General features: G+C 46.2%; 5 protein-coding genes, 1 long non-coding RNA gene and 5 pseudogenes across 8 annotated transcripts; 10 read left to right on the top strand and 1 right to left on the bottom strand.

Annotated features, from left to right (window-relative positions):
* The first annotated feature begins 6,227 nt into the window (after window positions 1–6,227).
* LOC117190379 lies at window positions 6,228–9,427 on the top strand (annotated as a pseudogene).
* A 450-nt stretch (window positions 9,428–9,877) lies between these two features.
* LOC117189820 lies at window positions 9,878–16,151 on the top strand. Of its 3 annotated transcripts, none has more exons than XM_033394880.1 (3): window positions 9,878–9,975; window positions 10,028–13,472; window positions 13,520–13,667. In XM_033394880.1, the coding sequence occupies exons 2-3, from the start codon at window positions 10,044–10,046 to the stop codon at window positions 13,574–13,576; spliced, it is 3,486 nt and encodes a 1,161-aa protein (XP_033250771.1). In that variant the 5' UTR covers window positions 9,878–9,975; window positions 10,028–10,043; the 3' UTR covers window positions 13,577–13,667. The 3 variants fall into 3 exon arrangements, with proteins under 3 accessions (XP_033250771.1, XP_033250769.1, XP_033250770.1); XM_033394878.1 differs by having other exon boundaries at window positions 9,891–9,975; window positions 13,537–16,151; XM_033394879.1 differs by lacking the exon at window positions 9,878–9,975 and having other exon boundaries at window positions 10,013–13,472; window positions 13,537–16,151.
* Window positions 16,152–16,588: 437 nt separating this feature from the next.
* Window positions 16,589–21,909, top strand: LOC117190891 (annotated as a pseudogene).
* A 140-nt stretch (window positions 21,910–22,049) lies between these two features.
* On the top strand, window positions 22,050–25,556 carry LOC117190890 (annotated as a pseudogene).
* Window positions 25,557–26,336: 780 nt separating this feature from the next.
* On the top strand, window positions 26,337–35,372 carry LOC117191853 (annotated as a pseudogene).
* Window positions 28,433–29,298, top strand: LOC117191852 (endoplasmic reticulum metallopeptidase 1-like). Its single transcript, XM_033396620.1, has 3 exons — window positions 28,433–28,519; window positions 28,572–29,003; window positions 29,081–29,298. The coding sequence occupies exons 1-3, from the start codon at window positions 28,466–28,468 to the stop codon at window positions 29,246–29,248; spliced, it is 654 nt and encodes a 217-aa protein (XP_033252511.1). The 5' UTR covers window positions 28,433–28,465; the 3' UTR covers window positions 29,249–29,298.
* A 157-nt stretch (window positions 35,373–35,529) lies between the features above and the next one.
* Window positions 35,530–36,054, top strand: LOC117191331 (protein PRY2-like). The gene has a single exon (XM_033396233.1). The coding sequence runs from the start codon at window positions 35,720–35,722 to the stop codon at window positions 35,960–35,962; it is 243 nt and encodes an 80-aa protein (XP_033252124.1). The 5' UTR covers window positions 35,530–35,719; the 3' UTR covers window positions 35,963–36,054.
* A 1,037-nt stretch (window positions 36,055–37,091) lies between these two features.
* Window positions 37,092–37,803, top strand: LOC117191753 (endocuticle structural glycoprotein ABD-4-like). Its single transcript, XM_033396532.1, has 3 exons — window positions 37,092–37,184; window positions 37,239–37,439; window positions 37,573–37,803. The coding sequence occupies exons 1-3, from the start codon at window positions 37,173–37,175 to the stop codon at window positions 37,786–37,788; spliced, it is 429 nt and encodes a 142-aa protein (XP_033252423.1). The 5' UTR covers window positions 37,092–37,172; the 3' UTR covers window positions 37,789–37,803.
* Window positions 37,804–38,425: 622 nt separating this feature from the next.
* LOC117190803 lies at window positions 38,426–39,530 on the top strand (annotated as a pseudogene).
* Window positions 39,531–39,546: 16 nt separating this feature from the next.
* On the bottom strand, window positions 39,547–39,928 carry LOC117190804. Its single transcript, XR_004473843.1, has 2 exons — window positions 39,770–39,928; window positions 39,547–39,710 (listed from the first exon to the last, which is right to left on the bottom strand). It is a non-coding gene; the product is annotated as an uncharacterized LOC117190804 (long non-coding RNA).
* A 2,990-nt stretch (window positions 39,929–42,918) lies between these two features.
* On the top strand, window positions 42,919–43,395 carry LOC117190378. Its single transcript, XM_033395459.1, has one exon. The coding sequence runs from the start codon at window positions 42,955–42,957 to the stop codon at window positions 43,393–43,395; it is 441 nt and encodes a 146-aa protein (XP_033251350.1). The 5' UTR covers window positions 42,919–42,954.
* Window positions 43,396–61,223: the final 17,828 nt, after the last annotated feature.

Here is a 61,223-nt window from a genome sequence, read left to right as displayed (position 1 = left end):
ACGGACGGACGGACAGACGGACAGACAGACAGGGCTCAATCGACTCGGCTATTGATGCTGATCAAGAATATATATACTTTATACTTTTGAAATATTTTTGTAGCAGTGACATATCACAGAAGTCTGGATCCAAAACATCGTTGCTCTAGCTCTTATAGTCTTTGAGCACTAGGCGCTGAAGGGGACGGACGGACGGACGGACGGACGGACAGACGGACGGACAGACGGACAGACGGACGGACGGACAGACGGACAGACAGACAGGGCTCAATCGACTCGGCTATTGATGCTGATCAAAAATATATATACTTTATGGGGTCGGAAACGATTCCTTCTGGACGTTACACACATCCACTTTTACCACAAATCTAATATACCCCAATACTCATTTTGAGTATCGGGTATAAAAATGCTTACCCTATGCCCCTCATTGATGGCATTTTAAGTAGACTTCCAAAAGCGCAGTTCATTTCAAGCATCGATCTTAAAGATGCTTACTGGCAGATTCCGCTTACTCCAAGGGCTCGGGAGAAGACGGCTTTTGCTGTGCTTGGGAGGCCGCTATATCAATTCACGGTGATGCCGTTTGGTTTATGCAATGCCCCACAGACCATGTCCAAACTGATGGATAAAGTTATCCCACCATCTTTGCGAAATGATATTTTCATTTATCTCGACGACTTATTGGTGATTTCGGAGTCCTTCGAGAAGCACATGTCCGTGTTGAAAGCGCTGGCCGACCGACTGTCTCAAGCTGGACTGACGATAAACGTAGAGAAGAGCAAATTTTGCCTGAAGGAAGTGAAATACCTGGGCCACGTGATAGGGTATGGGATGATACAAACGGATCCCGAAAAAGTTGCTGCTATTCGGGAGTTTCCAGTGCCTCGATCGGTGAAGCAAGTGCGACGATTTTTGGGAACCACTGGATGGTACCATAAATTTATTAAAATATCCCCAATATCAGATACACTAAAGCAACGTCGATCGTTTGTATGGACCAACGAAGCGCAAAGGGCGTTTGAAAGTTTAAAAGACCAAATGTGCGAGGCACCAGTCCTACATAGCCCCGACTTTACCATTCCATTTGCCATTCATTGCGATGTCAGCCACACCGCAGTTGGCGGCGTGTTAATGCAAACGGATAGCGATGGTAATGACATCCCAATCGCATTCATGTCTCGCAAGCTGAATCAGTGTCAGCGAAACTATTCAGTCACGGAGAAAGAGTGTTTGGCAGCCATAATGTGTGTTAAGAAGTTTCGAGCTTATGTGGAAGGACACGAGTTCTCCATCCATACCGACCATGCATCATTGAAGTGGCTAATGTCACAATCGGACCTAAGTTCTAGGTTGGCAAGATGGGCTCTCAAATTGCAGGGGTTCAACTTCAAAATTTTCCACCGCAAAGGTAGCCAAAATGTTGTCCCAGATGCTCTGTCGCGGGTGCACACCGAAGATCTATCGGCATTCAGCTGCGATGGATTGGTAGACCTGCAGTCTGATTGCTTCAAGTCGGCAGAATATTTGGAACTGATTCGAAAAATTAAAGGCAACCAGACACAGATGCCAGACATTAAGGTGATCGATAATCTCATATATCGGCGAGCAGAACACGCGGCTGCTGATCAGATCGCTGACGACCTGTGTTGGAAGCTGTGGGTTCTAACGGAGCTGGTGTCCGATGTACTAAAACAGAGTCACGTAAGGTCGCTAGCAGCTCATAGCGGCATTAATAAAACGTTGGAGAGAGTTCGACGTTATTATTATTGGCCAAGTTTAGTAACCGATGTGAGAGCGTTCATAAACAGCTGTTCGGTCTGCAAGTGCACCAAGTACCCGAATCGTTCGTTACGACCCCCATTAGCTCCAGTGAAGGAAACTCAACGAGTGTTTCAGAAGTTGTTTGTGGCTTTCCTGGGTCCGTATCCACGAAGCAAATCCGGAAATATCGGTATCTTCGATGTTTTGGACCATCTTTCAAAATATCAGTTTTTAAAACCCGTAAAGAACTTTACAGCGGAGGCGATAACTCGATTCATGGAAGAGGACCTATTCCATTGCTTCGGGGTACCCGAAGTGGTTGTGTCCGACAATGGAGTACAATTTAAGTCCCATCACTTCAATTCGCTGTTGAAAAAGTACAATGTGCAGCATTTTTATACGGCTGTGTACGCACCTCAAGCCAACGCATCGGAACGCGTTAACAGATCCGTTATTGCCGCCATTAAAGCTTACATCAAGCCAGATCAAACTAATTGGGATGAGCAGCTTAGTTCTATTAGGTTTTAGAAGATCGTACCGTGAGTTTTGGTCGGGAAGATTCGTTTGATGTGATTCGAAAAACAGCCCAACGAACAATACAAAAACAACACCAACGAAACGAACAGCAGTACAACCTTCGAAGTCGTGAAGTGGCGTTCAAAGTTGGCCAGGAGGTCTACAGACGCAACTTTCAGCAGAGCAATTTCGTTAAAGGTTTCAGCGCAAAACTAGCTCCTACTTTTGTAAAAGCTAGAATAAAACGTAGGCTTGGTCACAGTTATTCCGAGTTGGAAGATCCCCAGGTAGACTTATCGGAAAATACCACGCTAAAGACATAAAGCAGTGACCATCCTAATACAGGTTAACGGTTTTCCTCCAAGCGTCTATCACCCTTTGATGTGATTAACACCAAAGTGTGATCTTGGCCGGGGGGATTTGTAGTGGTCGCTTGTCGGGCGGATAGGAAAGCATATTTGTGTTCTTCGCCTGAAAGTATGCCCGATGGTATTTGTACAATTTATATATTTATGTATATTATATATATAAATATATTTATATATATTATATTATTTATACAAGTTATATACTTATACACACCTCACCGAGATACTTATTAATTATTAAGCTTAGTCCCCATAGTTAGTGTATAGTTAGGTTGGCTTAATTTCTTGTTGTGGTGTTACATGTTAAATGTTCCTGGTCGTGTGGGGGCTAGCGCCACCTAGGGTTGACATTAAGAATATGCTTAAAAACGAACCAAAATCTCCCCACCATGTCCATAACCATTCAAGGTGAATGGCGAAGGATCGTGCAAAGGCAGATCCGGAGAACAAAATTTTTGTTGGTCAGTAGATCCGCCCAAATCTTTCTTTCTCTTCGTGGCCGTACAAGCATTCAGTTGCGCGGTGAGAAAAAAAAAATAATAAAAATAAAATTAAACCGCCGTAAATAACCGTGGTGTGAAACCAAAGTGCACTCGATCGGGAAAAAAGAACCCAAGAAAGCAGATTGGGCTCTAATCGAAAACGTGAGTACCGGCCTTCGACAGTGCTAGGAGCCTCGAAGTTAGATTTTCCGACTTTTTCTGTAGTTCCCGCTTGGAGGTGAGCAGCCCCAACACAAAACGAGGGGGAACGTTGTGAGTTGCTGCGGACACCGCAACTCTACAGTTATACCCGATACTAAGTCAGTATGGCTCTCCTCCGGCAGACGCTGCTAATATTAAACGACACGACAAAGAGTGCGTGCGAGAGAGACAGAAAATCAGTCTAATCGTGACGTTGGGCGCTGCGTAGCCACTGCAAATTGATTTGTTCCTTTTGGCTATAAAAATTATCTGATCTGGTCCAGATTCAGCAATCTGATAGATATGGTCGTTATCTATGATTCTGCGTTTTTAGTTTTCTCGTATCCTCAATATTGTGGATGCAACAGATTTTCGCCCTTTGTGGGGGCGGAAGGGGGTGGGTCGAAATTTTGAGATAAACGTTTTATAGTGAGATCTAACAGGAGTGCGGATACCAAATTTGGTTACTCTAGCCTTAATAGTCTCTGAGATTTGTGAATATCCCCAGATTTTCATCCTTTGCGGGGGCGGAAGGGGGTGTGGCGAAATTTGGACACGAAACGGTCAAGGTCCGATATCACAGGAGTGTGGATACCAAATTTGGTTGCTCTGGCTCTTATAGGTTCTGAGATCCTTGAACTCATATTTTGCAATTGGCAAAACCGACCATGAAACCTGTGTGTTAGAGAGAGACAGAGCGAGAAAGAATGAAATTGTTTTTTTGATTCTGGTTATAATAATTATACGATCTGGTTGAGATCTTACATTCTAAAACATATAGTCATCCTCTACGACGGGGACGGACAGACGGACGGATGGACGGACAGACAGACATGGCTCAATCGACTCGGCTATTGATGCTGATCAAGAATATATATACGTTATGGGGTCGGAAACGATTCCTTCTGGACGTTACACACATCCACTTTTACCACAAATCTAATATACTCATTTTGAGTATCGGGTATAAAAAAAACACCTGGAGAAAGAAGGAATTAGCACCTCAACCCCCCTATTTTCGCAGTGCCAGTTCCAACCGGGTTAATATGTGCATGGAGTAACTGTTAGAAAAAGTAGCCTGATCAGTATTTTCAAATTCCACATTAGAATCGGCACTTAGTTTGGGAATTATCCAAAAGCTGCAGCCCGAGCTTTAAGCCCCCGCACTACGAACCAGCTGATCCACCAAGTCGCGGGCAGTGAACTTTGGCTGCGCGAGACGAGGACAGCCGTCTGAACGGGCTTAGTGCGGCGAATTGGCGTAACCGTTTCGCATTTAAAACCGGGCCAAGAAACGGAAACCGGTGCTTGCAGTCAGCGTAGGACCGAAGCCGCTTAAATGTTCCTACCGGGCGGGAAAAAATAGTGCACCACGTGTGTACATAACCTCCCGGCGACCCCTAGTGGTATCGCCTCTCTTGTTCTTCTCGTGATTCGGCCTAGCTGTTCCAAACGTTTATTTAAAGTGCAGTGGAGGCCAGTGTTTGTCTTATGTGCACGTTAGTGTCATTATGTAGGCTGAATGAAAACTGTAAGAGATGTGCTCACATACCTATGTATACACAGCCCACTGAAAGCCACTGAGGCCAAAAAGATCCCACCGTGACTCGCATTCCCTTGAACCTCGCAGTCCGTTGATATGTCTGTTTTTGTGTAGTTGGTTATACTTAGTGTTAATTGTAGACAGAAAAAAAAAACAGAAACAAAAAAACCCACCAACACATGGAAAGTTTGAAAATGCATTTGATACAAATTTAAAAGTTTGAGCTTAAAAGCGTCCGCTCGGCCGGGTCCCATCCGCGAGCTTATGCCATGCAGCACGCGCTGTACGATTTTGTTTTTGGTTTGCAGGTAAAAGTTTAATGCACCCACACACAGCCACACGCCCAGCTACGAAAGATCTTTCGCCGCGGGAACACAAACAAAAACTGAGTGAGCTTTATGATATACCAACAGCATTACATTTTATTGCCTCCCAAAATTCCGCGAGCGTGGCAAAAGCTTCGTTCTTTTTTGCTAGAGCTGTTTGTCGGTCGTTGACCTCACACTTTTAAAGTAGTCACAGCTGATTGGCCTTCTGCCTTTACAATACGCTTGGTAAAACGAATAGTATGTCCAACGACTCCCTGAAGCCGTTGTGCTGGGACATGTGTACCTATATTGCGCTATAGTATTATCTTTCTATTTAAGGAAAAATCATTAGTTTGTATCGCACTATAAAATATCGTATATGCACTTATAACTATTTACACTTATCGTATTTATTTATCTAAATATTCCCTAGTAATAATAGCTATATCTCTTGTGACGCTTTTCGTTCCTCCTTTTGTCCATTTAGCCTTGTCTTGGAGTTCTCGGTTAGTGTTTCTTTTTTCTTGTAACATGAATATAGTATCTGAATATAGTTTCTAATAAAATGATTGTTAAGATGAATATGTGCTAGAAGTTACCGCATTTGGGGGAACCTTGCCGCCCGTGAGCGAAATAGGATGACCAATACCGGACACTCCAGGGATCCTGATATTATTATTGGCTCTTTCAGGATCATGGTAGGGTGGGCGTGGCACGACTCCGTGCCAGCAAAACAGAGATGTCCGCCGCGGTGGTAGATCCCTACTCCTTCTCTGCACTATCTTTGCCCCACTATACTTTCCGTACCCCTAACGATCCTTTCCTTGTCTGTCCACCTCCCATTCCCAAAAAGAGTACGCGAATTTTAATAAAATAATACCAGCAGGAGCAAAGCAACCTAACTGGAGGGTTACCCCAAAGAACCCATCCCCATTTCCGACCAGAGACCAGCCGTGGAAGCGAGCGCGTACTCCTTCTCAGTTAGCCGACCACCAGCTTCATCGTGCGATGATTCTCTTCGTTACTCGTTACAGAATATAGGAAAAAAGTGGAGCAAGACTCCACAGGTCCCTGGTATTTTGCCAGTAATTTTCTTCTGTTCTGGGCTCTCCTCTTCTTTGCCATTGTGGTGCCCCTCTTCTACCGGCTTCCTGCCGCTATGAACATTGAGGATGCCTCGAAGGGAGGATTCATTGCCGAACGCGCTTACGACAACCTGTACGAATTTGACAAAATCGGATCCAAGGTGGTAGGGAGCGATGCAAATGAGAACAAAACCGTTCAGTTCCTGCTCAAAGAACTAGCGCTGATCCAAGAGAATGTCCTTGATGACTACTTTGACATGGAAATTGATGTGCAAATTACTTCCGGCTCATATCTAAAATCGGAATCCATCTACATGTATCGAGCGGTGCAGAATATTATTATAAAACTCAGTCCCAAGAACACCACCAGCGAAACCTACCTCCTGGTCAACAGTCACTTCGATTCAAAGCCGACCAGTCCCGCTGCTGGCGATTCGGGTCACATGGCTGTTACGATTCTTGAGGTCCTTCGAGTGATGTCCTCTACTAAACAGACGTTTGAACATCCAATTGTGTTTCTAATCAACGGAGCTGAGGAGAAATCACTGCTTGCTTCCCATGGCTTTATTTCCCAACACAAATGGCCTCCATTCTGCAAGTAAGTATTTTAATAATTACCTTTTATTGTCACATTGTAATCCAACGACTAACCTATTATTTTGCAGGGTTGTTATCAACCTGGATGCAGCCGGCAGTGGAGGACGCGAGATTCTTTTCCAGACTGGACCCGATAACCCCTGGCTCGTGGACGTAAGCGATCTGTTCTGGGCAAGCCTTTCCATCGCCACGAATCCAAGCTCTGAATATTTTTTCTGTTTTATTGCAGTACTACAAGAAGAACGCCAAGCATCCATTTGCCACCACCATGGCTGAGGAAATCTTTCAAGCAGGGCTCTTACCGTCGGACACGGACTTCCGCATCTTTACTAAATATTCGAACCTCATAGGTATACATAAATAGAAACAATTGAATAGCCCTAGCTCACATACGTCTTTGTTAGGCTTGGACCTGGGCCAGTGCATTAATGGTTACGTGTATCACACAAGGTACGACCGCATTGACGTAATTCCCCGAACCTCCCTTCAGAACACTGGGGACAATATACTTGGTCTTGTCCGAGGTCTGTCCAATGCCACAGAACTACGCAATCCAAAGGTATCTTTTATATATATGATATCATAATGATTAATAAAGCCATAATTCTATCTTCGCACAGGAATACGCAGCGGGACATGCCGTCTTCTTTGATGTATTAGGATTGTACTTCGTCCATTACTCGGAGAGCACTGGTGTGATCCTTAACTATTTCGTGGCTGGGGCTACCATTGTCCTGATCTTTGTGTCCTTGTTGCGCACCGCAAGCTAGTCCAATGTCTCCGCCGGACACGTCGTCGGCTGGTTCATTCTGATTATCGTACTCCAGTTCATTGCTTTACTGCTTGGCCTGGGTCTGCCCGTTGTGGTCTCGTATTTGTTCGATATGTACGGCCTCTCCCTCACCTACTACAGCACTCCAGCGCGTCTGATCGGCCTTTATGTGTGCCCGACTCTCATCGGTCTCAGTTTACCCTCTTTCGTCTACTTGAAGCTGCAACGGGATGTGAGTAGCAACTAAATCCGATTCTATGTCATATACTACTATTTCCATTCATCTTTTTAGGACTAGGTTTCCTTTGCGAAACAACTGCAGCTGGTGTTGCATGGACACGCCACTATCCTGGCCATCCTCGGCATTGGACTCACGCTCTATGGACTGCGTACCACCTACATCGTCACGTGGACACTTATCTTCTACGTGATTCCCTTGGCCTCAACCTTCTTACGACTCTGCACGATCGCGGCTTTGCCTGGACGGCCGCCATGAAAGTCGTCCAAGTCATCCCGTTCCTGTACAACAGCTATCTCTTCTACACATTCATTGTGGTGCTAACCCCCATGATGGGTCGCTTTGGCCTGTAAGTAATGTCTGACTGTTTTTTGGGATAATTTCTCGTTCAACCCCTCACTTTTTAGATCTACCAATCCAGACTTGATTGTTTCTGCCTTGACTGCATTGGGAACTATTTTCTCCTTGGGCTTTTTGGTACGTTATTCTGTTGCTGTACGCCACAGCCAGTATGTAAAACCATTTAAATTTCTCCTCATGTTCTGCTTGTGCATATGTCACGGCGCTCCAGTCTCATTTTCCTCGGCTTGCTGGTTGCATCTTCCACCCAAATCGGATTCCCCTACCGTCCCAAGACCAATGTGCAGCGAGTTCACTACTTGGTAAGTCTTTCATCCCATATCGGAATTAACCTGAAACTTACCCCGTTATTTGCTGGTTGCAGCAAGTGCACCGAGTGTTCTACGAGTACGATTGAACAGTCAGCAAGGATGAGTCTGGATATGTGTTCGACTTCCAGGATCGTCGTGGAGCTGCTCCCTTGAAGGGAACCAAGGTGAACCTTACTGGTTTGGTCAGCATGAAGTCGGACTGCGAGAAGTACACGATGTGTGGAGTTCCCCACAACTACAAAAGCAGTCAGAGCAGCCGTGTTAATGGGATGTGGCTTCCCCGTGATCAGCCCGTAGAGACGCCATCGGTGCCTGTTTTAGAGCTGCTAAGCAAGACTGTGCTGGAAAATAACAAAACCGTACGATTCGAGTTTAATTTGACGTGTCCCGACCAGACCAGTCTGTTTTTCCAGCCGTACGAAGACGTGACCATCAGCAACTGGTCGTTCCTGCTCAGTCACTTGGAAGAAAATACATCTAGTGGCAGTCCGTTCTACATTATCATCTCGAACGGAATAGAGAGCTCTCCACTAAACTTATTCATGGAAATTACGGTAGGATATTTGGATAATTTTTTTTATTGAATCAAACTGTTTTTAATTTTACGTGCATTCAATTTTGAACAGAAACCCAATGGCGACTTCAACGTACCCCTCTTCCAGTTTGGCGTATCGGCGCTTTATATACACAGTAAAAGGGACGCAATGAGTGTGAAGTTTGCTGATTCCCTTCCATCATTTGCGGTTGCCATCCAGTGGCCAGCAGTCTATCAAAGATACATTTTCTAAGATGTCAGAAATATACCGTTTGAGTCATAGAACTATGTTCTATGTTTTATTAAATTTAAATGCTTTCAATGTTTGAATTTGTAGTAGATAAATGTGGAACACAGAAAATATTTTTTTTAACGATTTTCAAATTTAAGAACTTAAATAATTTTGCTACTTTGCACCTGTACCGAAATGAATTTGTCACGAAGGCACCTGGCGACGAAATCTGTCAAGACGGCGTGTCTACATGAATTTTACATGGCAGGTTCATCGATATCGATAGACAACGGCGTTGTAAAAAATCTACGGATCGTTTTCAGCGCCAAGCTGAGCAGGGTAACCGTTTACTGTATTTTTAATACTTTTCAGCCTTGGTATATGGTATATTTTGTCACTTTCATCAATCTATTAAAATTGATTTTCGACGTTTTATAGAAATCCAATAAAAGCAATTATTTAAATTAAGCCAATCAAGTAGAAGCTGGGAATATTATAACAAAACTGGAATTCGTCAGTATATATACGGTATATTTTTCAAATGAGACCATATATAGACGGTATATTTGAGCGATAAATACGCGATAGCGAGATGCCGCCGCTTTAAAAAAATCTAAAACAATTTCTGCCAGATAAAAAAATTTAAATATAAATACATTTTAAGTAAGTAAAATCAGGGACGGGACACCGATACAATAGCTAAAGTACATATCAGCCCTAGATGCACATCGATGACAATGGCCTTGAGACAGACAATGACTTTGGAATTGCGCGAATCGCTATTGACCAAATTGACAAATAATTTGGAGGAGATTCGCATGCGTGCTCTGCAGCAGGTTGAGACGCGCTTTATTCACTGCCAGAAGCTTCACGAGAAAATCGAGGTGAACCCAGTGTTTATGCTCAAACAGTTAATACGATGGTTTGGCTGCAAGCCCCTCCTGGCCGCCGACCGTGTGCTGGCCATTCTGCAGGAGTTGCTGCGCTCCGAGTATGCCGAGGAGGTGGTGAAGAAGATACCACATGAGCGGCTCTCTGCGGAGTTGGACAAGATCAAGAAGATTATACGGTCCCTGGAGTCCACGCGAGCAATGGAATTGCTGGAGGAATTACAGCTTTTGCTGCCCGATATATATTTAAACCATAAGCCCACCCCGTCGCCATCGATCAGTGAGGCCGAATTGACGAGCGAGACTGAGTGCAGCTGGAAAGATCAACTGGTGGCGAGATTCCAGCCAGAAGACTTTGAACCGGCCTGGACACAACCGTGCACGGAGGACATGGTCACCATGAAAGCCATGATCGACATGGAAGACCCGGATGCCGATATGCATGAAAAGCTTACCAATTTAACTATCACAATGGGCGACTATCCCATCGGGTATTTCCTTCAGGCGCCACACATTTTCCTTAAGCTTGTAAAGATTCAGGAAAGGGCAGACGCCAATCTTCTCAATGTGAATCGGGCTCTCATCAAATATCTGCTGCAGATGCAGAGCAGCATAGAGGTGCGGAAAGCCACTCTTAGCTATTTCTGCAACATTGACCCTCCAGCCGCTCGCCCCAAACAGCTGCGTGTGGACAGTGCCCTGTGCTTCCTCCTGAACAGCTGCACCAAGCTGTTGGACCCGGCTCTGCATCAATTTACCAGCCAGAATTGGCTCATCCTGGAACTAATTATGACGGCTGTACGAACCTATGACGCTCTGTGTTGTCCCGTGTCAAACTTATTTATAGAGCGGCTAGCGGGCCTGGTCAAAAAGGCCCATACATTTTGCTACAATACGGAAGGAAACGACCTGGCAAAACTGGTGGATAAACTCGCGATGCCCCGTTTGCAGTCACTTATTTGCAATGGCCTGCTGCATGATTCAATTGCGTTGAATATAATCTACGACATATCCATGGACAAAAATCAAGCCAAATTACGGCTTCTACTTGTCATGATGGACAGCACCTATATGATGTGCATGCCAGAACGCGAACAATCGATCAAGAAACTTGTCTCTGCTATTTCACAACCCTCAACGACGGATAAACAGCTGAGTAGGCTATACAGGGGCTATAATCTGGCCATTAATCAATTAAAGCCGCTCAAAAAGATGAATTCAGAGGACGTACTCCTAATACAGAAGCACATCTGCCTGGTCGTCAACCAGCTGCGCAGCCACAGTTTGCTGAAGGAGCTCTGCGACGCCCTTCTAGACTGCATTCTGCAGTATACCAAGAATCCAAAATTGCGTAAGGAGGCCGAGAGCTTGATGTATAGTCTGATGAACATCCGCGATCCAGAGCTGCGTGGCTACTTCTATCACCTGATGTGGTATCCTTGTGGCTTGTTCTTTCACGCAATCGTTCAAAACAGCTTCTATCAGAGGGGCTGCAGTAATCTGGAGTTGATACGTCAGCGTATCTTTGGACTGCCGCTGAACACCAAGCTGCTACGTCAGTTTGTTTTGCAGAGCTGGCTAGAAGATAGATGGGATAGGGTGCGAGTCTGGTGCTTACAGTACCTGGACATGCTACTCAATTTGACCTGCACCCTAAGAGATAATGACTTCAGTGCAATGTACGAATTTCTTCAACCTGTGATGGTTCCCCTTATGATCTGCCGTTCCGTTACGAACAGTACCATGCAAAACAAATTATGGAAGATTGTCTGTCCGACCGAAGGAGATGTGCTTCTAAAGCTGCGCGCAAATGTCTGCTACCTATTCTATCCCGATCCTCAGATAAGAATAGAGGCCGCGGCTAGAATGGCTTACATCCTGCAGTATGTTTCCAAGGGCGACGAGAAAAAGGTGCATGGAAAGATATTAAACTACGACTTCGGATGGGTTCAACCACCTTGGCTGTACCAAAGCATTTTCCCGGCGACCACCGAAGAGCCCTTTCTGGGGGAGCGCAGCGTGGATGCCCTACTGCGGCTGCTGGAAACCAAAGATCTCAAGCCAGCTATCAGAAAGTCGTGTCTGACACAGCTAAATGTTTTGCTGCAGAACTGGAAGGCCTGCGAGCACTTTTCGAAAACAAATAAGGGCTTAATATTGGTCATGCAGGCTTTATACATTGGTCGCGCCAACATAAGAAACTCGGAATATGCAGAGAATCTACTGACAACTGTGAGTATTCTGATCAAAATCCATTTTTACAACAAAGTCTTTCTGCAAGAGTCGGGATCATCCTCTGAAATGTATTTACTTCTGACGTCGGTCCTCTTTGAAACTGCTCACGATCCGGAGTTTCGGGAGAGTGTCCTCATCTGCCTATTCCAAATGCTCTTCCACGAACATATGACGGCCACCAAATCGAAGCTCGTCTTGGATGTGGATCTTAGTTCTTTGATCATCCCCATAACATATGAACTCGATCTAACTGAACCACCGTGCACCGCCACGGAGGGGCTGGCCTTGGAGCATACCCTTCGGCAGACCCATTTCGGCCAAGATGCCGACAGGGCTGCCCAGCATTGGCGCCTTAATACGGCGATTTTCATATGCGGGACCCTGGAGGATATTACGCTGGAAGCCATCCAGAAAGTGGACATCAAGGAATCGCTAAAGCTGACGGCTGTGGATCTTGCCCTGATCCACGCATCACAGGTCGATCCACAGCTGGGTCGCCAGCTCACGGCAGCCAGCAACTGCAGCAGCCACGACGAACTCAAGCAGATTGTGGCAAAAATCCAGATATATCTGGTGCTGCTTCGCACTAGTATGCCTGAAGATGCGGGAATCAGCCTGTGGAACTTGATGCACAAGTATCTGCGCGTAGCCCCCGCAAACGCAGCTGATCGAGAGGTGTACATGTCCGTGTCGGAACTGTGCCTGAGCTGCATTCACTTCGGTGTGCAACATGTGTGGAGCGGTCTCAATCGGACTCTGGAACTAGACCCACACCACAGTTTTTTTTTGATACTGTACGATCGCACCACCGACCTGAATTTGCTCCAAGCAATCTGCCAAATCTTTACAGCTCTGCTCGAGGCCAAGACAGAAATCCCCGCTAAAATTAGTTGGCACGGCAAGTTCTTTATTCAGCTGAGTGCCGTGGCCAGGACTCACATTGAGCTGCGCCAGCTACTGCACGTGCGTTGCATTCTCAGAGTGCTGCATTCTCTCAGCGAGCGGGACCTGATGTTCAGTGACGATCAGCTGATGGTGAGTACCAAAACAGATTCTTCCGTACTTCTACTAAGCTAAGACAGATCTATTACCATTGCAGTTCTATATCCGACACTTTGTGCAACTTTCCTCCGACCTGAGAAACCCCACACAGACTGGATCTCAGTGGCAGCGGGACTGTCTACACATTTTATGCCAGCTCCACACACGGTACTTGGAAAAATTCGCAACGATTGCCACATCCGACGATAGGGATCACTTAGCCTACAAGATAATTACGTATCTGTTGGGACTGTGCGGGCACAGTGATGGACAAGTGCGTTCGCTGACTTGGGTAGCGATAGGCAGTTGGCTATCCAATAGTGGCTCCAGCGCGGGAAAGATCTTGCCGCACCTGAACTTTCCGCCAGGAGGTCTGATTGAATGCTGTCTGTCTACCATGCAGCATGTAGCGGAAATGATGCTGGTACGAGAGCTGGCTGGTCGTATGTTTATAACGCTGATGCCGCAAATGGATGCGAAGAAAATCATCGAGCTGCTTCAGCGTCATAACTTTCTGGAAGATGCGCATTACGCTTTGGGGACACTGCATGTGACCCCCTTGCTGGACAAACACGCACACGGAGAGAAGAACTCTTGTGGAATAATCAGCTGTTACATAGGCATCTGCTCGCGTCTGGTGGTCCTCAAGCCGACTTGGTGTGCCCTGCTCTGTGATCACAGATTTATGAACTGCCTCAGCGATGTGATGAAGAGGCCGCCGCCACCACAGAATTTCTCGGACGGCTTTCTGGAGCTGTGCGCTGATATCAGTGAACTCTATGCCCTTTGCTATTCTACTAACTTCGAGTTCTTGCAGCGCAGCATTTGTCGTGATCCCGCCCTGCTGCAGAGCTACATATCGCTGATAGATACTATACTGGACCTGGAAGAGCCCGATCGCTTTTTGACAAGGTTTATTAAGCTATTTCTGGTTTTCTGCAAGGACCCCAACGCATATGACTTTTTGTTCGAGCAGCTTTACATTCGACCCACTATTTTAATCGAGATATTCCTATACGGAACGAATCTTAAGCACAAGGGAACATCACTGCAGCAGCACACTCTCTCCGCTTTGACTATGGTGTGCCTCAAGGCTCAACATGCACCTGAACATCTCAATTTTGTGAAGAAAATGGAAAAATCCAGCTTGCCGGTCAGTATTGATACTAAAGATAAGACTATGAATGAGCAGAACAATATGAATACCTTGAATAACCAGCTAAAGCCGAAGTCGAACCGAAAATTTGCGAAAGGCGATGCAAAGCTTTCTTCGGTTACAATATGCCACGATGGTTTGCCTGTAGCCAGTGCAGTGGTGATCCTTTTTCAATGCCTGAACCGTCTTTTTGATCATTATTTCCCAGCTAAGACTTTTAACTTCTTGCACCCTCCCGGAACGGGTCATGTGCAGATCTGTGAATTGCTCGGAGCATTGCTGAAGGTCTCGCCCTATGCTATTAATGTCGCTCAGACGCTTAAGCTGTTGGATCGAGTGTTGGGTCTGCTCGACGCCTTTCTCAGCGACCTCGACATTGGAAACGCCACCACTTATGTGAAGCGCGTTGGCGCCCACAAGTCGCGTGATATACTGAACAATCTTGTGTTGCTGCTCAACATGATGGTGCAATGGCACAGTTCGCCTTACTCAGTGATCAACGAAGCCTCGGTGGCAGCCATATTTGTACGACTGCAGATACGCATTTGGCCCTGGTTGTCGCACTCTCCACACCTAAAAATGCTTTGCGTTCAGCTGGCCATGTCCCTCACCGAGTACTCATTGGAAATGTGCAAGCATAGCTCCTTGTTGCTGTCCGGACAATCCCATTCGCTGCTGCAGCTGATGGTGCGGGTGGCTGACTACGAGACCACCAGGAAGGAGACTCACAACGCCATACCCAATCAGAGTCTAGTTCCTGCCTTGCGTGTGATGGTCAACTGCTGTGCCTGCATCGAGGGTCGTCTCAGTCTCTTCAAGATGCATGTGCTGGACATGTTTGACACGATTCTGCCCGCCACCGTAAGCGGGGCTCATGCTTCCAAGATCGGACTCGCTGCTTTGCTCGCATGGCTTGGCTTTTGGGAAGTCTACTCGCGCTATGATAGTGGTTCCAAGATCTGCCATTTGCATGGTCTCATCACTGCTATCCGGCGCATGCCACCGCTCAGCCAGGGTAGGATTCTTTGCCTTCGCATCCTCCGCAACATGAGCTTCTCCGTTGGAAATCGCCTGCCACTAGTAAACAATGACGACTTTTTGTCTATGCTGAGTGACATTGTCTCCCAACCGGTCAAAGATGTAGATGGTGGCGGGGACGGCAGCCTAGAATCATATGAAGAGCACAGCTTGGTGGTCTTGATTCTGTGGAAACTCTTCTGTTTCATAGCAAAGTACCAGGCCATTCTGCGAGGCACCAAATTGATGAAAAAGTTGTCCTGTCTCCAAGAGAAACTGGCCGTCGTTAAACAGGAGCGTCCGGGATTTTTCCAAGAACTGCCTCATACCGCAGAGCTTGAAGAACTGCTGGAAAAAGTCATTGACTGTATGGAGAAGTAGCCCGCCAATGTCCACCCAGTATCTGAATAAAGTACAAACCTATTGCATAGTTATACCTACCATGTTATTTGCATTATAAGTACAATTGCTTCTTAAATAAGACACCTTTTAACCATTAACCTTGTAGTTTAATAATCAGATATATCATAGTCGAAAGGGATTCTCCCCAAAAAAGGTACTCGATAACGGCCCTGCCAGGGGACATGCCATTCTAATCTCTTCTGATTTATTGTATTCTAATAAAATTCAAGTGATAATGGTTGTTCAGGTTTTTCCTGCTGTAAATGCTTTCTTATTGTGATTTACGCTTAGGACTCGTCAAAGTTCCATTCAACTCAGCCTCTGCAGTGTGAGGAATCTATAATTCTTTCTTGCCTCAATAAGAGGATGAGGTCTACTCGATAAACACAGCAACCGTCTAGAGATATAAAAATAGGCATTGCCATGCTCAGCATGTGGCTATTGGACAAACAAGCTTGCCAAAAACATTCCAATTCTAAAGCGCTGTAAAGATAGGCAGGGCAGGGCATAAATCTGCCATTATTTAGATACATTTCCCCAAGGAAAACTATGGGGTTTGTCACCACCTCGTATCAGGCGATATATTGCTAGCAGGAACCGATTTATCTTTATGGAATTCAAAGTGCGAATCAGTGCTGATAATATCCCTCTAGCTCCAAACTGAAGCTCTCAAGGCAGATATAGTCAGTGTTCCGACGACTGGACAAAGGAATTGTTAGACCTTTCTTAGCTCTTGCCAAGGACAGAACGCCATGAAGCTGCCGAGCGGGAAGGTAACTTTAAATATATGAATCCTCATCGCTTCTAAATGATTACCTGGTAATCTTTCTTTTAGGACTCCAGCAAATCCAAACATCATTCAGATGTCTCGCTCGTCCGAATCTTGTCACAGCAAAAGCAGCTAAAATCAAGACTGCCCTGGTACTATGCATCTTCGATCCTTCTTCTATTGGTGGCGCTCTTCTATGCCGTGGTGATCCCCCTTTACAATCGACTGCCAGACGGAATTAGCATTAAGGGGGAGTCCCTGAAACCCGGTGAGTTTGTGGCAGAGAGAGCACAGAGCACAAATACGACCGCATTGGACCCAAAGTCGTCGGCAGTGTGGCGAATGAGGTGACAACTGTTGCCTTTCTTGTGGATGAAGTGGAAAATATTCGAACGGAAATGCGCAGCCATCTGTACGAACTGGAGATTGCCAGGCGCCATCTGGCGCTTACATGCACTGGAACATGGTGAATATGTATCAGGGAGTACAGAACGTGGTGGTCAAACTTAGCTCAATGGGCTCCAACAGTACAGCGTACCATCTCGTCAACAGCCACTTCGACTCGAAGCCGACCAGTCCAGGTAAGTGATTCGATTCTGTTTCTATTGAAGGATCTAAGCAAATGCGAACAGGTTCCGGAGATGATGGCACTATGGTGGTGGTCATGCTGGAGGTGCTGCGTCAAATGGCCATATCGGAGACGCCCTTCGAACATCCCATAGTCTTTCTGTTCAACGGAGCGGAGGAGAACCCTTTGGAAGCCTCGCAAGGCTTCATCACCCAACAGAAGTGGGCGCCCCATTGCAAGTAAGAAGAAATTGAAGATCATTTTGGGTTTGCGGCTAAAGAGGATGTTTTCTACAGGGCCCTGATCAATTTGGAAGTCGCTGGCAGCAGAGGACGTGATCTGCTTTTCCAGAGCGGTCCAAATAACCCATGGCTTATGAAGGTATGTACAGACCTGCATATTTTGTATCGAGTGTACACACTTTATAGAATGCTTTCGCTGAGAACGTGAGGCAATGAGCATAGTCATTGGCAGTTTATTAGCATTGTAAACGGTCATTGCGTGCCAATACTAAAACGCTTGATTGCCCCAATTTATTAGTAGGATAAAAGTATGCCGAAAAATTACATGATTAATTGTCGTTTTATTTTCCCGTTATAGTACTACAACCAAAATGCCAAGCATCCGTTCGCCACTACTATGGCGGAGGAGATCTTTCAGTCGGGAATTCTTCCGTCCGACACAGATTTTAGAATCTTTCGCGACTATGGCCAGGTACCAGGTAAGCTGGCAAGCCTACAACTTTCATACACAAACGATAACAACCTCAACTCTATCTATCTATAGGTCTGGATATTGCTCAAATCAGTAACGGTTACGTATACCACACGAAATTTGACAATTTTGAGGCGGTTCCCGGTGATTCCCTTCAAAATACTGGCGAGAATGCACTCGTCCTAGTGCGGGCCTTTGCCAACGCCAGCGAAATGTATAACCCAGAGGTGGGTGGTCAATTTTACAACTATACTTGGACCTAGTCCACTAATCTAATATTATTGCAGGAACACAGCGAAGGCCATTCCGTGTTCTTCGACTTTCTGGGGCTCTTCTTTATATATTACACTGAGACCACTGGGATAATCCTGAACTGCGTCATTGCAGTGGTCAGCCTGGTGCTGGTTGGATGTTCACTACTGAGAATGGGTTGCGAGTTAGAGGCGACACTGGGTCAAATCCTAATTTGGTTCGGCATCATTCTGAGGTTGCATGTGGTGGGATTCTATATAGGCTTCAGAGGGAACAGAAGCAGCACCCCGACAACATTCAGTTTCGAGAAATCCGGCCATAGGCAACGTTCCGTCTTGCGGAGAGTTTGCGGAAAATATGGAATCGAAAGCTCAAGGAACTGATAATGTAAGTTCATATATTTATATACATTTTTTCGATATGCATTAATCACCATATTTTACAGGGCAACTACTCGGGCACAGTTCTTTACAATGTGTTGTCCAAGGAATGGGCACTCAGATGGAGACTCGCCTGGTACTATGCGGTGGCCTTCCTGCTCCTCTGGGTGGCACTCTTTTACGCTGTCGTGATACCGCTCTTCCATCGCCTACCGAAAAAAATAACCATTGCACAGGAGTCACTGAAACCCGGAGAATTTGTAGTAGAGAGAGCGCAGAATATGCTTTACCAATTCGATCGCATTGGACCCAAAGTCGTTGGCAGTGTGGCGAATGAGGTGACAACAGTTGCCTTTCTCGTAGATGCTGTACATAATATTCGCAGTGAAATGCGCAGCGATCTCTACGAGCTGGAGGTGGATTTGCAACAGCCAACAGGGGCCTTTACAATTGGGACAATGACCAGCATGTATCATGGCATCCACAATGTGGTTGGTCATGCTGGAGGTGTTGCGTCAAATGGCCATATGGGAGACACCTTTTCAACATCCCATAGTCTTTCTGTTTAACGGTGCCGAGGAGAATCCACTGCAAGCGTCTCATGGATTCATCACCCAACACAAATGGGCAGCCAACTGCAGGTAAGTGTAATATATAATCGCTTCCGATCTTAAAGCTCCATTGTGTTGCCTGTCGTCAGGGCCGTTATCAACTTGGAAGTGGCTGGCAGTGGTCAAAGCGGTCCCAACCATCCTTGGTTAATGCAGGTAATCTTTATATTGACTTAATATATTAGTACGATAATTCATTCTGTGATATATGATTGCAGTATTATAAACATCACGCTAAGCATCCGTTTGCCACTACCATGGCTGAGGAGATCTTTCAGTTTGGAATGCTGGCATCTGACACAGACTTTAGAATTTTCCGCGATTATGGTCAGGTGCCTGGTAAGATGCTCTTTTAAAGTTCTGAGTACTCGCTTAATACTCTGTACTTCGTGTTTGAAGGTCTTGATATTGCACAAATTGACAACGGTTACGTCTACCACACTGTGTTTGATAACTTTGATGCCGTACCAGGACGTTCCGTACAGAGCACTGGTGAAAATGTCCTGTCGCTAGTACGGGCCTTTGCCAATGCCAGCGAGATGTACGACACGGAGGTAGGTCATCGATATTTAACCAAATCGTAGAACAAATGTATCCTCTATTTATAACAGGAGCATAGCAAAGGCCATTCCATCTTCTTCGATTTTCTCGGTCTCTGTTTTGTGTCCTGCTCCGAGAAAACTGGGATAATCCTGAACTGTGTCATTGCCGTGATCAGCCTGATTCTGGTGGGAGTTTCCTTGTGGAGAATGGCCCTCGTGTCTGAGGTGACAGCTGGTCAGATATCTGTTTGGTTCCTCATCATCCTAGGGCTCCATGTGGTGGGGTTCGGACTCTGCCTTGGGCTGCCCCTGCTCATGGCCGTACTGTTCGACGCCGGCTATCGATCTTTGACCTACTTCAGCAGCAACTGGCTGGTGATTGGCCTTTATGTGTGCCCGGCAGTCATTGGTCTGGTGCTTCCACTGACCCTCTACTACACGCTCAGGCCAAACGTAAACAGAAAGTATGTTAGTGGACCACATTTTTAATATCTTAATGTCATGCAGGGACAGTTAAGCCATGCCTACGTTCTGCACATCAGTTTACACGCTCATTGCGTTATCCTGGCCTTCTTTTCCATCATATTGACTGCAATAGGGCTGCGCATACCGTACGTCTGCATTGTATCGATGTTTTTCTATTCTGCCGCCCTGCTGAGCTGCTTACATGATCGCGGTAAGATCGCTGTAGCGAGATTTGTTTTCTGCTTGCTGAAGTTTGTCTTATTTGCAGGGTACTACTGGGTATTGGTGTGCAAATTGTGCAAATTCTTCAGCTCTGCCGTTCATATACTTCTGCTACCTCTTCTATACATTTCTCGTGGTCTTTTTTCCAATGATGGGCAGAAACCGCGACTCAATCAATCCCGACGTGCCCATAGCCTTGATTTGCGCTCTGGGAACTTTTTTTGCTTTGGGATTTGTGGTAAGGAAGATTACATTTAGGCAGCCACTCCCACCTTTGTCTTTTTCTTTCAAGGTTCCCCTAATAAACATGTTCCGCTGGTCTACTCTCCTATTACTCGGCCTTGGAGTTGTCACCTTTGTATTTAGTATGATTGCTCTTACGGACATTGGTTTTCCCTACCGCCCCAAGACCAATGTGATGCGGTTGAACTTCCTGGTAAAGGGATTACATTACGCTTGTATTTACGGATATCTTATTTTTGTCCCTCTTTTACCAGCACACTCGACGCATTTTCTATGAATACGATGGCTCCGTGAGTGTAAATGATTCTGGGTATTACTTCGACTGCTTCTGGAGCAGCTGGTGCAGAGCTTTTTCCAGCGCTGCCTGGCTGCCCCGAGACCAGGAAGTTGTTGCACCCGCCAACTTAGGGTTAGAGCTCTTGGATAAATCAGTTCTCGTGGGGGGAAAAACCGTGAGATACGCATTCGAGCTGGCCGGTCCGCCGCACAAGAGTCTGTTTATACGACCACTGAAAGGGGTCGTTATCGTGGACTGGTCCTTCATTAGAAATATGCTGGACGAGCCGGAGAAATACTCTGCGCAATATCAAATATACTTTTCATATGGCCCGGGCAGTGCGCCCATAAACTTTCACATTGATTTCGCAGTGAGTAGAGTTTATTTATAATGTAGACGGATGAAAGCTATAAACGTTTCGATTACAGACATCCGAAGGAGATCTTGATGCACCGATCTTTGAGCTGGGAGTTGTGGGTCACTTTGTTAGCTACGATTTTCAGCGGGACGCCGAGAGTCTCAAATTCATGGCGGATTTCCCAGACTTTGTTCATGTTATGGAGTGGCCGGCATTATTTAAGCGATATATATTCTGAAATCTTGAAGATCTTTATAGACGTAGATACTAGATTATGTATTATTTATTGTGTCTTCCCCAGACGCTTGGAGTCGGGACTGAGATAAGAATTATCGCGATAATATAACAAGCGTCAAGCGTCACATCCATCGAACTTTAAGACAATGGCTAATAATGACTAAGCTGTTAATCGCTGCTCTCGTGCGTCAGAATCTCCGGCTATATTGAAGTTAGGCAGTAAACTTCCTCCAATTTAGATACCCTAAACTGGCACATGCAGACCCGCCAATGTGAGGTGTGCCTTAAGGCAAAGCGACCACTACCAAAGTGGGCAGCAGCTCCATATCTTGAAGCGATACACGACCCTATCTTTATGGCCCTTAATTTGGGGGCTTCAAGTCGATCTGCCCGCGGTTCAGACGTTCAGTTATGCGACGGCCGGACGTAGCAAGGGTTTGACTCTGCAGAAAAGATGGAAAAAAAGACTGATAAAGTAAGTATGAATTCTTAGAAAGACGGACTATTGAACTGACTAACCAGCGTCCCGCCCAACCAGGACAGCTCATCGGACAATGCGCTCATCAAAATTCTGTCGGGGCCAACCGGAAACTCCCGCAGACTCAGACTTTCCTGGTACTATGCGCCCTCCTTTCTGCTCCTTTGGGTGGCGCTCTTCTATGCCATCGTGATCCCGCTTTATAATCGACTGCCAGACAGAGTGACTGTTGCCGACGAATCCCAGAAACCAGGACAGTTTGTGGCGGAGCGAGCCCAGAGACAGCTCTACGACTTCGATCGCATCGGACCCAAAGTGGTTGGCAGCATAGCCAACGAAGTGACAACGGTCGCTTTTCTCGTGAACGAGGCGGAAAAGATCCGGGCCAAAATGCGCAGCGATCTCTACGAGTTGGAGGTGGATGTGCAGGCGCCTTCAGGTGGCTACGTGTTCATCGACATTGTTAACATGTATCAAGGCATCCAGAACGTTGTCGTGAAACTGAGTGCCAAAAGCTCCCAGAGTGCATCGTATCTCCTGCTCAACAGCCACTTCGACTCGAAACCGAGCAGTCCAGGTAAGTGATTCTCCTCCGTTTCCATTGAAGGATCTCAGCAAATGCGAACAGGTTCCGGCGACGATGGAACCATGGTGGTTGTCATGCTGGAGGTGCTGCGTCAAATGGCTATATCGGAGACGCCCTTCGAACATCCCATAGTCTTTCTGTTCAACGGCGCCGAGGAGAATCCCCTGCAAGGCTCACATGGCTTCATCACCCAACACAAGTGGGCCAAGAACGTCAAGTGAGAATACTCGATAGAAACTAAGAAAATATCTTTACCGAGTCGTTTGCTGCAGGGCTTTCATCAACCTAGAAGTGGGTGGCAGTGGGGGCCGGGAACTTCTTTTCCAGAGTGGTCGCAACTATCCGTGGCTAATGAAGGTGAGACATATTTCTGAGAAATGCTTCTGGCTTATGGCAGGCTACAAAAATTAATTTTACTGCCTATTTTATGGCCAATTCGTGAAATGTCGGAACGTTAAAAGGTTTTGCTTCTTCTCTCTAGTACTATAGGACCCATGCCTTGCACCCATTTGCCACAACCATGGCTGAGGAGATCTTTCAGAGTGGAATTTTGCCATCTGATTCAGATTTCCGAATTTTCCGTGACTATGGAGATGTTCCTGGTGAGTAACTAAAACACATATGTATGTACATGCCAATAATTGATTTGCAATCCATGTCCTGCTGCAGGCCTCGATATTGCCCAAGTTAGCAACGGTTACGTGTACCACACCGTCTTCGACACTTTTGAGGCTGTTCCTGGACGTTCCGTGCAGAACACAGGTGAAAATATCCTCGCCCTAGTGCGCGCCTACACCATCTATGGATCCGATAATAATCGTATATTTTTTTTATAGGAATACGATGAAGGGCATGCCGTATTCTTCGACTTCTTAGGTCTATTTTTTGTGTATTACACCGAGACCACTGGAATAGTAATCAACTGTGTCATTGCCGTGATCAGCCTGGGTCTAGTCGGAGTTTCCTTGTGGAGAATGGCCCGCGTGTCTGAGGTGACAGCTGGTCAGATATCCATTTGGTTCGGAATCATCCTGGGGCTCCATGTGGTGGGGTTCGGACTCTGCCTTGGGCTTCCCCTGCTCATGGCCGTACTGTTCGACGCCGGCGATCGATCTTTGACCTACTTCAGCAGCAACTGGCTGGTGATTGGCCTCTATGTGTGCCCGGCAGTCATTGGTCTGGTGCTTCCACTGACCCTCTACTACACGCTCAAGCCAAACGTAAGTTGAAAGAATGTTAGTGGACCACATTTTTAATATCTTAATGTTATGCAGGGACAGTTAAGCCATGCCTACCATCTGCACATGAGTTTACACGCTCATTGCGTTATCCTGGCCCTCTTGGCCATCGTCTTGACTTCTGTTAGTCTGCGCACTCCGTACCTGTGCCTGTTGTCGATGGTCTTCTACTCGGCCTCGCTGCTGGTGAACCTGTTGAGCACTCTGCATGACCGTGGTGAGTGTTGTTCAAGGGATTTGCCGGAGATGTGCCTGGACTAATGCGATACTTCTTCAGGCTACTACTGGACCATTACCGTGCAGTGCCTTCAGCTGCTACCGTTTTGCTACTTCTGCTATCTCTTCTACACCTTCCTCGTAATATTCTTTCCTGTCCTGGGCCGCAATAATAGCGGCACAAATCCTGACTTGATCATAGCCCTTATCTGTGCCCTCTGCACCTTCTTTGCCCTGGGCTTTGTGGTGAGTGCGAAAGTTTCCTTTGGAGCCTTTACCTTTGCTTTTCTCGTTTTCATATCTACATACGAGTATGTATCACACAGGTGCAATTTATTAACATGTTCCGCTGGCCAAAGCTCATATTGCTCGGACTGGGGGTGGTCACTTTAATATTCTGCATAATCGCTGTCTCGGATGTCGGTTTTCCCTTCCGCCCCAAGACCAATGTAATGCGGGTAAACTTCTTGGTACGTAGGGACTCCTCATATACTTACAGAGTCTCATAGTTCCATTGCTTTACAGCACACACGCCGCATCTTCTATGAGCAAGATGGCTCAGTGAGTCACAATGATTCTGGGTACTATTTCGACTATTAGGATCGTCGAGAACTCAATCCTCTGAAGGACTCCTCCGTCAACCTAAGTGGTCTGGCTCGAGTGGAGCCTGACTGCGAGAAGTACGTTATGTGCGTCATTCCGTGCTTCTACTACAGCTGGTGCAGTCAGCGTACGAGGGCTGGTTGGCTGCCGCGCGATACGGAAGTGGTTTTGCCCGAAGTGGAGCTTAAGTTTGAGCTTCTGGGAAAGACTGTTTCAGAGGCGGAAAAAACAGTGCGTTTTGACTACGAGCTGGCGGGGCCGCCCCACATGAACGTGTTTGTCCAGCCACTGGGAGGGGCGAAGGTTGAGGACTGGTCTTTCGTCAGAACAATGCTGGACGAACCTGAAGAGTTCTCGGCTCCGTACCAGATATTCTTCTCCTACGGAAAGGATGACTCTCCGTTAAAATTTTACATCGTATTATCGGTGGGTTTCTGGTTTTATAAATCGTCAAAAAAAGGAGATAAAGATGCATATTTTGATTTATTCTAGAAATCCGATGGAGATTTCGAAAGTCCCACCCTCGAGCTAGGGATTGTGGGACACTACGTGAGCTATGATTATGAGAGGGATCCAGAGGCTCTGCAGTTCATTAAAAGCTTCCCCGACTACGTCCATGTCATGGAGTGGCCATCGATATTTAAGCGTTATATATACTAGACCTATCATAGCTATAAGTGTGCCAATGCCCGTACCCATACTCATACACTCGAAACATTTCCACAATAAAACGCGATCCATAACCTGCCTGAAACTGAACATGAAAATTATTGCCTTCTTATTCTCATGGTTGCCGAAAATTCAGCTGCTGATTATGTTATCTTCACATCCCATTTGATCTAGAGAATATAAAACCGATACATTTATTCCTATGCTGATAAAATAAGGTACAGTTTATGTACCCAATTATTGTATTGCTTTTCACAGAACACGGCCCGCAATAGTGCCCCAGAAAATAAATCAATGATTTCGACTTTAGCCCTCGAAAGATTATAAAATCTACATGCTCATGCTCGTGTGCTAGGCCATAAATATCGGGGGGGTACCGTACTCTACCCAGCATATCAGATCTGGTAAAAAGAACCTCGAATTCGCTTGAACTTCAAAAGCGTGTCCGTTCGGAAACCCGCCTGAAGCTACCTTTTCGTTATCAGAGTTACCAACACATACATTTCATTTCACTATAAAGGTTATCATTATATCCCATTTGATTTAAGGACTATAAAACCGATACATGTACATAACGTAAAGCCTAAATTAGAGGTTGATATCTTTGAGCAGAAACCAACTAGGAACTCAGACTTTCACTCGATAAGATCGGTACATATGGAGGATTGGTATCGTATCTAGATGCTATGCAATGACAATAAATCAATAACTTCACCTTATTAAGATTGAACTCGAGGCGACTTTGGCCCCTGAATGGATTGTAAAATACATGTGCATTGTTCAATAAATCTTGTTGGTAAGGCGTGTGTGCCTATATTGCCTATGGGATCTCGGCTGCAGATAGCATATCCAGTCTGATAAAAGAGTACATTTCCGAGAAGTTCGCTCAGTTCTGCGCCACTTTTCGCCGTGATCTGATGGTGAACACGGCAGGCAGGGAATCAGGCAACATGGGAGAGAACAATACGGATAACTTTGTGGATGGCGCTTCAGAGTACACGGATCCAACAAATGGATTTAAAAGCACCATGCAGCTGATGACGGACACGCAGGATAGCGAAGACACGAGAATCGACTTGAATGAGAAGGATAGGTCACCCAAGCAGCTGCCCTGGTACTATGGGCCGGTGTATCTGCTGTTTTGGGTGGGTCTCTTCTTCGCCGTCGTCTATCCCCTCTTCAACCACCTGCCTACGGGGGTCAAAGTGGAGGAGGAGTCCGCCAAGGCAGGCAAATTTGTGGCACAACGAGCAGAGACCACTCTGCTAAAAATCAATCTGATGGGTCTCAAAATCGCTGGCGACTATGTGACCGAGGTACTCATGGTTCAGTTACTCCTCGAAGAGATAGAAAAGGTGCGTCAGGAGATGCGACAGGATCTCTATGAGCTGGAAGTGGACGTGCAGAGGGCACAAGGCGCCTTTTTCCACTGGCAGATGATAAACATGTACCAGGGCATCCAGAATGTGGTCGTCAAGCTGAGTGCCAAGAGCTCCAACAGCACGTCCTACCTGCTAGTCAACAGCCACTACGATTCCAAGCCCAGCAGTGTGGGTAAGTCCATCCTCTCACCCGGCTTACGAATACTCTTCGGTTTTGAAACTCGAAGCTCTTTCCTGCAGGCATCGGAGATGCTGAGTTCATGGTGGTGTCCATGCTGGAGGTGCTACGCCTGATGGCCATATCTGACGACGCTTTCCTACATCCCATCTCCCATTGGTTTAGTGGCCTTGTTTATCTAATCTGCACTTTATGCTCCTTCCAGTCTGCTCGCTTATCTAATGGAAACTACGACCTTTTTTATTCCAGCATTACAAAAAGAGTGCCAAGCATCCGTTTGCTACCACAGTGGCCGAGGAGGTCTTCCAGGCTGATCTTATACCCTCGGACACAGATTTCCGCATGTTCCATAACTTTGGACCAGTTCCAGGTGGGGTTTATTGAAAGATTGACACAAAATACATGAAACTTCATCGTATCCATGTTTCTGATCAGGTCTGGTGTTGGCGGGCGACTACAATGGCTTTGTATACCACACGAAATTCGATCGCTTCAGTGCGGTGTCCAGAGACTCGCTGCAGAACACTGGGACAATGTTCTGTCCCTGGTACAGAGTATCTCCAATGCTGAGGAAATGTACGACACTGAGTAGCATTTATAATTCTAAGCACACTTTACCTATCTTTTCAGGCACACTCTGAAGGCCATTCGGTGTTCTTCGACTATCTGGGCCTCTTATTCGTGTACCACAAAGAGTCCACGGGCGTGGCACTTAACATTTGCTTCTCCCTGGCGGCAATAATTCTTGTCTGCCTCTAGCTGTGGCGCATGGCCAGGATGACGGACCAAAAAATTGGCACCTATGCCGGTGCTTTTGGAATTATGTTTCTGCTGGCCATCCTGGGATTCCTTCTCGCCATTGGCCTCCCCCTGCTCATGTCCATGTTTTATAACTCAAGCGATCGCACTATGACCTACTTTACAAACAGTTGGCTGGTCATTTGTCTGTTCATTTGCCCCTCCTTGATCGGCCTTGTTCTGCCGATGACGCTCTACCTGTCTCTTCGACCAAGCGTAAGTTGAGCAGAATAGTTTTAATTCTGTCACTAAACTCTTCCGATTTCTATTCCAGGAGAAGAACCCGCACACCTAACACCTGCAGATCGCGGGACACGCCTACTGCATCTTTTTGGTTGTGCTCTGCATACTACTCACGGTGGCCAGCATTCGCATTGCTTACCTCTTATTGATTTGCATTTTCTTCTACGTGTGCGCTCTCATTATCAACCTGCTGAGTCGTCTCCATGATCTAGGTAAGCTGGCAGAGGGGAGTCAAATCCCTTTGGAATTCTTTTAACAAATTTCGTTTATTTTCAAGGCTACCGTTGGTCCCTGCTTCTGGGCGCTTGCCAGATACTGCCGTATCTCTACTTCACCTACTTGTTCCATAGCTTCCTGGTCATCATCATACCCATGACCCGGACATGTTCGTTGCACTTCTGTCTGCCTTAGGTTCGATCTTGTCAATGATTTTTGTGGTAAGAAAGTGATGCCACCTAGTACTAGTACACCTACTACTTTGACCTGCAGGACAGACGCCTGGAGGAGCCGCTGCGTGACAAGATCAACCTCACAGGATTCACGCGCATCGACGAAGAATGCAAGAAGGAGATGAAGTGTGGCATGCCCTGCTTCAACCACCGCTGGTGTGCCGCCGTGGAAGATGCCCACTGGCTGCCCCGCGATGAGCTCGTCGAACTGCCCGATGTCCCCACCGTGCTGGAGCTGCTGAACAAAACGGTTCTAGTGAGGGAGTTCGATACACGAGTTCGATACGACTTCAAAGTGTCGGGTCCGCCTAGGATGAGTCTGTTCCTGATGCCCCTTGATGGGGTGATGATCCTAGAGTGGTCCTTCCTAATGGGAATGCTGGATAACCCGGCCATCTACAAACCACCGTATCACATCTTCTTTGGCTACGGTAGCGACGACTCACCAGTTGAATTCTACTTCGAGCTGAGGGTTAGTATTGCAAAGATTCTTCCATCAGGTGAGAATTCATCTAATACGGGGAACTTTCGCTTTCCAAATGTTTACAGAAAGACGATGCCAACTTTGACGTGCCCCTGTTTAAGCTGGGCGTCTCCGGGCATTACATGAGCCACCTCAACAAGCGGGATGCGGCCACCCAGAAGTTCCTGGATAATCTTCCCGATTTCGCCCATCCCATGGAGTGGCCGACCTCTTACGAGCGATATATATTCTGAGAATTCCTAGTGTAGGGTTGTGCTATGTAAATATGTATGAATAAACGATTAGTATAATAAAACGGAAACTGAATTGGAGACGATTACTTATTGGCCGTTGCCGTTCGGATGCGACACAATGAATCCATAAATCCGCTATTAACTGCTTTACGATATGGGGCAAAGTTGGGCGTTATGATTTCCCCTAATCGGCCTCACAAAATTCGTCACGTTCACGTTTTGGAATCGATCTACATACGTACTGATGTACATATGTTCTGCGAAGTATTGCCAAGAGTTATATAGATTTTATATATGTATGTTGATTAGTAATTGTGAAGCCATCAGGGCCATTAGGCCATAAATATCGAATATCTTTATACTATGCTGCCGATACCAATACTACAACCATAAATGCAAAAAATAGCATTTTAAAATAGGATGGCGATGGCAGACCAGACCCTTGTTAGTTGTACTCTGGCTGCAGGCAGAAATGGGCGCTCCAACGGATGGAAAGGTATCGGTATGCCTCCAGATTTTTCTGGAATTAGTCACAGAATGAGTAATATTTATTTCCATTTGAGCAGAGCATTCTGGCAACGAGCTCCGGCTCGGGCCCTGACAACCTATCTGACTCTTCGGCCAAGTGTGAGTTGTCCAAAAGAAGATACTCAGGGGACCACGACTAAAGCTCCCCATGATTGACACCCCTTGCAGGAGAAGATCACGCATGCCTACTGTTCGGAGCAGAACCCAGCCGATTAGCTGCTTGCCAAATAGCACCTAATTCTTGGCCCTCAGCCGCCTATGTCACTCATTTGTTTGTTAAAGCTTTGCGCTTGCTTGCGCTGCTAAACGCTCTCTGCCAGCTCGCTCTTCGCTATCTCCGCTTTGCGTCTGCCTACCGACGTCGGCCGAGCGAAGCTGCGCTTAGCGATCGGAGCGGCAATGTAAAGGGCAGGCAAGCCACACTTGCAATTTGGATGTCACGCATTAAAGAACATATCGTAATTTTATTTCTGCGCCGAGTTTTATTTAATTCGAAATAATTAGTCGTCCGATTGGGGATAAAAAACATTATCTCCACATAAAATTTGGTGACCCCGACGTGATCTCTGAGTTGCAGTGTCAATTATTAATCATTCGCGATCGACATTCGTTAGCCCTAGCAAATTTTCGGCGGTTAAGCACAATTCGGTGCAAAAACACACTTACATACACCTACATACACGCATTGCTGGCTATTAATTTCTCTGTCGCGACAATTCGGTCAGTGCAGTGCGGTAGGCAGTGCAGCGAACTCACTAATACACTCAAGCGGAGTACAAAGCGGAATCGGACAGCTCGCACAGCCGCACAGCTAAAGGCATTAGCTGTAATCCCTTTGCTTTCGGTTCCCACGTTTATACGTATACAGGGTGTCTTTTTCGGTCGTGCTGAGTGACTCTTTTAAAACCTCAACATGGCAGCACCTGAGCCTACCAATGTCGCGATCGCAGCAATGCCGAGGGGTGTAGATTTCTACAAGCACAAGGCCGAGTCCATCGCGCGCCAACTAAAGGCCATGGATCGCTTTCTCACCAAGGAAGAGCTTGCCGAGTTAGATGAGGCAGAACTTCAAGCTCGCTTAGAGCAAATCGAGCGAATGAATGCGGATTTCGATGCCGCTCAAACGAGCCTTGAAAGGCTGGATTTCCTGCAGTTAGCCCATGATGCCCGGCTGGACTTTTCGAATGTTTATGTCAAGGTTAGGTCCAGGCTGTCGCGGGAGTTGATGGCTGCTCGCACGGTAAATGTTGCCAATTCAACGGCTCGGCATACTCTCGAGGGGAATTCGTCGTTGTTCGCCTATAATAGTATAGGCCGTTCTCGAATACCCGAGTTGCAGCTTCCGCGATTCGGGGGGAACTACATGGATTGGCCAGAATTCCACTCGATGTTCTCGACAATGGTGCACAAAGACCATCGTATACCAATCATCGAAAAATTCCAATATCTTCGTGGATGTCTAGATGGTGCTGCGCTGGATACGATTCGTTCCTTGGAACTTTCTGAGGAGAATTACGACAAGGCGTTGAATTTGCTAATGTTGCGATTTGATAATAAACTGTTACATTTTCAGGCACACGTCAAGGCTATTTTCGGGCTGCAAGGGGTGGAGAAGGGCTCAGCTATCGGCTTGCGCGCGCTCAGCGACAAAATCAATTCGCACTTGCGTGCACTTCAGACCTTGGCGACCCCGCAGGAGATTTCGGATGGGTTGCTGATCTTCATCAAAGGCACGAAACTGGACCACAAAACAAAGGAGAAATGGGAAGAGAACTTGCCGACGTCAGGATTACCTCGGTGGTCAAGCATGGCCTCATTTTTGGAAGCGAGATGTCGGATGCTGGAGAATTTGGGATCAGCCATGGCAACAAGTCCTAGTCAACAGGTGGGAGAAGACAATCCTGTCACCCTTATCACCTCCAGTAACGACCATCCTAACCCTATATGTAACCATTGCAATTCCTCCGAGCATTACATATCTAGATGTCAGGCATTCCTGAATCTCTCTGCGTTTGAACGATACAAAGAAGCAAAGAAGAGCCGTTTGTGTTTGAACTGCCTCAACAAAGGCCATGAATTGCAGAGGTGCAGGTCAGGACTTTGCAGGCATTGCCAGGCCAAACATCACACGCTACTCCACATTCCATTGGGAACTGGTGCTTCATCTTCCTCTTCACCGGCCGAGGAATCGATCCAGCAAGAGGCCGCGACTGTGCTTCTAGCAAGCGGGTGTTCTAGCCCTCCCCCCTCGATCAAGAAACCTCAGCCTAGCCAGAACGTGTTGCTACCTACTGCCCTCGTCCATGTAACAGATCGTTATGGAGCACTTATCCCATGTCGTGCCATTTTGGATTCTGCATCACAGGCAAACTTTGTAACATCTAGACTTGCTGATCAGTTGCAGTTGGATCATCGCTCGTCTTATGTTCACATCTCTGGAATCGGAGATTCCATTCTACCTTCGAGCAAGTAGGTACATATAGTTGTACAATCCCAGGACGCAAGCTATCGAGCTTCCTTCGCTGCAATTGTCACCAACTCAATTACGGAAATGCAGCCTAACTTCGGCGTAGACGCAAAGGATTGGCCAATGCCAAATAATCTAAAACTGGCTGATCCTAATTTCTCCAAGCCCCAACGTATCGATCTGTTGATAGGTTCTGCTTTGTTCTTCGATTTAATGTGCGTCGGACAGATTCGACTAACAGCCCAATTGCCAACATTGCAGGAGACAAAACTTGGTTGGATAGTATCAGGAAGCATTGATAGCTCGGAGAATAAGCGTGCAGCTTTAGCCGATTTTGAAAATTCCTCGTGCATCTCTATTGACGATTTTCGACCCACAACGCTGGAGTACCAAAACTTAGAGCAGCAATGCAGGAAGCAGCTGCTCGAGTGCCAGGTGCAAGTGGAAAAACTGCGATCGTAGAATCAGGAACTGCAGCGCGAACTTTTCCATATATTAAAAACCTACATATCCACGCTAAATGAAATTCAACTTTCAACAATTTCTACATTGCCAAATTTCCTGCCACTCTATGCAATTACAGAGGTTCCCGATGATCAAGACGTAATCACGACAAGCCGCCTTCGTAAAGAAGCGCCGATTGCTGCGTTCGACGATCATCCCAGCGTAGCCGCCAGCTGCGCCCAAGCAAGCATCTTCAAGAGGGCCGTTGGAAAAATAGCGGTTCTGTCCCTTCAGGATGGATCTGTTGAAAGCCTTTGCCTTCCAACGGGGGGTGAATGTTCGGAGCAGAACCCAGCCGATTAGCTGCTTGCCAAATAGCACCTAATTCTTGGCCCTCAGCCGCTTATTTTGTTTGTTACTTATGTCTATGTCACTCATTTGTTTGTTAAAGCTTTGCGCTTGCTTGCCCTGCTAAACGCTCTCTGCCAGCTCGCTCTTCGCTATCTCCGCTTTGCGTCTGCCTACCGACGTCGGCCGAGCGAAGCTGCGCTTAGCGATCGGAGCGGCAATGTAAAGGGCAGGCAAGCCACACTTGCAATTTGGATGTCACGCATTAAAGAACATATCGTAATTTTATTTCTGCGCCGAGTTTTATTTAATTCGAAATAATTAGTCGGCCGATTGGGGATAAAAAACATTATCTCCACATAAAATTTTCCTTGGAACTTTCTGAGGAGAATTACGACAAGGCGTTGAATTTGCTAATGTTGCGATTCGATAATAAACTGTTACATTTTCAGGCACACGTCAAGGCTATTTTCGGGCTGCAAGGGGTGGAGAAGGGCTCAGCTATCGGCTTGCGCGCGCTCAGCGACAAAATCAATTCGCACTTGCGTGCACTTCAGACCTTGGCGACCCCGCAGGAGATTTCGGATGGGTTGCTGATCTTCATCATAAGCACGAAACTGGACCACAAAACAAAGGAGAAATGGGAAGTGAACTTGCCGACGTCAGGATTGCCTCGGTGGTCAAGCATGGCCTCACCTACCACTTGCAGATCGCGGGGCATGCATACTGCGTCCTCCTGGCGGTTCTGTGTCTGGTGACAACGGCTCTAAGCATCCGCAGTGCCTACTTATTCCTCATTTCTATCGTATTCTATGTGGGAGCTCTGATCATCAATCTGGTGACACGTCTGTATTGCCGAGGTAACGTTAGTTACGATAATTATTTGTTGTCTCTGATGGGATGAGTATTTCTTTATTTCCAGGATACTACTGGTCCTTCGTCCTCGGAGCTAGCCAGCTGATGCCGTTCCTTTACCATGCCTATCTATTCCACACGTTTATCGTGATACTCATACCAATGGTCGGACGATTTGATGTCACAACCAATCCCGACACCATCATAGCCGTACTGTGTGCGTTCGGCACGATTCTGTCCTTGTCTTTTGCGGTAAGGAAGCAGAGCTATCCCTCAACTTAAAATAACTGAACGCCTTATGTGTGTAAGCAGGCTCCCCTCATAAATATGTTCCGGCGACCCAAGAGTATGCTCGGAGGCTTGGCGCTGGCGATGTTCGTGTTCTGCATGATCTCCGTTTCCGATTTTGGATTTCCCTACCGCCCAAATACCAATGTGATGCGTGTAGATATTATGGTGGGTCGACTAATGCTTACCAAGAAATGCCACCAACTGAACTGTTCTATTGAGTAGCAAGTGCACCGCAGATTCTTCGAGCACGATGGATCCATGAGTTCGGAAAACAGCGGCTACTACCTGCACATGCTGGACAGGAACAAGGACGGGCCTCTCCACGACACGATGAACCTCACTGGCCTCACTCGCCTGGGCGAGGACTGTGACTCGGAGCTGATGTGCGGCATTCCCTGCTATCGTTGGTGCTCCGCTCGCAAAGAGGCGCGTTGGTTGCCACGGGAAGAGCCCGTGCAGCTGCCGTACCCCACTGTGCTGGAACTGGTTAACAAGACTGTCCTGGCCAGGGGCGATCAGGCCCGTTTGGAATTCCGGCTGTCGGACCCTCCCAACATGGGACTCTTCTTCAAGCCCCGCAGTGGAGTGAAGCTGCTGAGATGGTCATTTGCTCAGGGAATGCTGGACAACCCCGCCACGTATAGGCCGCCGCTGCAAGTCCAGATAACCTACGGCATAGACAGCACTCCCATTGAGTTCTACGTGGAACTATCGGTTGGTATTACTATTTAAACTTTACAGGGCTATTTACATCTTTCCAACCACAGCAATGTCTGTCTGTCTCCATCTCAAACTATCCTAATAGAAGCTCTTTCAGAGTCCAAAGACTTCTAAAAGTAGTTTTATAGTTTATATATTAATATAATTCTCGATTATAATCAGGCTATCATTTCTAAGCCCCAGACTTTTCCGAGCATTCATTCCATCTTAATTCTGAATTGATTTTGCAGAAGGACAATGGAAATTTCGATGAACCCGTTTGCGAGCTTGGCGTCTCCGGGCACTACGTGGGGCCCAGGGTCGAGCGGGACGCTTTGAGCGAGCAGTTCCTGGCCACGCTGCCCGACAACACCTTCTCCATGCAGTGGCCGAGCAGCTACGCACGTTATATATACTAAGAATGTATTAATTTAAGCGCCAGATTAAGGAGATCTTGTATAAGTAAAAGTAAAGGTACCATGAGTGTGGGCCCAGACATTGACTTTCTCAACATTAAAAAGGCCGACTAGCATTGGGGAATGTGGAAGTGGAAGTGGGAGAAATGATGCATTTCAACACTTGACAGCCGCAAGACTAACACAACACGGGAGCGGAGATGGGGAATGAAGAGCAAACAAAGAACAATGGAAACATTTGCGCAAACATAGGCCCGGCCCGCTCGTACACACCTGTTGCATTCGGCCCTTGGCAGGAAAGGGGTTGGATCACGTATAAAAAGTGTGCCCTGGCCCACAGATAGACACACTTCGAGTTGAGCAGCCTCCAGCAGCATCACAACCAAGCAAGCCCAGAGCCCAAAACAAAACAAAAAATACAATATGAAGTTCTTCGCATTCGTCGCTGTCTTCGCTGCTGTCTTGTCGCTGGTCCGCGCCCAAACGGCGACAGGAACTGGAACTACGACAACACCGACATCGCCGACACCGCCTACATCGACAACCACCTACACCTACACGACGTCACCCACTTACACCACCCCCACCGTCACGGTCACATCAACAACCGCCAAGCCCTTCAAGCAGGCGCTCTTGTCGCTGCTGTTCAACAAGAAGTCCGGATAGAGACCTGCCACTCCGACCACCGATCCCGCCGATTAGTAGGACGCCAATGATTTGATTAGCCAAACAATAATAAAAACAACAAACAAACACAATCCAACACTTGAATACTTATTCCCCATGGCCGAAAAGATGTTCTTTCACTGAGCGTAGCATCTCCGGTTCGGTTCTTTAGCTCTCTGGGATAACTGATATTTGCTCAAGTGTGGTGGGGCCTGGCCCATCACTAACCAAACGCCCTTCGGCCATTCGTAAAGACCAATCATTGGATAGAAATTGAGATGCATCTGTCTCCGCCAAAGGTCAAGCAGTACGAGCACTCGCACCGTTCAGTAAGTCAGTGAGCCACTGAGCCACTGAGCCACTGAGCCAATGAGCCAGACTTTATCATGGTCAGGTGGCCGTCATTGTTGTGTACATCATAATGATCATCGAAAATCGGACTCTGAATGCCACGCCATGGGTTAAATGTCTAATGATTAGCTGACAAATTGATATAAGCATTTAATGGTGCTGTCCTTGTCTGCGGTAGCGTGAGGATGAGGAGTTATGAATGCCACAAGCCGGCCACGACGGGTTTCATGTACAACACGACTCAAAATGATCGAAGCACCAACGCCCCCTGAATGCAGTGGGCTCAGCCATAGATGGATTTGAATTCTTTGGATTCTGTGTAACAAATTTAAAAGAATCGTAAGCGAGTTTTGTCACAAATATATTCATCATATACCCTACTGTATGTTGGCCGACACAGGCATCGACAGGTCATCATGTATACGAGTCATTCGACAAATTGCAGCAGCAAACACAATTTAAAATCTGTTGGGGCATCTTTGACGGGGGCCTTGCATGTGTAGTAGTGGGTGGACGCGAGCGATGGTTCACGAGCGCACTTTGGGAAGATGCAATCAGTGGCCAGGCTTCCGATCTGTGCGCCTTCAAAATGCTAGACACTTGCCCAGCTTTGGGCTGCAAATCTTTTGCCTCAGTGCTGCCGCTGCCGCTGCTGCTGCCGCTGCTCTCAGTATACTTCTATGGCTGTGTGCGGTAACTGTAAAGTTCAGGCCACAATGAGAGTCCCCAAGCTGGAGCCACTGAATCGAGCTTGGGTATAAATATGCAAACGGCTGGCAATGCTGGCCACAGTACCCAAACGAAGCTAGGCCGCAGCAGACGATCGCAAAGGATCAGATCACAAATCAGAGGATACAAAATGCAATACAGAGTAAGTTCCTACCAGATTTCAATGGAGACTCAGTTGGTTCCGTTCCGCCGGCAGCTACTCATCGTCGTAGCCTTGCTGATGAGCTTGGCCCAGGCAAGACCACAGGGACCGTCCGGAGAACCCATACCCATTCTCAGGCAGGAGCAGGAGGTGAACTTCGATGGGTCCTACAAGTACTCCTATGAGCCGGGCAACGGCATCAATGTCGAGGAGGAGGGCTACCTGAAGAACGCTGGCACCGACGATGCTGGACAGGTGAGTTCAGCTCAGTGAATCGTGCCCAGACAACTTGGCATTTGCTGGAGACCTGCACCTGCCCCTCGGGCAGCTAATTCGCCAAATGAACTCAAGCTAATTTTGATTTACATCTTGTGTGCCATTTGCAAAGGTCGCGCAGGGCTTCTTCTCCTACACCTCCCTGGACGGCATACCCATTCGGATCATCTATCTGGCTGATGAGAATGGCTTCCAGCCGCAAGGCGATCATCTGCCCACGCCCCCACCAATCCCCCCGGCGATCCAGAAGGCACTCGCCTACCTGGCCACGTCGCCGCCGCTGCCTCAAGAGCAACCGTCTGGTGGATTTAACTACCGACGGGGCTAGACATGTGGATCACCTACATATTCCCCTGTGTGAGCAATAAATCGGGACACACAACAAGTGAACGTGGAAACGATAATAAATTGATTTAAATGAAACGATTTGAACGATTTTATTGGTATACTAAAAACAGCTTCTTAGTTGAATGAATAAGGGGCAGAATAATTTCTAGTAATAATAGAAATTAAATTAAAATATTTATAATAATAGTTTCTTCAATTTACTAGTTTTTAATTAAAGAACTAAGAACAATTTATTCCATCCCGAAAGTATGCCATTCCATTAGATTCTATAGTCTCCTGCAGAGGATTGCTATCATACACATTCACACAGCATACTTTCAGGCGAGACTAGGAGGAATCTCAATGAGAAACTACTGGTAGCTGGTAGCCTGTCCAAAATTATCTTCGCGTGACCCCCTCAAAGATATGTCAATGTTTGGTCCAGCCTTTGGAGATGGCTCATCGAATCACTGCAATTAATCTGCATCAAGTGGCGGCATCCACTGTGCCGGCTGCTTTCCAACAAATTATGAACTAATCGCATCGTAAACCCCGACGCTTAATTGATCAAGTCCCCACCGGTCGGATCGGTGCCAATTAGGCACAGCAGCAGTCGCACACTTGGCCCAGACCAGACCAGGCCGGACCGTGGGCACTTACAGAATAGAGCTCGATTCTTCTCCATGTGGGCGTAGTGCGGCGTACCAGCGAAAGATATAAAGCTGGGGACCACTGGCCAAAGCTTCTCATTGATCATCTTCAACCATGTGGCTGCGTATAACGGTAGGTTGGGTGCTTCACTCGGATCGAATGGCCGTCGGGTTTCTTACGGACTTCCAGTTGCAGATTGCTCTACTACTGGCCTGATTGGCTGGAGCCCTGGCCCAAAGTGACGAAAGGTATCGGCCTCCTCCAGCTGCGGTGCGGGCGACTGCTGGCGACGGACGCTATAAAGGTGGTAACGACGGACGCTATCGCGGAGGAAACGACGGACGCTACTCCGACGCCAGCGATGGCCGCTATGTACACGTGGACAACAAGTATGAGCATGACGATCGTGCCGGCGGCGCCTATACCGGAGACCATAACCGCTATTTGGGTGACAAGAATACTGGCGGCGGAGCAGGCCGTGCTGGGGCAGGAGCAGGAGCAGGGTCAGGGGCTCGACCAGGCGGCGGGGCAGCTGGTGCGGCAGGCGCAGGAGCCACCAAAAAACCCCAGCCGCGACCCACCATACCTCCACCGCCAGCAGTCGTCGATGTGACCGCCAATTTGCCCAAGGGACGGGGCACAGGCGAAGACGGCAATGGTTGGGCCATCATCCGACTGGAAGATGATGTCGAGCAAGATGGCTACCACTATCTGTGAGTATACTCGAACCAAGACTACAGCAGAGAATAAAATCAGGGATAATTCGATTCTCCCTCTAGCTATGAGACGGAGAACGGCATTCTGGCCGAGGAGAGCGGACGCATCGAGAAGCTGGCCGAGGATGATGGCCTGCGCTCGAAGGGCTTCTACGAGTACACTGGCGACGATGGCATACTCTACCGCGTGGACTATACCGCCGACGACAATGGTTTTGTGCCCAGTGCTGCTCACCTCCCAACGCCAACACCCCCGCCGCCCTATGTGGCCAAGCTGTTGGCCTACCTGGAGGAGAATGCCAAGAAGAAGAAATAGATATTGAATCGAAAGTGTGAAATGAAATCTAAGGTTTGATAATAAACCGATGTGCCATAAGAACTGAACCATAAGATTACAGCTAAAATAAGTGCTTTAAAACCGATTCCGGTTCCGCATTACATTTATTTCACCAACTCCAATACATTTCATTTATCATTCATTTTACCGCAGAGTGGGCAGGATACGCTGTTGTATGAACTCCAGGACATCGTTAAAATTCTCATGAATCTTGTCGGGCTGTCAATGAACCAAACTTTTAGTAGGACAAAGTATGTACCCACATAACATGGACTTACGTCCTGTTCGGAATTAATGTTGCTTTGAGGCTGAACCTCGTGCTGTTGCTGTTGCTGCTCCTCGCTGGCCTCCACAGGTGGCTCACAGCTCACCTCTGAGTCTTCATCGGGTTGCTGGTAGTGATAGGGCTGTTCCGCCACTCCCGTCGCATTCTCCGTCCCCGTCTCCTACAGCATATTCTCGTTAACGTAGCTATATTTTTATACCCGATACTCAAAATGAGTATTGGGGTATATTAGATTTGTGGTAAAAGTGGATGTGTGTAACGTCCAGAAGGAATCGTTTCCGACCCCATAAAGTATATATATTCTTGATCAGCATCAATAGCCGAGTCGATTGAGCCCTGTCTGTCTGTCCGTCCGTCTGTCCGTCTGTCCGTCCCCTTCAGCGCCTAGTGCTCAAAGACTATAAGAGCTAGAGCAACGATGTTTTGGATCCAGACTTCTGTGATATGTCACTGCTACAAAAATATTTCAAAGCTTTGCCCCGCCCACTGCCGCCCCCACAAAGGGCGAAAATCTGTGGCATCCACAATTTTGACGATACGAGAAAACTAAAAATGTAGAATTGTAGAGAATGACCATATCTCTAAGACTGCGGAATCTGAATTGGATCGTATTATTATTATAGCCAGCATCAAGAAAACAATTTCATTTTTTCTCGCCCTGTCTCTCTCTAACACACACGTAGCATAGGCGGCTTTGCTTAGAGTAAAACATTAGCGCCTAGATCTCAGAGACTACAAAAGCTGGAGCAACCAAATTTGGTATCCACACTCCTAATATATCGGACCGAGACGAGTTTGTTTCGAAATCTCGCCCCACCCCCTTCCGCCCCCGCAAAGGACGAAAATCTGGGGATATTCAAAAATCTCAGAGACTATTAAGGCTAGAGTAACCAAATTTGGTATCCGCACTCCTGTTAGATCTTACTATAAAACGTGTATCTCAAAATTTCGCCCCACCCCCTTCCGCCCCCACAAAGGACGAAAATCTGTTGCATCCACAATATTGAGGATACGAGAAAACTAAAAACTCAGAATCATAGATAACGACCATATCTATCAGATTGCTGAATCTGGACCAGATCAGATAATTTTTATAGCCAAAAGGAACAAATCAATTTGCAGTGGCTACGCAGCGCCCAACGTCACGCTCAGACTGATTTTCTGTCTCTCTCGCACGCACTCTTTGTCGTGTCGTTTAATATTAGCGGCGTCTGCCGGAGGAGAGCCATACTGACTTAGTATCGGGTATAACCGTAGAGTTGCGGTGTCCGCAGCAACTCACAACGTTCCCCCTCGTTTTATTTAGGATTGATTTTTTCTCAATTTTTGTTGCTTATTTATAATTTGCTCTTTTTATACCCGATACTTAAAATGAGTATTGGGGTATATTAGATTTGTGGTAAAAGTGGATGTGTGTAACGTCCAGAAGGAATCGTTTCCGACCCCATAAAGTATATATATTCTTGATTAGCATCAATAGCCGAGTCGATTGAGCCCTGTCTGTCTGTCCGTCTGTCCGTCCGTCCGTCCGTCCGTCCGTCCGTCCGTCCGTCCCCTTCAGCGCCTAGTGCTCAAAGACTATAAGAACTAGAGAAACGATGTTTTGGATCCAGACTTCTGTGATATGTCACTGCTACAAAAATATTTCAAAACTTCGCCCCGCCCACTTCCGCCCCCACAAAGGACGAAAATCTGTGGCATCCACAATTTTAAAGATATGAGAAAACCAAAAACGTAGAATTGTAGAGAATGACCATATCTTTAAGACTGCAGAATCTGAATTGGATCGTATTATTATTATAGCCAGCATCAAGAAAACAATTTCATTTTTTCTCGCCCTGTCTCTCTCTAACACACACGTAGCATAGGCGGCTTTTCTTAGAGTAAAACATTAGCGCCTAGATCTCAGAGACTACAAAAGCTAGAGCAACCAAATTTGGTATCCACACTCCTAATATATCGGACCGAGACGAGTTTGTTTCAAAATTTCGCCACACCCCCTTCCGCCCCCGCAAAGGACGAAAATCTGGGGATATTCAAAAATCTCAGAGACTATTAAGGCTAGAGTAACCAAATTTGGTATCCGCACTCCTGTTAGATCTAACTATAAAACGTGTATCTCAAAATTTCGCCCCACCCCCTTCCGCCCACACAAAGGACGAAAATCTGTTGCATCCACAATATTGCACATTCGAGAAAACTAAACACGCAGAATCATAAATAATGACCATATCTATCAGATTGCTGAATCTGGATCAGATCAGATCATTTTTATAGCCAATAGGAACAAATCAATTTGCAGTGGCTACGCAGCGCCCGACGTCACGCTCAGACTGATTTTCTGTCTCTCTAGCACGCACTCTTTGTCGTGTCGTTTAATATTAGCGGCGTCTGCCGGAGGAGAGCCATACTGACTTAGTATCGGGTATAACCGTAGAGTTGCGGTGTCCGCAGCAACTCACAACGTTCCCCCTCGTTTATAATGCGTTTTAAATTTGATTTAAACGACACTAATTACCATTGATCCTATTGGGTTTGGTTTGCCGAAAGTCCAGACAATTAAGGTGACAAACGGCAACATGTCTGACAAATCGATCATCGATAAGTGATGCGGTTGAATGGCTTTCAAAGGAACAAAGCTGTTGAATGATAAGCACTAAGCTAATCAATGGAAAGGCGTTGAGTTTGATGTGTTAAGTGTTCGATTGATAAATTATTCAATTGGTGGTATCCTCTGAAATCCTATCCTGTGTCGGTCATCGTTGGCATTCTGTCCAACATCTGGGACTGATGGCTTTGACACAGTTTGATCTCTATTCCGAAGTGGTCGTCTCCGTTTTGGTGGGGGCTGCAATGCATTGGCTCTCCGAAAGGTTAAAAGCGACCCGCTGTTGCCAATGCAAACGAGTTGCTTAGTTAGTCGCTTACAGTATTTGATGACTTGTTAGTATGCAAACAGCTTCTACTTATTGCCAGGCAGTGGCTGCTGAATCATCTGCCGCCGAATACGCTCGGGTTCAGTCCCGCCCATATTTAATCCAATTAAACGATGCCATCTGGCACATATGTATGTAAGCCTCGGGTGTTATTAGCCAAACGGCTATCGGGCGTGGAGACCCAAACTAAAATGGCCAGCGAGTGCATTGGGGTCGAATTAAACGTAATCAGGTAGTCGACATGAAAACACGCTTAACGCTGCCATTGAGTGCTCTGGCGCTGCTCGGCCTGGCCATCACCTGCTCCTGGGGCCAGGAAAAATTGGAACCAAGGCCGCCCACGCGGGGCCGGTACATTCCCGAGCTGCACGGAGCCACGGGCTGGTATATGCCGGACGACAGCGGAAAGTACCGGCATGAGCACAATCCCTACGATGGCGGGTACGGGGACCGGGGACAGCCGTCCTCCGCCGATCTGCGCAGCATCTTCCGAAAGGCCGAGGAGCAGCTGGCCGCCAGTGTACAGGAGGCCAACGAGAACTTCGCCCTGGGTCCCCGCGATCATCTGCGCTTCATTATCGACTTCAACTACAACGGCACGGGCTGGCAGATCATCCAGTTCGAATGGGTGCGGGATGGCGACGAGACCCATCCGGATATGAAACGAGGGGGAACGTTGTGAGTTGCTGCGGACACCGCAACTCTACGGTTATACCCGATACTAAGTCAGTATGGCTCTCCTCCGGCAGACGCCGCTAATATTAAACGACACGACAAAGAGTGCGTGCGAGAGAGACAGAAAATCAGTCTGAGCGTGACGTCGGGCGCTGCGTAGCCACTGCAAATTGATTTGTTCCTATTGGCTATAAAAATGATCTGATCTGATCTGATCCAGATTCAGCAATCTGATAGATATGGTCATTATCTATGATTCTGCGTTTTTAGTTTTCTCGAATGTGCAATATTGTGGATGCAACAGATTTTCGTCCTTTGTGTGGGCGGAAGGGGGTGGGGCGAAATTTTGAGATACACGTTTTATAGTAAGATCTAACAGGAGTGCGGATACCAAATTTGGTTACTCTAGCCTTAATAGTCTCTGAGATTTTTGAATATCCCCAGATTTTCGTCCTTTGCGGGGGCGGAAGGGGGTGTGGCGAAATTTTGAAACAAACTCGTCTCGGTCCGATATATTAGGAGTGTGGATACCAAATTTGGTTGCTCTACCTTTTGTAGTCTCTGAGATCTAGGCGCTAATGTTTTACTCTAAGCAAAGCCGCCTATGCTACGTGTGTGTTAGAGAGAGACAGGGCGAGAAAAAATGAAATTGTTTTCTTGATGTTGGCTATAATAATAATACGATCCAATTAAGATTCCGCAGTCTACAATTCTACGTTTTTGGTTTTCTCATATCTTTAAAATTGTGAATGCCACAGATTTTCGTCCTTTGTGGGGGCGGAAGTGGGCGGGGCGAAGTTTTGAAATATTTTTGTAGCAGTGACATATCACAGAAGTCTGGATCCAAAACATCGTTGCTCTAGCTCTTATAGTCTTTGAGCACTAGGCGCTGAAGGGGACGGACAGACGGACGGACGGACAGACAGACAGGGCTCAATCGACTCGGCTATTGATGCTGATCAAGAATATATATACTTTATGGGGTCGGAAACGATTCCTTCTGGACGTTACACACATCCACTTTTACCACAAATCGAATATACCCCAATACTCATTTTGAGTATCGGGTATAAAAATGAGACGCTCGTTTGTCTTACTTAAAAGGCATTTATAACAACAAAAACTGTCAGTCCATCGAGCTGTGAGATCGGTCAACGGTTTAGGTTCGATATTCATTAATCACCTTGTCAGCCCATTGATTTGGGCAGTCATAGCATTCATAACATCGTTGTAGATGCCATAGCACGACAACTCTAGAATGTTGAGGCGGTTCCAGAAATCGAAAGCGACCACGCCCACGCCTGCTGCCAGACAAGGTTTCGTTTCCGTAGGCTGGGGTCTTGACTTGAACTCTTGACTTGATTGAACCTTGCAAATATTTCAAATACCTGATCATGGTAAGGAAGTGAATGATGATTGGGTGCCGTGAATCATGAGGTCGTAGAACCTACGTAGAATCATCACGGATTACTCACTTATAAGTGATTCCGTACGATCGATGGATCGCTTGTAGGAATGTGTATGTATTCTATTAAAACTGCAACAACAGGGTAGCATTTACATATCTCTCTCTCTCTCTCTCTCTCTCTCTCTCTTTGAGATCTGGAATGGTCGCGGGACTTTAAATTATTCGCTGGAGATAAATAAAGAGAGACTGCCCCTGGCACTGAGTCGCCAGAAACGCGTAATTTGGTGTTTTGCATGCAATTAATTAATTTCACAAAATGTTCGCTTGCATGTTCATGCCTGCACCTCCCCACTGCCCCTCTGCCACCACTTGGCCCGCGGAGCGTCCTTGGGGGGAAATTTATGAGAGTGCCGAAAAGTACCACCGCTTAAGGCTGACAATTGGCAGGATATGGCCGTTTACTCGTAAATTGAACTCAACTTAGTTGCCAGCAGACGGCGCCTAAAGTAAAATATTTAACGACAGTTCTGCGGTCAGCGTTAACGTTAACCCATTCGAAAGAAGCTCTGCCAGCGGAACTATAGATTTCTGGGGAAGTTTATACAAAATTGAGATTCCATTGACATGATGTCATACCGGGGGCGATTGTGAAATAAAAACACATTTCTCTTCTTCGCACTTGTCGGGCTGGAAATTTATTTATATGCGATTTTTCCATTTTATATAAATTTATTTTATGCGCTTTTTGGCCAAGCGACAAGAGAGATGTAAAAATTGAAGGCACCCAAAACATGAATGCGTATTTTATTTAGCACCTTTAGATTTTACAATCGCGGCGGTCGGATATTGCTGGGTTCCGACAATGCGAAGGGGACTGATCAATTATTTAATAGAGGAGCTTTGAACTCGCTTGCAATTTGGTTCCCTCCTGCAGGTAGTCCCAGTCCCAGTCCCAGGTGTCAGGTGTCAGGTTGAAGATCCCACATATCACATATCACGAATACCATACTGAAGAGGCATCAACTCGTATCCAATTACGCCTCATTGTGGCTGGTAATTTGTTTCATTGTTCTGGAGTCTTGGAACCGTCGCGGCAGTGTTTAGTGGGGTTTGAAGTCCTCGAGGATCGAGGTATTTTTCGCATAGGCCAGTAGTTGCTGTGGCGTCCTCTTGGAGGCATCTTCCAGTGATGCCAGCACTGGGGCGCCCAGGTACTTCCTCCTTGCCCTTAAGAGAGCAGGACAGTTGCAGATGAGATGTTCCAGGGTTTCGGTTGCCCCAGGTTCGTCACATTTCCTACAACTGTCTCTGTTTGTGATGCCTAGCTTTGTTGCATGCGCCGCAGCCAGGCAATGGCCCGTTAATATTCCCACTAATAATCTGCAGTCCTTCCGTGGTAGGTGCAGCAGGTAGTGGCTGAGTTTGTCATTGCGTTCCTTGCACATGATTTTCGAGGTTCTGCAGGCGGTGGTGCTCCTCCCCCTACATTCGGTTTGTGATCCGGCCTGCTTTTCTAGATCGCTTTGCAGCGTTCTGAGGGAGACAGGCACGTTCTCGGTTCTCGTATTCGCCAGCCCGACGCCTTCCTTAGCTAGTACGTCCGCCGTCTCGTTCCCTTCGATGCCCTGGTGGCTGGGAATCCAGTAGATCCGCACTGACTTTGTCGTGCTTAGGGTATCTAGTGCCTCCCTGCTCGCCAAGACATTTCTGGAACTGACTGCGGACGACTGCATGGATCTTATCGCCGCTTGGCTGTCGACGAATAGGTTGCCCGCATCGTGTGCTCTTTCAGTGAGAAGAGCGACTTCCGCTGCTTTCCTGATGGCAAAAACCTCTGCCTGGAATATGCTACAATGGTCCGGTAGCTTATATGACAGCCTTATCTCAGGGTCTGTACAGTATAGGCCCGCTCCTACTCCTCCGTCCATCTTGGAGCCGTCCGTATATATATTGAGGTGCTCCGTTTGGTCTCTTCCGATTTTCCAGTCTTCAGGTCCCAAGCATGCAGCTGTTTTTACGTCGAGGCATGTTTGGGGGGTCATGTAATCAGTTGATCTGTTCATTTCCCGTCCAATTGAACTATGCCCGTATTCTTGTGGCGACATATTTCCTGAAGCGATGAGGCGTTGTGCTGCCTTTCCTGCAGTCAGACGGGCGTGGATGTCTAGGGGTTCGATTCCAAGTAGGGTTTCGAGTGCTTTTGTTGGGGTTGACCTCAGCGCCCCTGTAATACAGAGCAAAGCCTGTCGCTGAGTCCTTTCCATAAGCTTATGATACGTTTTCTTTCCAGTAGCTTGCCACCACACTAAGACTCCATACAGCAGAGTTGGTCGCACCACCGAGATGTAAATCCAATGCATCAGAGCCGGAGATAGGCCCCATGTGCTGCTGAGCATCTTCTTGGATGCATAAAGCGCAATGGTGGCCTTCTTCACCCTTTCCAATACATTGGGTTTCCATGCCAGTTTACTATCCAGTACTGTGCCCAGGTATTTGACTTGTGTTTTTGGGGTTAGCCTAGTTTGATTGATCTTCGGGGGGTCCATATCGGTACCTTGTACCTCTTGGTAAAGAGGATGAGGTCCGTCTTGTCCGCGTTGATACTGAGTCCTACTTCTTCCGCCCACTCGCGTATCTCCCTGAGTGTTCGTTGCATTAGTGAGCTGAGGGTCGATGGGCAAACACCCGTAATAAGTATGCTTATGTCGTCCGCATAAGCTGTTATTATTGGGGCCTTCCTTTCGTATCTCTTGATGAGGTCGTCGACCACCAGATTCCACAGGAGTGGCGACAGGACTCCACCCTGGGGTGTGCCTCTGTGTGCCTCTTTCACCATGGAAGCGGTGCCCCACTCCGATTGCACCCGTCTGCAACCTAGGAGGTTCCTTATCCACAGGTTGATTGCTGGGTGTGTATTAGGTGCTACCAGGCAATTTGTTATTGCTTCCGTAGCCACGTTGTTGAATGCTCCGGAGATGTCCACGAATACTCCCAGTGCATACTTTTTATTGTGAAGGGCTTTCTCTGGTGCCTGGTTCCGGTGAGCGGAGAAGGCTCTCTTCCTCCGTCCTGCTCATAGAGAGCACGCTCTCCAGATCCGTGTCTGTGTCGACTACGGCATCTGTGCGGCTCAACTTGCAGGATGCGGAGTGAGTTGTTTTTGTTGTTGTTGTTGTGGCAGTAGCTTTACAACTGACTTGGCCTGCTCCCGCCAAGTCTGAGGAGTGACCGCTGGCGACACGCAGAGAGGATTGCTCCTCCCCGTGCCCGCCGGTGGTAGCAGTCACGCTTCCCACCGACGTTTGGGTTGACATCCCAACCCGTGCTTTCTCCTTCTTCGCCTCCATATTTGGCCCGAGGGTCCATACTGGTTAATATTTTTCGGGGGGACCACCCCTAGCGTTTTAGGCCTGACCGCCAGGCACCTCTAGCCATGGCCCTGGTTCGGTTCCCCCGACTTTGAATCGGGAACACGCCGGACCATAGCCTTAGCTAGACCCTGCATTACCCCGGACAGAGCAAGCGACAGTGCATTACCCTTGTCCCGGGTAATGCAGTGTCCATTGCCCAGCCGGCACCCTCGTGGAGGGTTCAGCTAGAGGATTTTCGCCAGTGCTACCACAAGCCATCCATCTATTCTGGCATTCGGTGGCCAAACTGGCTTCAGCGTCCACCAATATTTATAGACATTCCATTTTGATTTATACCGCCCCGTGATGACTCAGAACATACTAATTAAACCAAAACGAGGGGGAACGTTGTGAGTTGCTGCGGACACCGCAACTCTACGGTTATACCCGATACTAAGTCAGTATGGCTCTCCTCCGGCAGACGCCGCTAATATTAAACGACACGACAAAGAGTGCGTGCGAGAGAGACAGAAAATCAGTCTGAGCGTGACGTCGGGCGCTGCGTAGCCACTGAAAATTGATTTATTGCTTTTGGCTACAAAAATAATCCGATCTGATCTAGATTCAGCAATCTGATAGATATGGTCATTATCTATGATTCTGCGTTTTTAGTTTTCTCGAATGTGCAATATTGTGGATGCAACAGATTTTCGTTCTTTGTGTGGGCGGAAAGGGGTGGGGCGAAATTTCGAGATACACGTTTTATAGTAAGATCTAACAGGAGTGCGGATACCAAATTTGGTTTCTCTAGCCTTAATAGTCTCTGAGATTTTTGAATATCCCCAGATTTTCGTCCTTTGCGGGGGCGGAAGGGGGTGTGGCCAAATTTTTAGAAACAAACTCGTCTCGGTCCGATATATTAGGAGTGTGGATACCAAATTTGGTTGCTCTAGCTTTTGTAGTCTCTGAGATCTAGGCGCTAATGTTTTACTCTAAGCAAAGCCGCCTATGCTACGTGTGTGTTAGAGAGAGACAGGGCGAGAAAAAATGAAATTGTTTTCTTGATGCTGGCTATAATAATAAAACGATCCAATTCAGATTCCGCAGTCTTAAAGATATGGTCATTCTCTACAATTCTACGTTTTTGGTTTTCTCATATCTTTAAAATTGTGGATGCCACAGATTTTCGTCCTTTGTGGGGGCGGAAGTGGGCGGGGCGAAGTTTTGAAATATTTTTGTAGTAGTGACATATCACAGAAGTCTGGATCCAAAACATCGTTGCTCTAGCTCTTATAGTCTTTGAGCACTAGCCGCTGAAGGGGACGGACAGACGGACAGACGGACGGACGGACAGACGGACAGACAGACATGGCTCAATCGACTCGGCTATTGATGCTGATCAAGAATATATATACTTTATGTGGTCGGAAACGATTCCTTCTGGACGTTACACACATCCACTTTTACCACAAATCTAATATACCCCAATACTCGTTTTAAGTATCGGGTATAAAAAGAGCAAATTATAAATAAGCAACAAAAATTGAGAAAAAACGAGGTGGAACGTTGTGAGTTGCTGCGGACACCGTAACTCTACGGTTATACCCGATACTAAGTCAGTATGGCTCTCCTCCGGCAGACGCCGCTAATATTAAACGACACGACAACGAGTGCGTGCGAGAGAGACAGAAAATCAGTCTGAGCGTGACGTCGGGCGCTGCGTAGCCACTGAAAATTGATTTCTTGCTTTTGGCTACACAAATGATCCGATCTGATCCAGATTCAGCAATCTGATAGATATGGTCATTATCTATGATTCTGCGTTTTTAGTTTTCTCGAATGTGCAATATTGTGGATGCAACAGATTTTCGTCTTTTGTGGCGGCGGAAGGGGTGGGGCGAAATTCTGAGATATACGTTTTATATTGAGATCTAACAGAAGTGCGGATACCAAATTTGGTTACTCTAGCCTTAATAGTCTCTGAGATTTGTGGATGACCCGGATTTTCGTCCTTTGCGGGGGCGGAAGGGGGTGTGGCGAAATTTGGACACGAAACTGTCAAGGTCCGATATCACAGGAGTGTGGATGCCAAATTTGGTTGCTCTGGCTCTTATAGGTTTTGAGATCCTTGAACTCATATTTTGCAATTGACAAAACCGACCATGAAACCTGTGTGTTAGAGAGAGACAGAGCGAGAAAGAATGAAATTGTTTTCTTGATTCTGGCTATAATCATTATACGATCTGGTTCAGATTTTGCACTGTAGAAGATATGGTCATCCTCACCGATTCTGCGTTTTTGGTTTTATCGTATCTTTAAATATGTGGATGCCACAGATTTTCGTCCTTTGTGGGGGCGGAAGTGGGCGGGGCGAAGTTTTGAAATATTTTTGTAGCAGTGACATATCACAGAAGTCTGGATCCAAAACATCGTTGCTCTAGCTCTTATAGTCTTTGAGCACTAGGAACTGAAGGGGACGGACGGACGGACGGACGGACGGACGGACAGACGGACAGACAGACAGGGCTCAATCGACTCGGCTATTGATGCTGATCAAGAATATATACACTTTATGGGGTCGGAAACGATTCCTTCTGGACGTTACACACATCCACTTTTACCACAAATCTAATATACCCCAATACTCATTTTGAGTATCGGGTATAACAAACCTAAATAAAACGAGGGGGAACGTTGTGAGTTGCTGCGGACACCGCAACTCTACGGTTATACCCGATACTAAGTCAGTATGGCTCTCCTGCGGCAGACGCCGCTAATATTGAACCACACGACAAAGAGTGCGTGCGAGAGAGACCGAAAATCAGTCTGAGCGTGTCATCGGGCGCTGCGTAGCCACTGAAAATTGATTTCTTGCTTTTGGCTACACAAATGATCCGATCTGATCCAGATTCAGCAATCTGATAGATATGGCCATTATCTATGATTCTGCGGTTTTAGTTTTCTCGAATGTTCAATATTGTGGATGCAACAGATTTTCGTCTTTTGTGGGGGCGGAAGGGGGTGGGGCGAAACTCTGAGATATACGTTTTATAGTGAGATCTAACAGAAGTGCGGATACCAAATTTGGTTGCTCTAGCTTTTGTAGTCTCTGAGATCTAGGCGCTAATGTTTTACTCTAAGCAAAGCCGCCTATGCTACGTGTGTGTTAGAGAGAGACAGGGCGAGAAAAAATGAAATTGTTTTCTTGATGCTGGCTATAATAATAATACGATTCAATTCAGATTCCACAGTCTTAAAGATATGGTCATTCTCTACAATTCTACGTTTTTGGTTTTCTCATATCTTTAAAATTGTGGATGCCACAGATTTTCGTCCTTTGTGGGGGCGGAAGTGGGCGGGGCGAAATTTTGAAATATTTTTGTAGCAGTGACATATTACAGAAGTCTGGATCCAAAACATCGTTGCTCTAGCTCTTATAGTCTTTGAGCACTAGGCGCTGAAGGGGACGGACAGACGGACAGACGGACAGACGGACGGAGGGACAGACAGACAGGGCTCAATCGACTCGGCTATTGATGCTGATCAAGAATATATATACTTTATGGGGTCGGAAACGATTCCTTCTGGACGTTACACACATCCACTTTTACCACAAATCGAATATACCCCAATACTCATTTTAAGTATCGGGTATAAAAAGAGCAAATTATAAATAAGCAACAAAAATTGAGAAAAAATCAAACCTAAATAAAACGAGGGGGAACGTTGTGAGTTGCTGCGGACACCGCAACTCTACGGTTATACCCGACACTAAGTCAGTATGGCTCTCCTCCGGCAGACGCCGCTAATATTAAACGACACGACAAGGAGTGCGTGCGAGAGAGACAGAAAATCAGTCTGAGCGTGACGTCGGGTGCTGCGTAGCCAGTGCAAATTGATTTGTTCCTTTTGGCTATAAAAATGATCTGATCTGATCCAGATTCAGCAACTTGATAGATATGGTCATTATCTATGATTCTGCGTTTTCAGTTTTCTCGAATCTGCAATATTGTGGATGCAACAGATTTTCGTCCTTTGTGTGGGCGGAAGGGGGTGGGGCGAAATTTTGAGATACACGTTTTATAGAAAGATCTAACAGGAGTGCGGATACCAAATTTGGTTATTCTAGCCTTAATAGTCTCTGAGATTTTTGAATATCCCCAGATTTTCGTTCTTTGCGGGGGCGGAAGGGGGTGTGGCGAAATTTTGAAACAAACTCGTCTCGGTCCGATATATTAGGAGTGTGGATACCAAATTTGGTTGCTCTAGCTTTTGTAGTCTCTGAGATCTAGGCGCTAATGTTTTACTCTAAGCAAAGCCGCCTATGCTACGTGTGTGTTAGAGAGAGACAGGGCGAGGAAAAATGAAATTGTTTTCTTGATGCTGGCTATAATAATAATACGATTCAATTCAGATTCCACAGTCTAAAAGATATGGTCATTCTCTACAATTCTCCGTTTTTGGTTTTCTCATATCTTTAAAATTGTGGATGCCACAGATTTTCGTCCTTTGTGGGGGCGGTAGTGGGCGGGGCAAAATTTTGAAATATTTTTGTAGCAGTGACATATCACAGAAGTCTGGATCCAAAACATCGTTGCTCTAGCTCTTATAGTCTTTGAGCACTAGGCGCTGAAGGGGACGGACAGACGGACAGACGGACGGAGGGACAGACAGACAGGGCTCAATCGACTCGGCTATTGATGCTAATCAAGAATATATATACTTTATGGGGTCGGAAACGATTCCTTCTGGACGTTACACACATCCACTTTTACCACAAATCTAATATACCCCAATACTCATTTTGAGTATCGGGTATAACAAACCTAAATAAAACGAGGGGGAACGTTGTGAGTTGCTGCGGACACCGCAACTCTACGGTTATACCCGATACTAAGTCAGTATGGCTCTCCTCCGGCAGACGCCGCTAATATTAAACGACACGACAAGGAGTGCGTGCGAGAGAGACAGAAAATCAGTCTGAGCGTGACGTCGGGTGCTGCGTAGCCAGTGCAAATTGATTTGTTCCTTTTGGCTATAAAAATGATCTGATCTGATCCAGATTCAGCAACTTGGTAGATATGGTCATTATCTATGATTCTGCGCTTTCAGTTTTCTCGAATCTGCAATATTGTGGATGCAACAGATTTTCGTCCTTTGCGTGGGCGGAAGGGGGTGGGCGAAATTTTAAGATATACGGTTTGTAGTGAGATCTAACAGGAGTGCGGATACCAAATTTTGTTAATCTAGCCTTAATAGTCTCTGAGATTTGTGAATATCCCCAGATTTTCATCCTTTGCGGGGGCGGAAGGGGGTGTGGCGAAATTTTGAAACAAACTCGTCTCGGTCCGATATATTAGGAGTGTGGACACCAAATTTGGTTGCTCTAGCTTTTGTAGTCTCTGAGATCTAGGCGCTAATGTTTTACTCTAAGCAAAGCCGCCTATGCTACGTGTGTGTTAGAGAGAGACAGGGCGAGAAAAAATGAAATTGTTTTCTTGATGCTGGCTATAATAATAATACGATTCAATTCAGATTCCACAGTCTTAAAGATATGGTCATTCTCTACAATTCTACGTTTTTGGTTTTCTCATATCTTTAAAATTGTGGATGCCACAGATTTTCGTCCTTTGTGGGGGCGAAAGTGGGCGGGGCGAAGTTTTGAAATATTTTTGTAGCAGTGACATATCACAGAAGTCTGGATCCAAAACATCGTTGCTCTAGCTCTTATAGTCTTTGAGCACTAGCCGCTGAAGGGGACGGACAGACGGACAGACGGACGGACGGACAGACGGACAGACAGACATGGCTAAATCGACTCGGCTATTGATGCTGATCAAGAATATATATACTTTATGGGGTCGGAAACGATTCCTTCTGGACGTTACACACATCCACTTTTACCACAAATCTAATATACCCCAATACTCATTTTAAGTATCGGGTATAAAAAGAGCAAATTATTAATAAGCAACAAAAATTGAGAAAAAATCAAACCTAAATAAAACGAGGGGGAACGTTGTGAGTTGCTGCGGACACCGCAACTCTACGGTTATACCCGACACTAAGTCAGTATGGCTCTCCTCCGGCAGACGCCGCTAATATTAAACGACACGACAAGGAGTTCGTGCGAGAGAGACAGAAAATCAGTCTGAGCGTGACGTCGGGTGCTGCGTAGCCAGTGCAAATTGATTTGTTCCTTTTGGCTATAAAAATGATCTGATCTGATCCAGATTCAGCAACTTGATAGATATGGTCATTATCTATGATTCTGCGTTTTCAGTTTTCTCGAATCTGCAATATTGTGGATGCAACAGATTTTCGTCCTTTGTGTGGGCGGAAGGGGGTGGGGCGAAATTTTGAGATACACGTTTTATATTAAGACCTAACAGGAGTGCGGATACCAAATTTGGTTACTCTAGCCTTAATAGTCTCTGAGATTTTTGAATATCCCCAGATTTTCGTTCTTTGCGGGGGCGGAAGGGGGTGTGGCGAAATTTTGAAACAAACTCGTCTCGGTCCGATATATTAGGAGTGTGGGTACCAAATTTGGTTGCTCTAGCTTTTGTAGTCTCTGAGATCTAGGCGCTAATGTTTTACTCTAAGCAAAGCCGCCTATGCTACGTGTGTGTTAGAGAGAGACAGGGCGAGAAAAAATGAAATTGTTTTCTTGATGCTGGCTATAATAATAATACGATTCAATTCAGATTCCACAGTCTTAAAGATATGGTCATTCTCTACAATTCTACGTTTTTGGTTTTCTCATATCTTTAAAATTGTGGATGCCACAGATTTTCGTCCTTTGTGGGCGCGGAAGTGGGCGGGGCGAAATTTTGAATTATTTTTGTAGCAGTGACATATCACAGAAGTCTGAATCCAAAACATCGTTGCTCTAGCTCTTATAGTCTTTGAGCACTAGGCGCTGAAGGGGACGGACAGACGGACAGACGGACGGAGGGACAGACAGAAAGGGCTCAATCGACTCGGCTATTGATGCTGATCAAGAATATATATACTTTATGGGGTCGGAAACGATTCCTTCTGGACGTTACACACATCCACTTTTACCACAAATCTAATATACCCCAATACTCATTTTAAGTATCGGGTATAAAAAGAGCAAATTATAAATAAGCAACAAAAATTGAGAAAAAATCAAACCTAAATAAAACGAGGGGAACGTTGTGAGTTGCTGCGGACACCGCAACTCTACGGTTATACCCGACACTAAGTCAGTATGGCTCTCCTCCGGCAGACGCCGCTAATATTAAACGACACGACAAGGAGTGCGTGCGAGAGAGACAGAAAATCAGTCTGAGCGTGACGTCGGGTGCTGCGTAGCCAGTGCAAATTGATTTGTTCCTTTTGGCTATAAAAATGATCTGATCTGATCCAGATTCAGCAACTTGATAGATATGGTCATTATCTATGATTCTGCGTTTTCAGTTTTCTCGAATCTGCAATATTGTGGATGCAACAGATTTTCGTCCTTTGTGTGGCGGAAGGGGGTGGGGCGAAATTTTGAGATACACGTTTTATAGAAAGATCTAACAGGAGTGCGGATACCAAATTTGGTTATTCTAGCCTTAATAGTCTCTGAGATTTTTGAATATCCCCAGATTTTCGTTCTTTGCGGGGGCGGAAGGGGGTGTGGCGAAATTTTGAAACAAACTCGTCTCGGTCCGATATATTAGGAGTGTGGATACCAAATTTGGTTGCTCTAGCTTTTGTAGTCTCTGAGATCTAGGCGCTAATGTTTTACTCTAAGCAAAGCCGCCTATGCTACGTGTGTGTTAGAGAGAGACAGGGCGAGAAAAAATGAAATTGTTTTCTTGATGCTGGCTATAATAATAATACGATTCAATTCAGATTCCACAGTCTTAAAGATATGGTCATTCTCTACAATTCTACGTTTTTGGTTTTCTCATATCTTTAAAATTGTGGATGCCACAGATTTTCGTCCTTTGTGGGGGCGGTAGTGGGCGGGGCGAAATTTTGAAATATTTTTGTAGCAGTGACATATCACAGAAGTCTGGATCCAAAACATCGTTGCTCTAGCTCTTATAGTCTTTGAGCACTAGGCGCTGAAGGGGACGGACAGACGGACAGACGGACGGAGGGACAGACAGACAGGGCTCAATCGACTCGGCTATTGATGCTGATCAAGAATATATATACTTTATGGGGTCGGAAACGATTCCTTCTGGACGTTACACACATCCACTTTTACCACAAATCGAATATACCCCAATACTCATTTTGAGTATCGGGTATAAAAATGAGACGCTCGTTTGTCTTACTTAAAAGGCATTTATAACAACAACAACTGTCAGTCCATCGAGCTGTGAGATCGGTCAACGGTTTAGGTTCGATATTCATTAATCACCTTGTCAGCCCATTGATTTGGGCAGTCATACCATTCATAACATCGTTGTAGATGCCATAGCACGACAACTCTAGAATGTTGAGGCGGTTCCAGAAATCGAAAGCGACCACGCCCACGCCTGCTGCCAGACAAGGTTTCGTTTCCGTAGGCTGGGGTCTTGACTTGAACTCTTGACTTGATTGAACCTTGCAAATATTTCAAATACCTGATCATGGTAAGGAAGTGAATGATGATTGGGTGCCGTGAATCATGAGGTCGTAGAACCTACGTAGAATCATCACGGATTACTCACTTATAAGTGATTCCGTACGATCGATGGATCGCTTGTAGGAATGTGTATGTATTTTATTAAAACTGCAACAACAGGTTAGCATTTACATATCTCTCTCTCTCTCTCTCTCTCTCTTTGAGATCTGGAATGGTCGCGGGACTTTAAATTATTCGCTGGAGATAAATAAAGAGAGACTGCCCCTGGCACTGAGTCGCCAGAAACGCGTAATTTGGTGTTTTACATGCAATTAATTAATTTCACAAAATGTTCGCTTGCATGTTCATGCCTGCACCTCCCCACTGCCCCTCTGCCACCACTTGGCCCGCGGAGCGTCCTTGGGGGGAAATGAGTGCCGAAAAGTATCACCGCTTAAGGCTGACAATTGGCAGGATATGGCCGTTTACTCGTAAATTGAACTCAACTTAGTTGCCAGCAGACGGCGCCTAAAGTAAAATATTTAACGACAGTTCTGCGGTCAGCGTTAACGTTAACCCATTCGAAAGAAGCTCTGCCAGCGGAACTAGAGATTTCTGGGGAAGTTTATACAAGATTGAGATTCCATTGACAAGATGTCATACCGGGGGCGATTGTGAAATAAAAACACATTTCTCTTCTTCGCACTTGTCGAGCTGGAAATTTATTTATATGCGATTTTTCCATTTTATATAAATTTATTTTATGCGCTTTTTGGCCAAGCGACAAGAGAGATGTAAAAATTGAAGGCACCCAAAACATGAATGCGTATTTTATTTAGCACCTTTGGACTTTACAATCGCGGCGGTCGGATATTGCTGGGTTCCGACAATGCGAAGGGGACTGATCAATTATTTAGGAGAGGAGCTTTGAACTCGCTTGCAATTTGGTTCCCTCCTGCAGGTAGTCCCAGTCCCAGTCCCAGGTGTCAGGTGTCAGGTTGAAGATCCCACATATCACGAATACCATACTGAAGAGGCATCAACTCGTATCCAATTACGCCTCATTGTGGCTGGTAATTTGTTTCATTGTTCTGGAGTCTTCTCCAATTGCAGTTTGTCAATAAGCCTGATTTTTTTGGGTGGGTTTTCCTCGGACATACATCAAAATGGCGCTTTGTAAATTAATTCGTTGGGCGAAACAAATGCCAGCAATTAATGGCACAAATCGTTTGTATTTAATGGGATCGATTAAAATGTGAATGCTCCGTGTGCTACCACAAACCATCCATCTATTCTGGCATTCGGTGGCCAAACTGGCTTCAGCATCCACCAATATTTATAGACATTCCATTTTGATTTATACCGCCCCGTGATGACTCAGAACATACTAATTAAACCAAAAAAAGAGCAAATTATAAATAAGCAACAAAAATTGAGAAAAAATCAAACCTAAATAAAACGAGGGGGAACGTTGTGAAATGCTGCGGAGACCGCAACTCTACAGTTATACCCGATACTAAGTCAGTATGGCTCTCCTCCGGCAGACCCCGCTAATATTAAACGACACGACAAGGAGTGCGTGCGAGAGAGACAGAAAATCAGTCTGAGCGTGACGTCGGGTGCTGCGTAGCCAGTGCAAATTGATTTGTTCCTTTTGGCTATAAAATCTGATCCAGATTCAGCAACTTGATAGATATGGTCATTATCTATGATTCTGCGTTTTCAGTTTTCTCGAATCTGCAATATTGTGGATGCAACAGATTTTCGTCCTTTGTGTGGGCGGAAGGGGGTGGGGCGAAATTTTGAGATACACGTTTTATAGTAAGATCTAACAGGAGTGCGGATACCAAATTTGGTTACTCTAGCCTTAATAGTCTCTGAGATTTTTTAATATCCCCAGATTTTCGTTCTTTGCGGGGGCGGAAGGGGGTGTGGCGAAATTTTGAAACAAACTCGTCTCGGTGCGATATATTAGGAGTGTGGATACCAAATTTGGTTGCTCTAGCTTTTGTAGTCTCTGAGATCTAGGCGCTAATGTTTTACTCTAAGCAAAGCCGCCTATGCTACGTGTGTGTTAGAGAGAGACAGGGCGAGAAAAAATGAAATTGTTTTCTTGATGCTGGCTATAATAATAATACGATTCAATTCAGATTCCACAGTCTTAAAGATATGGTCATTCTCTACAATTCTACGTTTTTGGTTTTCTCATATCTTTAAAATTGTGGATGCCACAGATTTTCGTCCTTTGTGGGGGCGGTAGTGGGCGGGGCGAAATTTTGAAATATTTTTGTAGCAGTGACATATCACAGAAGTCTGGATCCAAAACATCGTTGCTCTAGCTCTTATAGTCTTTGAGCACTAGGCGCTGAAGGGGACGGACAGACGGACAGACGGACGGAGGGACAGACAGACAGGGCTCAATCGACTCGGCTATTGATGCTGATCAAGAATATATATACTTTATGGGGTCGGAAACGATTCCTTCTGGACGTTACACACATCCACTTTTACCACAAATCGAATATACCCCAATACTCATTTTGAGTATCGGGTATAAAAATGAGACGCTCGTTTGTCTTACTTAAAAGGCATTTATAACAACAACAACTGTCAGTCCATCGAGCTGTGAGATCGGTCAACGGTTTAGGTTCGATATTCATTAATCACCTTGTCAGCCCATTGATTTGGGCAGTCATACCATTCATAACATCGTTGTAGATGCCATAGCACGACAACTCTAGAATGTTGAGGCGGTTCCAGAAATCGAAAGCGACCACGCCCACGCCTGCTGCCAGACAAGGTTTCGTTTCCGTAGGCTGGGGTCTTGACTTGAACTCTTGACTTGATTGAACCTTGCAAATATTTCAAATACCTGATCATGGTAAGGAAGTGAATGATGATTGGGTGCCGTGAATCATGAGGTCGTAGAACCTACGTAGAATCATCACGGATTACTCACTTATAAGTGATTCCGTACGATCGATGGATCGCTTGTAGGAATGTGTATGTATTCTATTAAAACTGCAACAACAGGTTAGCATTTACATATCTCTCTCTCTCTCTCTCTCTCTCTTTGAGATCTGGAATGGTCGCGGGACTTTAAATTATTCGCTGGAGATAAATAAAGAGAGACTGCCCCTGGCACTGAGTCGCCAGAAACGCGTAATTTGGTGTTTTACATGCAATTAATTAATTTCACAAAATGTTCGCTTGCATGTTCATGCCTGCACCTCCCCACTGCCCCTCTGCCACCACTTGGCCCGCGGAGCGTCCTTGGGGGAAATGAGTGCCGAAAAGTATCACCGCTTAAGGCTGACAATTGGCAGGATATGGCCGTTTACTCGTAAATTGAACTCAACTTAGTTGCCAGCAGACGGCGCCTAAAGTAAAATATTTAACGACAGTTCTGCGGTCAGCGTTAACGTTAACCCATTCGAAAGAAGCTCTGCCAGCGGAACTAGAGATTTCTGGGGAAGTTTATACAAGATTGAGATTCCATTGACAAGATGTCATACCGGGGGCGTTTGTGAAATAAAAACACATTTCTCTTCTTCGCACTTGTCGAGCTGGAAATTTATTTATATGCGATTTTTCCATTTTATATAAATTTATTTTATGCGCTTTTTGGCCAAGCGACAAGAGAGATGTAAAAATTGAAGGCACCCAAAACATGAATGCGTATTTTATTTAGCACCTTTGGACTTTACAATCGCGGCGGTCGGATATTGCTGGGTTCCGACAATGCGAAGGGGACTGATCAATTATTTAGGAGAGGAGCTTTGAACTCGCTTGCAATTTGGTTCCCTCCTGCAGGTAGTCCCAGTCCCAGTCCCAGGTGTCAGGTGTCAGGTTGAAGATCCCACATATCACGAATACCATACTGAAGAGGCATCAACTCGTATCCAATTACGCCTCATTGTGGCTGGTAATTTGTGTAGTAGTTTAAGTTGCTTGATGGCAACGAGTAACATTTATTTGATAAGTATGTTGGACTTAAAATTATAACAGCTCCAAGTTTTACAAGTATGTTTGTGAATAATTATATGCGTGTACGTCTGATGCGTGGCTGAACTGACAACTGACTATCTCTCTCTCTTGCTATCGGCTCTCTCAGAGCCGATTACTGCTCTATCCCGACGACACGACGAAAACACGACCGCTTCGTGTCTCTCTCTTTCCTTCGTTTCCTACATTCGGCTGTATTGACGGACCATTCGCCTCGGATGGGTCTAGCCAAGGTTTCATATATTCTGAAACTGTAGAGGTCTTATAGGGACCCTCAGTATCCCCAATCTTCTCGACTTCGTACCTTCCATGATTCTTTACCCTAACCACCTTATACGGCCCTAGATACTTTCCTTTTAGCTTTAATCCAGTACCATACTGAGTACGCTTGATAGCTACTAGCTCATTAACCTCATACTGTCTATCTAGTTTCCTTTTTAAGTCAAAACTCTTCTTGTTTTCTTGCTGTAACCGTGCAATGTTTTCAACTACTTCCTTTC

The sequence above is a fragment of the Drosophila miranda genome, assembly GCF_003369915.1.
Source record: "Drosophila miranda strain MSH22 chromosome Y unlocalized genomic scaffold, D.miranda_PacBio2.1 Contig_Y1_pilon, whole genome shotgun sequence".
Classification (NCBI taxonomy): Eukaryota; Metazoa; Arthropoda; class Insecta; order Diptera; family Drosophilidae; genus Drosophila; species Drosophila miranda.
Note: the sequence above shows the minus strand (reverse complement) of the source record. Positions and strands in the feature narration are given on the sequence as shown.

Bases quoted from the DNA above. Each gene is read 5' to 3' on its own strand.
- LOC117189820 (XM_033394878.1), top strand. From the start codon at position 10,044: ATGACAATGGCCTTGAGACAGACAATGACTTTGGAATTGCGCGAATCG. The intron at 13,473-13,536 runs GTGAGTACCAAA...TTACCATTGCAG, and splicing joins TCAGTGACGATCAGCTGATG to TTCTATATCCGACACTTTGT.
- LOC117191753 (XM_033396532.1), top strand. The intron at 37,440-37,572 runs GTGAGTTCAGCT...CCATTTGCAAAG, and splicing joins GCACCGACGATGCTGGACAG to GTCGCGCAGGGCTTCTTCTC.
- LOC117190378 (XM_033395459.1), top strand. From the start codon at position 42,955: ATGAAAACACGCTTAACGCTGCCATTGAGTGCTCTGGCGCTGCTCGGC.
- LOC117191852 (XM_033396620.1), top strand. From the start codon at position 28,466: ATGTTCGTTGCACTTCTGTCTGCCTTAGGTTCGATCTTGTCAATGATT. The intron at 28,520-28,571 runs GTAAGAAAGTGA...TTTGACCTGCAG, and splicing joins TCTTGTCAATGATTTTTGTG to GACAGACGCCTGGAGGAGCC. The intron at 29,004-29,080 runs GTTAGTATTGCA...AAATGTTTACAG, and splicing joins AATTCTACTTCGAGCTGAGG to AAAGACGATGCCAACTTTGA.
- LOC117191331 (XM_033396233.1), top strand. From the start codon at position 35,720: ATGAAGTTCTTCGCATTCGTCGCTGTCTTCGCTGCTGTCTTGTCGCTG.